Source organism: Lepidochelys olivacea, assembly GCF_965140295.1.
Source record: "Lepidochelys olivacea isolate rLepOli2 genome assembly, chromosome: 13".
NCBI lineage: Eukaryota > Metazoa > Chordata > Testudines > Cheloniidae > Lepidochelys > Lepidochelys olivacea.
The window spans coordinates 2,889,963-2,958,748 of record NC_140423.1 but is presented as its reverse complement, the minus strand read 5'-3'; the positions used below and the strand labels follow the sequence as shown (position 1 = coordinate 2,958,748).

At 54.7% G+C, this 68,786-nt stretch overlaps 4 protein-coding genes across 5 annotated transcripts in view; 2 read left to right on the top strand and 2 right to left on the bottom strand.

The window, feature by feature from the left end:
* Window positions 1-2,136, bottom strand: part of NRSN2 (neurensin 2) — a 6,137-nt gene extending 4,001 nt beyond the window's left edge. Inside the window, exon 1 of one of the 2 annotated variants that reach the window (XM_084646030.1) lies at window positions 2,084-2,136. The gene's annotated coding sequence lies outside the window, so the exon portion shown is untranslated. Of the gene's footprint in view, window positions 1-1,738; window positions 2,020-2,083 lie in introns of those variants that run through there. The other variant, XM_084646029.1, reaches the window with a different exon arrangement.
* Window positions 2,137-9,134: 6,998 nt separating this feature from the next.
* SOX12 (SRY-box transcription factor 12) lies at window positions 9,135-16,689 on the bottom strand. The gene has a single exon (XM_084646024.1). The coding sequence runs from the start codon at window positions 16,045-16,047 to the stop codon at window positions 15,046-15,048; it is 1,002 nt and encodes a 333-aa protein (XP_084502150.1). The 5' UTR covers window positions 16,048-16,689; the 3' UTR covers window positions 9,135-15,045.
* Window positions 16,690-40,314: 23,625 nt separating this feature from the next.
* Window positions 40,315-51,857, top strand: LOC311529799 (uncharacterized protein C20orf96). Its single transcript, XM_084646023.1, has 11 exons — window positions 40,315-40,416; window positions 41,303-41,376; window positions 41,778-41,919; window positions 43,038-43,168; window positions 43,651-43,809; window positions 44,454-44,553; window positions 45,817-45,974; window positions 46,102-46,203; window positions 47,358-47,444; window positions 47,793-47,911; window positions 50,844-51,857. The coding sequence occupies exons 2-11, from the start codon at window positions 41,317-41,319 to the stop codon at window positions 50,902-50,904; spliced, it is 1,119 nt and encodes a 372-aa protein (XP_084502149.1). The 5' UTR covers window positions 40,315-40,416; window positions 41,303-41,316; the 3' UTR covers window positions 50,905-51,857.
* A 4,824-nt stretch (window positions 51,858-56,681) lies between these two features.
* Window positions 56,682-68,544, top strand: REM1 (RRAD and GEM like GTPase 1). The gene is made up of 5 exons (XM_084646025.1): window positions 56,682-56,846; window positions 58,020-58,362; window positions 59,252-59,334; window positions 66,470-66,680; window positions 67,198-68,544. The coding sequence occupies exons 2-5, from the start codon at window positions 58,023-58,025 to the stop codon at window positions 67,473-67,475; spliced, it is 912 nt and encodes a 303-aa protein (XP_084502151.1). The 5' UTR covers window positions 56,682-56,846; window positions 58,020-58,022; the 3' UTR covers window positions 67,476-68,544.
* The last annotated feature ends 242 nt before the right edge of the window (window positions 68,545-68,786 follow it).

The following is a 68,786-nucleotide window of genomic DNA, read 5'->3' as shown; positions in this document are numbered from 1 at the left end:
CTCTGAACCACCATCTCAGCCTCCTGAGAGCGCCTCCTGCTGGTACCAAGGAGACATGGGCATTCTCAGCTGGTCAGGCCTAGTATCCTCGGCCCATGAGGAGCTGGACTGGGCCCTTCAGAGCAGGGCCAGCCCTTGCTGAGCCAGGGCCCTGCTCCCACGGCTCCCCTGCTCAGTGTCAGGTTCCTGCCCCATTGATATCAAGGAGGGTTTGGCCAGGACTGCAGCCCATCATCCTGTGGGCAGAGTCAGCTTGCAGGATCTGGGAAGGGCCAATGAGATGATTGTTGGGTCTCCTCCCACGAGGATGTTGGGGGAACCTGCAGCCCCGGTGCTTTGCAAGCCTTGGGCAGCCGGGGGGGGGGGCGGGGGGGGCAGCGTGAGCTTTGCGTGCCCGCGCTCCCTGGCGGTCGGTTCCAGAGTCACTGCCTCAAGTGGAAGCTGAGATTGACACCTCTGGTGCACCCACCAATCGCGGGACCCTTTCTGGGTCCCAAACTCTGGCCAGCCCTGCCGCTGAACAGAGACTGGCTCCATCCTTCCTGCCAGAAGCCCCCAGCTGAACTCCCGCAGGATCAGGGTATCCCCAGTCACCCAATCATGTGAGCGGAGGAGGAGGAGGGGCAGCGGAGGGGATGGGACCACTCAGCGCTGCCTCCTTATGCTGAAGCAATGCCCCCCCGCCCCGCTCCCCACACATACACTTTTCCTATAGCGCTCACACCCACCCTGTCCTTCCTGTCCCCACCAATCACCGCGTCCGCCTTCAGTGGGGCTGAGTAGCACAGCCTGGGGCTGATTGGGCATTGCCATGGGAACTGCCTCGGTGGGCCGCAGTCACAGCTGGGGCTGGGGCGCTGACAGCAGAGCTGGTGTGTGGGGAGGGGGTGGAAATGGCAGAGCCTCCCTGCTGGGCCCTGCGGGGGACGAGGGGCAGGGGAGAAGGGGGACCCCTCAATCCCAGGGGGAGGGGTTTGAGAAGGACTTAGGGGCCAAATTCCTCGCTGGAGTAACCCTGGTGGAGTCACCGGAGTCGCACCCAGGGCCGAGGGGCTGCTCGGAGAGGCGGGTCCCCCACCCGCTGAAAGCGCTGAGTGTCTGTGTTAATTTCAGGGAGCCCAGGCCTGGCTGGGGCCTTGCCCTCAGCACTGACACATCACCCAGTCAGAGAGACATGCCGCGGGGCCTGGCATGGCGGAGGGTGATCCTGCACCCACAGGGCCTCTCTGCCAGCCGTGGTGGTTAGCAGAGGGTCATCCGATACGGCACCTCCCATCCTTGAGGAGCAGCAGCCCGGGCATAACGCCCCTTGCCCCGGTTCCAGCCAGAAGAACCATCCCTACCCGCACAGGCTAAACCCTGCTGCTGGGTTTGTGGCCCGGTTACTGGCACTGGGGCATTTGTCATGCCTTCCCTGCTCCTGTACCGAGAAGGCCCATGTCCGGGCAAGAGGTGTCTAACTCTGGGCTCTGTGAGGGGGCCCTGTTGGCACCAGACATCAGAAAATCTCCCCCGCTCCTTGGCGGGTGAGTCACAGGCGAGTAAACACCACTGTCTGCATCGCTGCATCTCATTCTCCCCCGTCCCCGCTGATCACTCCCCCCACTTCCTTCCTGCACTTCCATACATGTCCAGGATTTTAGCACATCAAGTTCCCCTTGTGCCCTGCTTGGCCCTGAGCCGCCTCCCCCATGGAGTAACCTGTGGCAGTTCATGGAGCTGCACCCGCTACCCTTACCGCAGGCTGAGCTCCTAGCGCATCCTTTCCCCTCGGGGCTCTGCCTCTGGGGATGGCCCCTTTGCCTGCGGGACGCCCTCGGGACCGAGACCCGTAGCAGGACGACAGATCTTGCTCCGACGGTATCCAAACTGCACCGGGTGTCTCCTCTCTCCGTGGCTGGCTGGGACGCAGAGGGCGCCGGCTCGGGCCAGGGTTTGGCGGCCGGTGGGAGCTGGAGTTCTTTTTCTTTTCCAAAGGGCTCAGCAGCACCCGCTGAATTGGAGGGTGTGAAAGGGGAGGGAGCCGGGGTGCGGGGGGCAGGCAGGGCAGCGAGGAGGGGGTGATGGAGGAAGGGCTGTTTACCTGTTGCAGTGGCCAGCTAGCCCAGCATCTGCCTGGCGTTTCCCAGCCAGCTGAAGCTTGTGAGAGGCTGGCTCCGCACAGCCGTGGAGCTGAGCAGTGTCTGAGTCAGAGGAAGAGAGAGGATGCGTGGCTGTGTGTGTCAGCGGGTCTGAGGGGATGGGAGCATGTGGAGAAGCCGTCAGTCGCAGCGCTGGGGAGTGCGGTGTGCTGGGGGCCGCTAGGCAGGGTGTGACCCCAGCCTGGCAGTGCAGCAAGGGCCCATCTTGGCTGGCAGGGCAGCCGCGTTGGTGGCAAGATGAGAAGGGCAGAGCGGAGAGCCGCTGTCTCCACGGTGCCTGGGCAGGGCAGGCCTGCAGCATCAGACTCTGCCCCCGGGCAGGATTCAGGTCTCGGAGACACTGGTGTAAACCCAGGACTAGGACATCTGAGAGTAGAATCCAGGTCCAGGCCTCTGGGCGTGATGGCTGGTCCAGCCTCCAGGGCATCCAGCAGCCCGCGGCTGCGCCGCACAGGGCCATGGTTCTCTCCAGGAAGACCCCAGCCAGGCTGGCAGGGATGAGAATCTCCCTCAGCCGTGGAGTTTCACTGGCAGCTTGTCGCTTCGAGGGCACGTCCACAGCTTCCTGTTGTGCCATCAAATCAAAGGCAGCTCCCTCAAAATCCATCGTCTTCCCCTGGGGCTTGCCCGGCAACCCGGCAGGTAGTGACCATGCATGGCCTCTCTGTAGGAACCACATTGCAAAGGGCAGAGCGGGGAATAGAACCCAACCCAGGCGTCCTGACACACAGCCCCCAACCCCAACTGCTAGGCTACGCTTCCCCTTCCTGAGCTCAGACTAGAACCCAGGAGTCCTGCCTGCAGCCCAGGGTTCTAGCTCACTAGCTCTCCAGACCTCCCTTAGAAGAGATTTTCTAACATGACCAGGACTTGCCGCAGGTTTGCTGGCTGTCCTAGGCTGCATTTCGGCCTGACCTGGTGCTGGTAGCACCTTCCCCGGCTCCCTGAAATTGAGTCATAGAGAGGCTAACTCACAGGGCTCAACTGGGCTTTGTGGAGGGCGTGGTGAGTGGAAGTTGGAGAGATGGTTGATTTAATTCCAAGTATCTAAAGACCAGTTTCTCCTCATTCTCCCAGAAGGAATTGATGATGGGAAAGGACCTGCAGGGGAGATGCAAGGCACATGGGGAGAAAGGAATAACTGAGGGGCTAGAAATATAAAAGGAAGAGGAAATAACTGGATTGGGGAGACTACAGAAAAAAACAGACCTTTGGGTTGGCTTATTATAACATGGGGCGGGATGCAACATTTGGGATCTACCCTTTCCCCCTCCAAAAAAATAAAGGTTTGGGTTATTCAGAGGCTGGGGGTTTGATCTGGATCCAAGCTCCCTCAGAGCGTAGAGGGGATTTGGTTTGGACCTATCCCTAGATCCAACCAGGAACGGACCCTCAGCCCCCTGGTTACGTGTTTGGTCCTGCTGTCACCTTGGTAACAGCTGCTTGGAGAGCAGAGGACAAGAGGAAAACAAGAGAGCTGGGTGTTAATTCCTTCGGGCGCCTTGGAGACAAGGCTTCCGGGGCAGAGGGGTGTATTTGGGTCTCGAGTCGCCCGTTGTTGTTGTTGTTGTTGTGCTCAGATTTATTTTACTGTGTAAATGCAGCGGGATTAGGGGACGCAGCTCAGAGGTGTGAGCTGCCCTGCAGTTCACCCAATCCTGTAATTCCCCAGCTGGTGTAATCACTTTCTAATACTGGATACAGACAAGAGACCAGCTGCCCGGCCTAATCCGGCCATGAATTTCGGAGCAGTTCTAAAGGGATTTGAATGGCTCTGTTATTTCCACATGGGTTTTATCTGCGGCGGGGCGAGCTTTTCAATTCTTCCCGGAGCCTCTCGGCAGTTGGCTCAGGGGACGGCTCGTTTACCATGAGTCACAGGCCGGCGCCACCGCCCTGTTGCCATGGAGACAACTTTCGCTGGATGCTGAAGTTGACATTCATAGGCTGTTGGTTCTGGAAGGTGGACCTGGGAGGCCTTTGCCACCCCAACGATAATGGATTTAGGGGTGTCCTGAGCCCCTCTGGAAGGACGAACATGCAAGAGATCCTACCGGAGCTGCTCAAGCCATCAGGTCTGGTCTGCTGATGCTTCGGAGGAGAGCAAATAAACCCCATTAGAACCTATGGTGTCTTCCCCCCAAGGGTCTCAGTGCTCTTTGGGGACATTAAACATGAGCAGTTTACTGCTGGGGTTAGCTGACTTGCCCCCATCCAGGTCTCGTGATTCCCAGTCCCGGACCTGTACCACAGCCAGGTGTGCCAGGCTACACACAGTGTAGGGCTCCAAATGCCTCCCTGACCCCCACCCCGATCCGCGGACACCCTGACCTGTCAAGTCAGACGTTGCCCCCCGTCGAAGGATCACAGCGGTTGAAGCTCTGAGTGAAGCGCTTAGCCCAGAGGGCACAACAATGCTGTTTTGCTAGCTAGCCAAGGCAGGGGAGTGTGATACTTAGTGGCTTGGGGTGAAGTCCTGGCCCCACTCAAGTAAATGGGAACTTTGCCATACATTTCAGCCTAGCCAGGATCTCAGCCATGGCCTCCACGAGGTCGAAGCGCAAGTCCAAGCTCCAACGGTGTGACCCTGAATCATAGAATCATAGAATCATAGAATATCAGGGTTGGAAGGGACCCCAGAAGGTCATCTAGTCCAACCCCCTGCTCGAAGCAGGACCAATTCCCAGTTAAATCATCCCAGCCAGGGCTTTGTCAAGCCTGACCTTAAAAACCTCTAAGGAAGGAGATTCTACCACCTCCCTAGGTAACGCATTCCAGTGTTTCACCACCCTCTTAGTGAAAAAGTTTTTCCTAATATCCAATCTAAACCTCCCCCACTGCAACTTGAGAGCAAGTCTCTTACCCTCCCCGTCTGTAACACGGGGCGCTGGACACGTTCACTAGCTAGTGGTAGACAAGGGCTGGGTGTGCAGAGCGCTGCCGCTGAGCAGCGATGGCTGGAGAAGGTCCCGCATTCCCATTCCGAATAGCCGCCGGGCCTGGTCCTGCAGCCCTCCACCCCATGCCCTCCACCCCAGCTGGGCCCATGTGCTGCAGTGCAGTGTGTGGTGCCTGGCGGACGCAGCCGGCGCGACTCCAATGCGTGCCGCTCTGCTGCACCTGCCCCAGGCAGAAGCTGCTTTTTGGGAGCATGGCCGCATGCTGCAGCGAGACGCACCGAGAACCAGCTGGACCCTCCCCACAACCCAAGCCAGCCAGGCCTCTCTGCTGAGGCTTGCCCACACGCAGGGCCAGTGAGCACTAACCACAGGGGTGGGTTTTGTGGGGCAGACTGAGAACACTCGATGGCAATGTCAGCGACCTCCAATCCCTGCTGCCATGGGACTGATTTCAGTCGGCAACCCAGGGAAAGGCTCCAGCCCCTCTGCCTCTGGGCTGCCTGTTTCCCTGGACTGCGCTCCCATCTGCCTGGTATGTCCGACGTGTCTTCTGGGTCCCTCAGGCCCCTTTGTGCTCTGGCCTGCCACTGGGAGGCTGAGGGTTAACTTACTGCCCTTGGCACTACATAGCCTGCTTTCACCTGGCTGTCCTGGCAAACCCAGCTACCAGCCTTGGCGTCTCTCCACGGCTTTGGGTGCTGGAGCCTGTCTTGTGTAACAGGTGAAGGGGGCTGGGCTGGTGTCTAGTACTCAAGGGTCACTGATGACAGCTGGGCTAGTGTTTGACATGGATGTTTAAAGGGGGGTGAGTTTTGGGCCTCAGATTGTTACAACAGGACAGTGGAAGTCCAGCAGAGTCTAAACGTTTGGGGTTTGGTGTGTTTTTAAAATCTACCCGTTCCATGATTAAGTTCTTTCTTTTGCTTCCAAACAAAGTTTATATTTGTGGTATCCACAATAACCAAGGTGTTGTGCCCCCTGCTGGCTCTTTGGCAGCTGCTAACCAGCCAATATTGTTCCCAGACCCCAGGGACACTGAAGTCCAAAGCTGTAGCTCACGAAAGCTCATGCTCAAATAAATGGGTTAGTTTCTAAGGTGCCACAAGTACTCCTCTTCTTTCTGTGAAGTCCAAAGGACACTTTGGCAGGACACCATGCTTTATTCAAGGGACTGATTTGATAAAATCATCTGTATTCATTTCAGCTTTGAGCCAGACCTGGTGACTGAGATCCTGTTTGCCATGCACACAGTCTTGCCGGCCGCTCAGTGCCCCTCTCCCCTTTTCCATGTGTGTGCGGGCACACACAGCGCACAGAGGACACAGCACAGACTGCACACATCTTTAAAGGTAACCCAACACTTTATTCTTCTCTCAGCTCCCGGCCTTCCCCGCAAAGCAAACAACGAATGCGTAATTTGCTATTTTAATGGGAGAAGCAAATCCCAGGCATTGTCTCAGGGTGTGAATGAGCTTTTTCACTATATTAAAAACGGGGCATGTCCCGGAGTTCTGGCACAGTTAAGAGTGGAGGGACTTTGGGGCCGGGGGGTTGTTTTAAGTGAATCTGTTGGGCGGAGTTGCCGTCAGAGCCTCTGGGACATAAAGGGCCTTAGTTTCCTCTTCACTCCCCCCTTTCCTTGGGTGGAGGATAGTTATCGTCCCCCAAGGTACCGTCCTGTCAGTAGCTGCTACCCCTGCTGGCCAGCAGATGTCTCCGTGACCTACACAGAAGCAGCCTCGTTTCCTGTCGGTTGCTCTCACAGAAGCGTGGGGGGACCCTGCCCTGGGCTGCTCTGATGCTCAGGCAGGTCTGGGGGATGGTGCCAGAGAAGGAGAAGAGGAGACTCAAGGCAGCTGGGTCCCTGTACAGTCTGGCTCCTTTGGGACACTTGTAACACACCCTCTGCCCCGTAGGACGGAGGCTGGTGGTGGTGCAAAGGCTGCGTCACCTTGCCTGTGAGGTTTCCATAGACCTCTGTGTGTTGATGAATCACACAGAAAGAGGGAGCAGGTCGCCGGTGGGGGGGCCTAGTGACCTGAGCCTCAGGTCGGAAACACCTGAACTGCTGCAAGCCCAGGCCTGTGTCCATGCAATTTCCTGTGGCACAGAGAGAGGTGCCTCATCAGAGGCTTTGAAAACCAAGGTCTCATCTGCTCTGTGTGGGCATGACAGAATTCCCGGCACTGTTCCAATGGTTTCCTTGAGCAGAACTCCCCCAACCCTGGCTGAATGCCAGCTCCCTGTCTGTCTGCTGCCTTATACCCCAGAGGTGGCTGCATTTCTGTGATGCTGCGTATAGTGGAATGAAATACTGTTGGATGAAATGCACTGTATGCATGTGAAGGGGAACCTCACTTTCCCTACCTGTAAGAGGGTGGATACTAATTCCTACCTGCCTTTGGAAAGTGCTTTGAGATGCCGGGATGAAAGTGATATGTAAGCACAAAGTATTATTGACCCTAGTTAGGGGACCATGCTACAAGCAGAGGCGGAGGCTGGGAATGTGGCTGTTTTGCTCTGGTGTGTAGATCTTGTAAGCAGGGGCATATTACAGCTGTACATGGAGACATTCAGGGATAAGACAGGAACAGAGCATGTAACTCTACTGAACTACTGTGAACAGCTCCAGGGAGGGAATGAATGGGGACTGGAGATGGTCGGTATGGAGAGCGGGGAGGAAATTTTCCACAAAAAGGGAATTTTGACCCAGAATCCAATGAAATTCACGAAAACATTTCTGCGAGGTTTGTAATGTATTTTTGGAGGGAGAGGATTTCTGTTCTCCCAGATTCCCGGGTGTGTCTGTGGAGGGTGCGGCTCCGGCTTCTAGGGCATCGCTGCACTCAGAGGCTGGGGATTTGCCCCTTCTACACTGGAAGGATCTGTGCAGTGGAACTACCGTGAGAGTCGCCCTTTCCGGCGGCAGTGGCAGTAGGCAGGTGGTGCCTTGTGCTGAGCAGAGTTGGGCTTGGCGGGTGTTTGGATGGGAGGTCGCCGAGGAAAATCTAGCCACTGCAGTTGGTGACAGTTCGCTAGCTGGTGCTTTTCCCTCCAGTCAGTAGTAGCAGGAGTCATTGGGCCCTGCATTTAACCCTAGTGTCTCTTAGAATGGGTAGTGAGTCACCTCCATACTATTAGCTATGCTCGAAGCTGTGATGACGTCTCGGAGCATGCCTAGCATGAACTAGAAGTTTCCCAGCACCAGGGCATGCTGAGACTGAGCTCAGTGCTCATGTGTTTAATAAAAAGGGCTGGTCTTTCACTCCCGCCACCAGGCTTCTGAGTGTGTTACAACAGTGGTTTTCAGCCAGGATACACGGACCCCTTGGGATACACAGAGGTCTTCCAGGGGGTACATCAACTCATCTAGAGGTTTGCCTAGTTTTACAACAGGCTACAGGAAAAGCCCTAGTGAAGTCAGTACACACTAAAATTTCGGACAGTGACGTTGTTTATACAGCTCTATATATTATTCACTGAAATGTAAGTACAGTATGTATATTCCAATTGATTTATCTTATACTCCTACAGTAAACGTGAGAACGTCAGCAATTTTTCAGTAATAATGTGCTGTGACCCTTTTGTGTTTTTATGCCTGATTTTGTAAGCAAGTAACTTAGCGAAACTTGGGTGTACACCACTGCGTTACAGTATCCCAGCCAAAGTCCAAGTCAGGCCATTACATGCTGCTTCCTTACAATTCTCCATTGCGCTTTCAGATGGATAGTTTTCTTCTTTGCTCCCTGCCCTACGTGTGTGTGTGTCCTGTTTGTAAAGCCCCTGGAGGTGATGGCTCTGTATGAATGGATGATGCTGTTCGGACTCGTAAGCACATGGCTTGCAGGATTTGGTGATTTTGTGGTGTCTGTGGGGCTGGTAAACTGGGGTTCAGCTGGCTGGATCAGAGGAAGAAGCATGCTATTCCAACTTAGGGGTTCTTGTGCAAAGAGAGGGGGCATTGATTCTGCTCTCACCGCAGTGTAAATCAGGAGTAACTCCGTTGTAACCAGTGGTGTAACACTAGTGTCGGGCTGCCAATGTAGGTGAGCTGAGTCAGAAACAGAGGCACAAACTGAGCGAGAAGAGCACCTGAGGCAGACCAAGAATACACTTTATTCCATAGTTACAACAATCAGTATAACCATTAGCCGAGCTTTCACATAACCTGTCCGGGACATTTCACACACACTGTTCGGATGTACCAAGTGCCGTTACTTCCCCTCATCTAAAAGCCTATTTCTCCAAGACAACAGATACAGGAACCTTGTCACTAACACAACAATACAAAAGAAAACCCAGAGCGCTTGTAGCACCATTTGCAGGCTGGAGTTTTTCTCCATCAACACCTGCTGACAACTGTAAAGCGTTGGGAGGAGGTTTGGGAAAAGGGATGGGGGTCGCATCCCCAGAGCCCTGCTGGCCACAATCCGTGGAGTTTGTTCCTGAGACAAGTTTTTATTTATCTATATCGATGACTCGAATGTGTCACACACACGCGCGCACACACGGCAGCAAATTACAGGCAGCAGGGACACGGGGAAAGGATAGTCACAGCAGAAACTAGCCAAGCGATAGAATGAGAGAGAAGTCAAAACGCGGGGGCGTCTCTAAAGCACTAAAACCACATGTCACAGCAGTTCACCATGGTTCACAACTCTTTCTCCTCTGACAAAGGAAAACAAGAAAAGCCTACAGGAAGTGGGAGCGGAGAGGAAGCAAATGCTCTTTGTGCTTAAAGTCAGGAGGAAGGAGGCTGAAGAGTAGCATTTCCCTCTCGCCACCATCCCGCTTACTCCTTCCAGGCCCTGGCTCTGCAGCTGTGATCAGGTCCCTGTAGAGAGGATCCTACCTGGGGCCTGCTCCTGAGGAGGGTTTAGCCTGATGGTTTGTAAACTAACTGGAACCAGAGCCTGCTTTTCCCTGCGGGATCTCTCAGGCCAGGCCAGGGAGAGACCAGCATTCCCCCCAGTCTCCTGTCTGCCCCAAGGGGCAGAGGGAACCCGCTCTATCAGATACAGATGCAGGGGTGGACAGGACACGGGGTTTTGGCCTGCAGCTCTGGGGGCAGCCCCTGAGAGGAAGAGGAGAGCCTGGCCCAGGACAGGTTCTGCTCTGTGTTTTGCAGTAATCCTTCCAGACTGGAGTTCCCTCTACCTGAGCCCCCTCCCGCCACACACACGGAGTAGGGGGAGGGGTCTGCAGTCCCAAAGAGGGCATGCGCACGGACCCAGCAGACTGGCTTCCTCCCATGCCTTGGAGCTGCGGGGTGGGGGAGGGGAAAAACAGCTGGCCAATGAAACCCACCTCTTCCTACAAGTGAGAGGGGTGAGGATGCAGCCCCCACGCCCTGTCCGTTCTCCTCTCCCCTTCCCGACAGGCGTTCTGGGCAGCTGGGCGGGCAAAGAGCAGAAGATGCTCTTGGTGAGGCGGGACGTGTATCACACACTCTCTCCAGCACCCACATGCCCAGCCAAGCCACCTCAGCCCATGCACCCTAGGGTGGCACTCGTTGAGTCTCTGTTACTGCCCCCTGGAGTGCTGCTCCTAACCCTGACTCCTGTTACTGGCTGGAATGTCTTCGACAGACACAGCCCATCAGCCCCGGTACACCTGCCGGTTCTGCTCTCCCTGCGCTCTGAGCCCACTGGCACGGACCATTTCCCTGGGGGGTACAGGAAAGCATGAGATCCATGGGCTGGCTGCGAGGCGGATGCTGTGTGTTCGCTGGTTGCACCACGCCCGCTGACTGCCCTACAAACTGTACTGCCTCCAGCTGGTGTCACCTCCTCGCAGCTACCCCTATTCCTGCAAATACCCCTTACTTTGAAACGGGGGGGGGCCCAGCACACCGCCAGGGCCCCTCCATATACAGCCCTTCTGGCCACACTTCTCTCAGAGCGTGCTGCTGCTCTCCGGGTGTCACCTGCCTTTGGATCTGTGACTCAAACCCGTCAGGCCAGGTGCGGCCCCATGACTACAACAGAAGGGCCTGCTGGTGACAGTCACTGCATGCACCTGAATGCCAAGACCCCAACCCTGCAAGCTGCTCTGCAAGGGAAAACCCCCATGCAGTGGGGCTCTGGACAGATATGGGGACCTGCCTGTATGGAAAGCTTGCAGGATGGGGGTCTCAGAGGGCAGCACCAGTCATGGGCAGTGGAGGTGCTGGCAGCAAGGACAGTTCACAGCAGAGCCTGGAGTTTGAGGGCGTATTCCTGAACAGTCAATGCTCATTTTAAAAGTTACCCTCCGGGCCACTGCCATCGTTCTAGGGACTGGTGCATGGGAAGTGTCAAGCTAAGAAGAGAGAGTCCATGGGCCATGCTCTGGGGAGTGAAACACCCAGAACCTGCATCCCACCTGCTCCAAAAAAAGCAGTCCACTTTCATGGGTTGCAGGAAGTCCCTCCCTGGGAGCACTGTACTGGCAATCCTGCAATCCCTGCCACAAGAATGCGTTGGGAGCTGAAAACACCCAATCGCTGTGAATATCAGCCAACATTTCCTCCTTCCAAACAGCCAAGTCCAAACCTGTTCCCACTGAAGACCAGGGCTTCCCTGGGACAGGGCCAGCCGCAGCACTGGCTGTGTTCAGGGGATATGTTACTTTCTCAAGTTGCTGACTTGCTTTCCTTGCCTTGGGAGGGCTGACGCCAGAGCAGCCAGGCTGAGGATTCTGGTGACATCTGGAAGCAGGCTGGCAGAACCAGCCCCATAAAGGTCCATTTACAGCACTGGGTAAAGACCGACCACCCCTGACTCAGCCCAGCATAGGTCCCTGCAGGCAGCAGGGTGGACCCGGGGGCTGCCACTCCTGGGCAGAGCTGAGTCACCACCAAGGTTGTCTCATGCCTTGCTTGGATGCAGCACAAGAAAAGAGATAAATTCCAAGCAGGCGCCTAGATCCTAAAGGGCTCTGGGTGTCCTGGAAAGCGCTGGAGGAGACAGACCCTCCTGCAGCCGGCATGTGCAGAGGGCATGTCAGCGGCTGGATTCCTGGGGATCAGAAGTGATGGTACGGCCAGGTCCCCCAGGTTCTTTAAAGGGAGGCCCCCCTCTGCGTGGGTATGAAACCCTTTGGGATCCATCGACCTGCCAGGTGCCCTGCTGGGAAGGGAAGGGGGGTGGGGTTTTCATTACAATGGGCCTGTCTGGCCTCCACCTGGGGGGGAAGGAAGCTGCAGGGGAAGAGCTCTGCATTAGAGGCTGAGTGGCGCAGATGGGCTGTAGTGTCCCCGCCTCGTGCCACTGCAGGTGAATGGGCTGCCTTGAGCAGGGAACCTTGGGGAGCATCTGTAATTCATGTGGCTTTCCAGGGGTTTATTTGGGTTGCTAAGGTCTGTTCACTACATTGTATTTTAATGGCTTGCAAGCCTTGGTGCGGGAGAAGGAAAGGTGAGGCTGATATAGGAAACATTTGTTCTGCTCATTAAGGATCCCTTGCTTTTTGCATATTTGCATGATGATCTCAGTGCTCTTTAAACCTAGTTTATAAATTTGAATCCATATATACACACACACATATCTATAATATTTCTCAAATGTATCCCGAGAGCTCAGCTGATCAGCTGGGGACTAGGGGGTTGGAATGTCCTTGGGAAAGGACTTTCTGAACACGCCCACTTGTCCCCGTTCAAAGTCTAACATCTGGGCCATTTAAACCAAAGCCACTTAGATTACAGTTTGACTGAAAAGCCAACAGTGCTCTACATGAGGCCCTGCACAGGACCTGAGTTTCAGAGGCACCGCTCACCCATAGCTCCCAACGGAGGTGGTAGGTACGCAGCATCTCTGAAGATCATGCCGGCGTTCAGAGCCGGGACTTTTTGAGTCGTGTTGTTTCATACGGCTAGACAGTTTTCTAGTGAAGGAGATCCCATTCATACCCGAGGAACTCTGAGCTTCGGCCGAGTCTGAATGGAAATCCTCCCAGCTGTGGGAACTGGGGAATTCTGACCTAGAGTCAAGCAGCCCCCTAAGAAACAGCCCTCGGAGCCCAGGACAGGTGAGGCAAAGCTGCTGAGAAACAAGGGGACAAGCCCTGCCGCGACTTCTGCAATAATACAGCACCCCAGCACGGTTGCGTTCAGGGTGCTCCTCTTCCTGAGAGATGTTCGAGGGGCTGCCTCACTGGGGTGGGGGTGGGGGATCCAGGGCAGAGGAGACCTCAGAAGCTGTATAAAGCAAGAGTTCCCTGATGAGCCGAGGGTGGATAGCTGTGAGGTTTCTTCAGGGCTAAATCCCATCCCAAGCCACCAACAGGACAGTGCAATCTCAGACCTGCCCCGCCCCGTCCCCTCACTCTTTCCAGACAGCTAGGATTTCATCTTGCTTGGGAAACTGCTTCCTCCAGCACCACCCCCCAGTCTCAGGCTGTGGCCAGGGAGCAGCTCGCGCCCTTTCTAGGGCCACCGAACAAAGCACATTCATACCTGGGCAGAAAGGTCCCATCCTTCTGCAGCATTGTACCGTGCCTTTAAATCCGAGCCTGCCATTGCAGCCATATGTTTCCAGGCAGCAGCAGGAGGAGGCGGTTTTACCGCAGGAAGGAGACATTAGCAAAGGCAAGGAAAAACTGAGCCAAAGAGCCCTTCAACCAGGGCATTCCCTGCCAGAAGCCCCAGCTCACTTGTCTGCAGGGAAACCTGCCCTAAGGCCCAGCTCCACAAATGGGTGCAGACACTGTGAATTGGGAAGCATCCCCAAGCAGGACAGTTTTATTCGACCTTCAGTCACAGACCTGGCTCAGCTAGGCATCTGGCTTTGTTGTTGTTGGTCCCTTTTGGGTGGTCACTTAAGGCAGATTTCCCTGTGGCTCCCCCTCCCCAGCAAGCCCTGGATCGGCACACTGCCCGCAAAGCCGCCTCACCCTTGGCAAGTCATCAGAACGGGGCATGGGCGAGACCGGCACCTCTGGCCAAGACCAGCCAGAATGAGCCTTGAGCAGCGCAGGGCTGGTGTGGGCAAATCGCCAGCAATGCCAGGGCTCAGTGCTAAAATCAGGGTGTGGTGCAGAAGGAAGCAACGTGTGCCCACTTTCCCCACCTTTGGCTCACCTCTCGTATTAACAGGGAGCAGGGTCCTTTCTCGGAACGGGCTCCCCACACGGCGTAGTTGCCTGCACGAGCGTCTGGAGAGAGGAACAACAGCCTCTCGGATCCACGTGCAAATCACGTGCGTGCAACTTTGCTCTTTCCCAAAGTGAGTTGCGGGGAGCGTGCGCGCGCCGTTGCAACTAGGCAGGGACAGAGGCTTGTCCCGCCGGAGCCCCAATAAAACTGGGTATCGGAAGGGTGGGAGAGCGCAAGTTGTACATGCTCCCTGACAGCCCTCTAAACCCGGGGATGGATGGACCCGACTGGGCTCTCTTCCCAAGGGCTCTTCGAAGGAAGAGGAGAAAAACGAAGGCAGGTTTGACAACGCACTGAAATAAAAGCAAAGGAAACTGGTGATTCCCAGACACGCAAAGGAGTGGGGAAGGAGGAATGGTGGATGAAAATTCATTTGCGGGGGAGGTGGCCTCTGCTAGCAAGAGAGGGCAGGAGGGAAAAATCTGGGGTAGAAGCGAGATGGAGTGGGGGGAGTGTCTCTCAGCAGTAGAGGGATGGATGGCGGCAGAGCTGAGCAGCAGCTGGAAGCAGGGGTGGGGGAAGGGGAGACGGGAGAAGAGAGGTTCACAATGAAAACCTGATTAGACAGTCAAATTTCATGGCAAAATAAAGGCTGTGTCAAGCCCGTACTCCCCAAGGCTTCAGGAATGAAAGGTGATGGCCCAGCCCAGCCACAGAGCTGCAGCCCCCGTGGCTCTGGACCGGAGCAGGATGACTGAGCTAGCGCTGGGAGAAGTGGGTGTGTGCAGCGGGGGATGGGGTGATCGGGAGTGTCTGCCTTTGAATGTGTTCAAGGCAAAATACCTGATTCCTGCATGTAAACAGCTGGTTTTTCTTCCTGTTTTTTGATACAACCTGATTGTGGAAAAGAGTTACCTGCCGAACGCGGGACTCAGTACGTAAAGACCAAGTCCGAGATGCTGGACATCAGCCAGTCCCCAGCAATCATCTCTGTCACCTCCGGAGTGCAATAGTCTGGGAACTCAAAGTGAGAGGTGACTCCCAAGGGGAAAAGGTCGAGGTCTTTGTCGAAGACTGACCAGTCCAGGGCTCCGCAGGCTGCGCTTGGCTGGGCTTTCCCGGGCAGGACACCCAAGAGCTCTTCCTCCAGCTCTTCGTCAGAGGAGGAGAAGGAGGAAGGCGGGGATGCAGTTGACATTGGGGAGGGGGACCCACTCTCTGGGGAGCTCACCTGCTCCGGGAAGGGCTGCGCGGTGGGTTCTGGGTCCTTCAGCTGGCGGGACTCAACGGAGTCATCCCTCTTGCTTCTTTTCTCCCCAGCCGCCCGCGCAGCGGGGACCATGTGCCAGAACTCCTTGCCAGGTGCCTTCGGGCAGTCCTCAAAGGGCGTCTCTGACAGCCGCACCTCTAAGAGGTCCTCTTCCATCTTGAGGGTGGACTCTCCCATCTGGCAGCTGGAGTCATGCTTGGAAGGCTGCCTTCTGCTGGAGGTGACCCGGCTGAGGACGGATGGTTTTATCTTCACGGGGAGCCTTGGCCGGGACTTGCTGGCCCCTATTTTGCCCTTTTTCCTGGGCCGGTACTTATAGTCTGGGTAGTCAGCCATGTGCTTGAGCCGCAGGCGCTCCGCCTCCTTGACGAAGGGGATCTTCTCTGAGTCCTGCAGGAGCTGCCACCTCCTGCCCAGCCGCTTGGAGATCTCGGCATTGTGCATGTCCGGCCACTGGTCCATGATCTTCCGCCTCTCATTCTGTGACCACACCATGAAGGCATTCATGGGCCGTTTGATGTGGCCACTCGGCGTCTTGCACCAGGCAGGCTCGCCCTTGCTGCCGGCTTCCTTGAGGAGCAGGGAGTCTTTGGTGGCTAGCTGGGGACACACCTCCCTCTTGGACTCGATTGCACGGCTCCTCATGTTCCTCTGCTGGACCATGCTGCTGCTGCTGCTGAAGAATTGCTCCCAGATGCTAAATGCCAGTCAGGGTTATTTTCATTGTCCGGAAGAAGAGGAGGAGGAAGAATCTTCTGCTTGCTTAGGACTGGAGAAGGTTCTTTAGCCCGTCCGCCCCCTTTTAACTCGGTCCGTCAAAGCAGCAGGCGAGGAAATTGATGGAAGTGGCTTGGCACCTTTACAAAAAACGGCCCTGCCTCCCTGAGATGTTTCACTCCGCCGGCCGGCTGGGAAGCGGGCTGTGCAAAAGGCAGGCTGGCTCCTGAATCAATGGAGGGTGAGATTAACGCCACGCCGGTCTCTCCTTGTGTTCCACACCGGCTTGGCACTGCCCCGGAGCGCTGCAGGGGTCCCACCAGCCTGCAGCACACGAGCCTCTGAGGGCAGGGGGAAGGGGATCGATACAAAATAAATGGGTGAAAAGAATGCTGGCTCTTTCTTCCTATTCTTTCCCAGCCAGTTGCCTCCCTGTGTCTGCTCCCTAGCGCCTGCCTTGCTCGCCAGCTGGAGCCAATGCCTTGCACTGCATGCTGTCTGCACGCCCTCCCCGTCTCTCTCTCTGGTGCCTTCTCTTACAGCTCTGCCGAGCTGTCAGCCAGCGCTGGCTCCCCCAGACGCTCTCCGCCCCTCGTGTGCAGTCTGGGGGCTGCACCATCAGCCGCCTCTAGTGTAAACACCCAGGTGCTTATTCTGTCAATGGGAGGCTCCGCCCAGGCAGGCGCATCATTGGTTGCAGGGCAGGAATGGAGGATTTGCATCCCCCAATAGGCTTTCCCCGAGGAAGGGGTTGCTAGAGAGAATGTCAAACTTTCTCCTGCTCCCCCCACATCACTTACCCGGGATCTGAACCAGCCCTGGGCTGACATGGCCGCAGGCATGGGGGGCGCGGAGCCCCAAATTCACAGTGCAGCCTGGCGGGCAATGCCCAAGCCTCTGTTTATACAGCGCTGTGCACCGGGACCCTGCTCTGGGGGAAGGGAACAGGTGAGTGAAGAAACCAAGCGAATCGCCCTTGTCGTCGCTGGCGTCCCCTCCTTGCATTGACCCTAACGTGGCGTGGCTCTTTCCTGAGATCAGAAACCCGCCCGGTCCCTGCCCCGAAGAGCCTACACTCTGCCCCAGACAGCGAGGGCACCGGGCAAAGGAGGGAGGTCAAACCAAACCACACCACTGCAAGTTGGGTTCTGCTGTCAAAGCACTGACCCATTCTGGAGCCTGGGGCAGGAGCAGATGGCCACGAAGGGGAGGGTGGTGGCAGGGAGGGAGGTGAAAAGAGTGGGGTTTCAGAGGGCCTGGGAGAGTGATGTCATCCTGGTCTCTTGTAACTCTCCTTGTGTGAGCGGGGCAGCACGCAGCACAATCAAAGCAGCGGACCCTCCCCCTGACACATGGTCATAGTGCTCGGTGCTTCCCGTGTGCTGAAGATCTCGGAGCACTTGACAAACCATGCCATGGGCAGGCCCACACCACCCCTGTGGGGGAGGTCTTACTGGGACACATACACGCTGGTGTAATGTCACTGCAGCCAGTGAGTTACACCACCGCTGAACTTGGCCTGTTGTCATTTTACAGATGGGGAAACTGAGGCACGGAGCAGGGCAGTGACTTGCCCAAGGTCACATTGTGAGTCTCTGGCAGAGTGAGGACCTAAGGCCGCACATCAGCCTATCAAGGGCCGCAGCGGGGAGAGGCGCCTCTCCCCAGGACCCAGCCCCGGAGTTGCTGCAGGTGGGGAAAGGCACCTTTCCCCCCCAGCCCAGGTGCTGCTGCGAGGAGAGAGGGCTGGGGGAGTCCTCTCTCCCTGCCATGGCCCCAGGGCAGCCTGCACTCCAAACCCCTCATCCCCGGCCGCACCCCAGAGCCTGCACCCCCACCCGGAGCCCTCACCCCCTCGTACCCCAACCCTCTGCCCCAGCCCTGAGTCCCTCCCACACCCCAAACTCCTCAGCTCCACCCCCACCACACATCGCCTCCATATTGATGCACATAACAAAATTCATTCCGCACATGGATGGGAAAAATTAGAGGGAACATTGGTGAGGACTGGAATCCAGAACACCTGACTCCTGATCTAGTGTTGTAACCACCTCACACGATGCTCTTGCTTCTAGCCCACCAGGCATTTTTGTTCGCTGCTCTAAGGATTCATCTCCCTGGTGTCTGTTTGATCCTCTCTGGAGGAGTCTGCTGCCCCGGGTCTGGATCGGGTTCACTGCTGCACTCCCACAGCCAGCCCAGCCCAGGAAGCTAGAGGCTGAGGTTGTAACTCCATGGACAGAATCCAATTGTCTCCTGGTCTTGAGCCTCCACTACAGGCTTGTTATTTACAAAAGGCCGACACAGCAGAGTCTGAACTCTCCGAGTGCTTCAGGAAGCTCAGATCCAGAGTTTGGGCAGCCCTGCCCAGCCCTGGTGTGACCAGGCTTGCATCAATAGTAGTGGTGATCAGACCTGGCTGGAAGCCTCTTGCAGCCCCGGCCACACTCCTTCGCCCAGGGCTGGACCCAAGCACAGGGTGCAGATGTTGCATGTCATTTGCAGGCGCTGTCGGGCTAGACCCACGCCCAGCCCAGCCCCAAGGTTTGGCCTTTACCTGTAGGAGCCCTAAGAACGTCTTGTTTTTAGAGCATCATGTTGAGAAACTAGCTCAATCCATATTGAAGCTTTAGGCCTCTAGAGTTATAAGGGCATAAAATGCGTGTAACCAGCATTGCCAGCTGCAGCTATTCCAAAATCATGAGTCAGGCCTCAAGGTCACAAGACTGCCTTAACAATCATGAGCTTTCAAATTGACTTAGTGTTAGGGTCTTTGGCTTTGCCGCCAAGGTTCTGGGCCTTTGGGGTTGGTGTGATCAAGCTTTCCTCTGCAACCGCAAAAGAGTAAAAACTGACTTTTTAAAAATAATGACAGCTGAGAGTCTCATATAATCACCTGACTCCAGGAGCTGTGTCTTTCAGGAAACACGAGACATGCAATAAAATCGCTAGTGTTGGCCCCAATGTATAACGCTCTGGCAACCCAGCCCACAGAGTGTGAGGGTCGCAAGGGGTGAGACGTGGGAACACAGTGGACCAACAGCCATGTCTTCAAACGTGGGTTCAACAAGCGCGCCTGAAAATGACACATGCAACCATTTGGCCAAGTCCATGCACAGCGTAACACCACAGCTTCAGTGCAGTTATGCCACGGAGGAATTTGGCCCATTGCTTTTAGTAAAAAACGATGCCTTTGTATCCACTAAAAGAAAAGGAGTACTTGTGGCACCTTAGAGACTAACCAATTTATTAGAGCATGAGCTTTCGTGAGCTACAGCTCACTTCGTCGGATGCATACTGTGAAAAGTATGAAGTGAGCTGTAGCTCACGAAAGCCCACGCTCAAACAAATTGGCTAGTCTCTAAGGTGCCACAAGTACTCCTTTTCTTTTTGCGAATACAGACTAACACGGCTGTTACTCTGAAACCTGTCTTTGTATCCACTGCCTCTTGGTTACATGTGCAAATTGGGTAACTCTGGGCGCAACAGGACTATTTTATTGCAGTTTGATTAGTGTAGCTCCCGGGACGTTAGGATGGCAGCCCCGGTGTTTGCAGTGCATGCAAAATGTGGCAGCATGTCTGGCCAATTGAGCATTTAGGAACATATCCCGCCTGCTTTGCACTTTATGCAACAGACGCATCAGCAACATGCTTTGTTCGTGGGCAAAGCTTTACGTGGAGCAGGGGCAGGGCCCACTTGGCTGAAGGATCTGTGGCTCGTTGATTGTCCCCCTTGGGCTTTGAACCCTTCCTTAAAGCACTGGGTGGTGACCCATCCACTCCATGTGGGAGCATGCGTTCACAGTGATGGCTCCAAGAATAGGACTGAGCTCCTGCTAGAGGCTCAGCTTGGTTGCTGTTCCCTCCTGGTCTTTGAAGAAGCCTTAGTACCATATTTTCAAGCAAGTTGAACATACAGTTTAGCATGCAAATGTGTGTGCAGTTGTGCACCCAGAGTGCATGCTCAATGAGGGCTGTTACACTTGCAGATTGGACACATGCTCCTGCACTTGGACAGTTCCCTTCATTTCCATGGGAAGTGGCCAGATTTGCACGTGCATAATAAGCTCACAATTACACACACATTATGAATGCACAATTGCCTTGTGGAATCATTTGCAAATCTGGCCCGTATTGGCTAATGTTGTGTGGGTGTGGGTGTAGGTGCCGGAGGGACTGGTGGGGGGGTTGCTTTAGGGAGATTTTATCAGTCACTGCTTGCATCCTGTAATTGCACCTCTGCCTGAGCGCTCAGGTGGGAGGGTGTCTGATACATATTTATTACCAGTGCTGTTTGCATATGACAAGGCTGGTCGGCTTGCAAAGGCAGCCTTTGTGCAGGCAGCATGGCTGCCCCGTTGCAGCCTCCTTTGGTACTGCCCCCCCCCCCCCCCGGGAGCGTGTCACCGAGGTGCAAACACTGGGCTGTGGGGAGGACTCTGGCAGCCAGCGGGCTCTTAACCCATCCGCTGCAGAGCTCCCATCCTCCAGCGGTGAGCCTTCAGCATAGGCTCAGGGCTGTAATTGCAGTTTTTTATGGATCTGGGAGCGTGACTGGGGTATAATGAGAAGTTGGCTCCCCCTCCCCCACCCGAGAGAAGCTAGTCAGTGATTCCAGAATTCCCTGCTCTGCTCCACGTGGAGACCAGAGGAAAGGGGCCCAGTCCTCTGAAAACAAGGTTCTGCCAGTGACCTGTTCCCCAGGAGCTGTAGGCACCCGGGGGCTAATTCCTGGGGACAGAGCAGGGTTAGCTTGTTGTGGGTCTCGGGCCTGGGGTCTTGTGACTGTGCTGCCGGGGAGGCGGCCGTATGCCCACACATACGGTGCTGCTCTACAGCTTAAACAGTGGAGTGGGGATGAGGACACCTGCTTCTTTCCCAGCTCTGCCACCGGCTCAGGATGTGACCATGAGTGAGCCACTGTCTCTGCCTCAGTTTCTCCATCTGTAAAATGGAGATAATACAAGTGCCTTGGTCAAGCCTTGGATGAGGCTGTTAGGTATGAGCACAATGTGTGTTGTCTGTAATATTTATCATGCCTAAGGCTACGTTTTAGTCATGGGTCTTTTTAGTAAAAGTCATGGACAGGTCACGGGCAGTAAACAAAAATTCACGGCCCGTGACCTGTCCATGACTTGTACTATCTACCCCTAACTAAAACTTGGGCCAGGGGGCCGCGGGTGCTCTGAGGGGGGGGTCAGGGGGCGCCACAGGTGCTGGGGGCGAGGGAAGCGGGCGGCTGGTGCTGGGTGGGGGGGAGGGCGGCAGCAGGTGGCCTGGGACTCCTGCTGGTGCTGGGGGGGAGGGTTGGCGGGCCTGGCAGGCTTCCTACCTGGCTCCATGTGCCTCTGCAGGTCCTAGCGGGAGGGAAGGCCAGAGGGGGCTCCATGCGCTGTCCCCGCCACAAGTCCGGCTCTGCAGCTCCCATTGGCCAGGACCGCGGCCAATGGAAGCTGCGGGGGCGGCGCCAGCATGCAGAGCCTCCTGGTCCCGCCGCCTAGGAGCTGCAGGGACAGGCTGGCCGCTTTGGGGGAGCCGCTCCCCCAAGGTAAGCACTACCCCGCACCTGAGCTGCTCGGGCAGCCCCAGAGCCAGCCGCACCGGCCACTGCAGAAGTTACGGAAGCCACGGAAAGACATGGAATCCCGTGACCGCCTTGACAGACACGCAGCCTTAATCATGACAAGCCGCCCACTCTGGGAATGTGCTGGGGCTGAAAGGAAAATGGGTGTGTTCCCAAGGCACCTGCCTATTGCAGGAGACTTTCTTGCCTTGCGGAAATCACTGGACCTTGCCCCAAAAGCCCTGGCACTGGCTACAGCGACTGTCTGCTCTTTGGGGCATCTGAGCTCCTCACTCCACCACAGCATGAGCCACCCTCCCTGTCCGCCCCTCAGCAGGGATGGGTGTGCCCCAGCCGGGACGGGGGTGCAGGACAGCTAGGCTGTCACGTCTCTGTCACCTTCCCCAGGATGTCCTTGTGAGCTGGCACACGCCTCTCCTGCAAACGCGCCACCCTCCACATGAGCCTGCCACCTCCACCGCTGGCCAGCGTGCCGGCAGAGCCAGCCAGCCCCTTCTGCCGCAGCCCGACACGCGGGCGCTCACATGAGCGTCTGACTGCCACTAGCTGTGGCGAGCAGAGTCCATGCCAGGACAAGCCTGCCCCAGCCACGGGGAAGACCTGCACCATGGGCTCGCATGTGATCTAGCACACAAGCCTCCTGAGCACGTTGGGCCAGGCATGGTGAATTTCGCACAGTCAGAGTGGGGCTCTAGAGAAGGCGTATCTTGGGGAAGAAGCGGGTCCCTTTGGGAACAGTCCTGGCTGTCGATCCTGCTGCACAATCAGGGCGAGCCAGCCACCCCTCTGCCCTACCCCACCCCACTCCACCAGAGAGCACGGGCGAACACTTCTCCCAAGCGCAGGAGTGAGGGCCTGGGGAGGGTTAGCTCTACTCAGTCCTGCAGGCAAAGAGAGACGGGGGCTGCTGTGGTCAGGGATGAGTTTTTGCACGGATGTGCTCATGGTTGGGGGCAATGGGTATGGCAGATGGATCTCTGGGGAAGGGAGGAAGGGGGTGAAAGCTCCATTGGTCAGGTGATGGGCATGGGGCTGGCTGTGAGCTTGCCCGGGACATGGGGGGATAGTGCAGCAGGGTCTCCTGCCAGGCCAGGGCAGTGAAACATGCTATGGTGTCTGCCAGGCCCTGAAGGCTCGCCGGTGCCCGGCTCCGTGGTGGTGGGGGAGAAGGGTGAAAGGCGAACGTTGAGAGGGCAGGGCCGGGGTCGGGCTTCCTGAGCACAATGTCTGCCAATGCCGATGGCGGCAGACACAGCAACAGACGCTAACCAGCATCCAGAGCTCCTGGGAGCTGCTGAGCCATTTCAATGAGGAGGCAAGCGCCGGTGTGGGGGTGGGGGAGGGGGAGGGGGGCAGAGAGGGGAGTGTGGCTCTTAAAGGCACAGGAGTCTGCTTCTGGTGGTTACTGCAGGGGGGAACTAGACAGAGGACAGGAGGGAGGTTGTGACTGTGACTTTGACTTTGTCCCAGCCTGGTCAGCACCTGCCTGGGAGGGTCCTCAGCACTAACTGTCCAGCCGTGGGAATTCACTGTGTGAAGGGAAGGAAGTGGGATGGATGGAGGGTGCATGAATGATAGTCATCTAATCCAGACTATGATACCCCAGCCTGACACCAATCTCTGCTGTATTTGGAATAGTCTGGCGTCGCTCCACTGATTTCCAGAACAACTCCAGATTTAAGCCCATGAAACTAGAGTGGAATCTGGCCCCGCCTGTCTGGTACGGACACATTTCTATGGTGCGTTCTCAAGCCAATGTGTCTCCATCACTTTGCACGTTCACTAGGCATTGGCAGAAGCAGGCATTTACACGCATACACACACACCCATTTGCACATGCAGGATTGCAGGCCTCGTTTTACAGGCTACATTTGGAAGTTTAGCCTGTGGTGCTCAAAGGGATACTGGAAACATAATCAGTTTTTAAAAATGCCCTGACTCTTCTTGCTAGGGTTTGGAACTTTACGATCACATGGCTGGTTTTTAATAAATACCCTGCACTCTGATGCTGTGTGAGTTAAAAACCCCACACCACTCAAACACCAGGAGAGCCTGCCTCCTGGAAGCAGTGAAAGTGTGCCCAAAGTGCTGTCAATGCACAAAGTAAACACAGTGAGGGGAAAAACAGAGCAAAAAAGATATTTGTCGCTACTCTCTTTCAGTTATAGCAATCTCAGGTGTCTCTTATAGCAATAGTAGGTAAACAATTTTCAGAAGGAAATGTAATTTAATAATTGACTGTTTCCCTTTAATATTTCATAAACTAACAATAGAGCTTCTGTGTGGGAAACGGAGAGCTTCTAGGATATGGGCCTCATCCAAAGCTCACTGAAATCGATGGAAACCTTGTTGACTTTAGTCGGCCTTGGGATCAGGCCCTGAGGATGGAAAACAGAGCAATCTGATGTTAAACACACACCATCAGGATGTGGTTCAGGAAATGCAGACCCAAAACAAAACTGTAATCCCAGCCTTTGGGGATCAGTTTTTCTGTACTCTCTTGGTATCCTGGAATCCTTTTCCCTGTGCTTTGTAACCGCTCTGAGTACCAGAGCACTGGTGTTATATCAAAATCAAATAGAATTTTATAGTGTGACGTGTGACACTAACATTGGAACATGTAAACCCCAAAGCTCTTTGAAATGTACAAACACCTTCGAGGATGCCAGGAATATGGTAATAAGATTCCTCTAACTAGTTTAAAATTCTCATGAAAAGATACCATATATTGACAATTGCTTCTTTACCTGTAAAATTGATTTCCCAGGGCCAGTGATGGTAAAATGTTACTTTAACCATTTTTTATTATGTATTTTATTAAACTTAGAACGTACAGTGCCTTTCATCAAGGGACATCAAACTCAAGCACTTTGGAGGAAGGATGGGCTAGTGGCTACACTCAAGACTCCTGGGCTCTATTCCCTGGCTCTGCCACGTAACACATGACCTTGAGCAAGTATATGCCTCAGTTTCCCTATCTGAAAAATACAGCTAACTATACCAGCTGCCTCACGGGTGTGTTGTGAGGCTTAAATCAGTCATATCTGTAAAGCCTCTTGAAATTCTTGAACTGGAAGTGCCATAGAAGCACTAAGCATTACTGCTCGCAAACCAAATCAAACACAGGCTACTGGAGACCGTTACGCCAGCCAGAATGACCACAGTTGGTGGCATTGCACCAGGCATCGTGCAGTGAAGTTACCAGATCTAGCTCAATCTTGCGAATCCCTGAATCTCAGGGGCAACCGCCCAGGCGGGGTCAGGACGTGCACCCCTTTGCCCATTGGTGGCGAGTTTGAGAGCACGGTGTTCTGGGGTCTTCAAAGGGAAGCCAGCGGTGTGTTTATTGCTGCCCCCTTTCACAAATGCAGAAACAGAGTCACAGGGAGAAACAGGTGACGCACTGATACGCAGAGACGGGTGTAGAAGCCCAGAGTCCTGACTCCCAGTCCTCTGCTGTAACCGCTTGGTCCACATGACCCCCATGTAATGAGTGCACCTGTTCTCAAGCACTTAGCGCCAAGCAGAAGGCCAAGGGGTCACTTCAGACAATGCTCAAGCTGGGGAATTGCCCACCCGTCTGATTGACCTAACCGCTTCCAATTTATTTCCAACAAATGAAGAGGGGTCAGGTAGCCTCTGTGTGCAGTGGACGCTGGGGGAGAGGGCACAGCACCCTCAGGAGGAAAGCTGACAACCTTGCTGGGGGTGGAGAGATAATGGTGTGCTCCAGGGGAAAGGACATTGTCCTGTCATGTGGAAGGTGGCAGTGTGGTTAAAGGGCATGGTGTGAATGGTCACAGAACCAGGGTAGGCTGGGTGTCCACCCCACACAAAGACTGGGCAGGTTAAAAAGGGCCAATTAACCGTATAGGCTGCACCTGGAGGAGAGCCAGGGCCTGCTAAAGTCTAACTGAAGATAAAGTCCAGCTGGGCAGCGGCAGGTGCAGATGCAAGTGGGGCTTGTACAAAGCCAGGAATTTGAGAACCGGAGGGGGTTGCAGGAGGAGGTCTGCATTCACTCTCTAGAGAGAAAGGGAGGTGGCTAGAGACAAGGAGTTCTAGGTGGCGACCCCTGGGATCCTGCCCTGGGCTGTAGAGTCTGGTAAGAAGCTGAGAGGGGGAGTAGCCATTGGAGTGGGAGGAAGCTTAGGCTGGTGGACCCAGAGGTGGGCCTGCAGATAGGGAAGTGAGGTAGGAGGGAGCCCAGGGAAACAGCAATAGGGTCTGAGACTGAGCTGGGTCCCTGGGCTGGAAGCTGGGGTAGCGGGCAGGCCTGAGTCCCCTACCAACCACTGGGAAAGTGAGCCTGGACCTGGACCGGTTGACTGCCTGGCACGGCATACTGGCAGCCTGTCAGGGGGAATTTTGGCACCCCAGAAGGGGATGACTGAATAGTGACCTAGCCAGAGGGCTGAGTCCCAAAGAGGGAGCATCTGAGTCCCAGAAAGAGAGAGAGACAACATGGTGCCAGGGAGGGTTATGGCAGCCTGCGTGAGGAGGGGATGCCATGGAGGGGAAGGCAGTTGCCACCGGTATTGGGGGAGCAGGAGGATGGATGTGTCTCCAAAGGTCTGTCACAAGGGGAGATGCATTACAAAAATGTGACCCGACTCTTTTCTCAGTGACCCCTCTGAAATGGAGACCCTTTGCCTTCTCAGGGCTGCTTGGCACTGCCCCTGTAGAGATCTGGGGTGAGGTAGCAACGTTCAGGCATTTTTCAGGGAGAGAAAAAGTTCTGTATAAAGAATGAAGTGGACTTTGCCAAGAGGCGTCGTGCTCCAAAGGAAGGGCACGGTCCTGCCCCCATTGCAGTACAGTCTGTGAAGGGGAAACTTCCCTGCGGTATGCTTGCCTGGCTCCTGGGGCAGTTGGGTTCAGTGCCCTGGCCTGGCATTTGAGGGCATGCTGTCCTGGGGCCACAGGCCCTACCGTTCTGGCTAGGGAGTATTTCTCTGTGGGTCAAGGGTCCTGCATCCCTCTAACAAGTGTCTTCCACGCTGGGGCCCAGGCTCTTAGCCCCGGTCCAGTCCCTACCCAGGATAGCTCAGCAGGCAGGGGGTGGGAAGGGTTAACAGAGCCCCAAGGTGAAGTACGGGGAGGCATGGAAACAGGGCAGCTTTTTTGAACCCAATTCCTTTCCTGCGCGGCTTTGGCACGCGTTTGGCAGGGAGACGCCAGCAGGGGCTTACGGCGGCACGCAGACAGGGCTGCCAGATGTCCGCACTAATCACCCCCACCCCCGAGAGCTCCCCTTTGGTGCCCTGGGTGCAGGACGTGCCCACGGGTTGCCTCAGTGATTGAGGGCTTCCCCGGGCAGGTGCCATGCCCATTGGTTGCCCGAGCGCCTGAGAGGATCTGGGAGCACAGCTGATGCCCATTGGCTGCCACGGTGACTGACGGGTTATCAGAGCATCAAAGCCCAGGCTGCTAGTTGCCGTAGCAACAACAGTTGTAAAGGAAAACAAGGGGCCTGGTGCCCTCCCTGCACAGAAGGCTGCAGACCTGCCAACGGTCCTGGGTTTCGTGGGGTTGTCCCGCTCTGACCCCCTGAGCGCCCTGTCCTGGTTGAAGTGACCATTTCCCCCATGCAGGGCTGACTGGGGGTGGGGAGCAGTTTGCCCCAGTCACCCCATTTGAGAGGGCCCCCAAACTGGATGGCATGGTGCACGGCGTCGCAGCACCAGTCAGGTTAGGCCAGGCCACCCCGTTGCCTCCATCTACGGAGGGGACGAGACTAAGCTGCGTGATGCTGTGCCCTCAGCCCGTGGGAATGCTGGGAGATCGGGGGGGTGGGGTGGGCTGCGAGTTCTTGGTGGCCTTGCCCCACTCGGGGCTGGGGAGTCCCAGACACCTGCTCTCGCAGGGCGTGGAGCGTACAGCAGCCCAGAGCAGCTGGTGCCACGGGCTCCCAAGCAGCATGTGGCATGGTTTTGTCCCCCAGACTCAGAGGCAGAAAGACCCACGTGCAGGTGATGTTGGTTAGATAAGCCAGGTGGTGCGAGAGGGGGGCATCGCACGGTGTGAGGGAGACACCACCTGGAAGTGGGGGAGGGAGCAGAGCCAGAGGGGGTGACAGGCTGGGTCCTGGAAATCTGGGGTATCTGCTGCTGTTCTCGGTGCCAGCTCTCTAAAACTCATCCTGCACAGGCAGATCAGGCCACAGCACAAGCCACCTCTACCCTGCCAGCACAGCCATCTCGAAGGCCATGTGATAGGGCTAATTGATATGCAAATATATTCAGCATTATTTTAATTAACATGTTAATTAGCATTTTCTAAACCTTGCACACAGGACTGGGTGCAAAGTCATCCCTTGTAACAGTAAATAACCCAGCACATGGACAGCGCCAGGGAGCCCTGTGCCCCAGATTTACAGATGGGTTTTATGGAGTGATGGCTCCAAGCAGGTGCCTCACAGACTGCCCCCAGCTGGCATTCTGGAGTAAGCGGTGTAAACACAAGCTGTCCCCTGGCACCTGCTTGATGCCCACCAGGGCAACGTCCAGTTTTAAAAATAAGAGGGCTTCTGATGGAGGTGGCAGCAGGTCACTGCTACCTGGTTCCTCCTGCAGGCAACAAGAGAGCTACAGAGATGGAGCTGTCACCCAGAGCAAACTGGCAAGTCCTGCTCGTGGGACTGCAGAGCTGGAGCCATTGTTCGAGGTTGTGTGGGAGTCCTGCTCACTGGACTGGGGGGAACCGGAGCTGGTGCCGGCATGCTGGCGCACACTAGGGAAATGAACTTCGTTCCTTGGGGAGCAGGAGCAATATCGAGATGGTGCTGTTAGACCAGAGCTTTAGGGGGATCTTTTGCTCAGGTGCACGGCGCTGCGTGCAAGGGACGATGCTGTCATGCTCTGGGATTCTCGCTCTCCAAACCTGCAGCATGCAGGAGCATTTCAGTGAAGCTGAAGGGGCTTGGCCCTGTGATTTGGTGGTGTAGACGCCTGCCTGCTAAGAACCAGACCAGAGACCTACAACTCAAACAGCCTTCAGGTAACTGCCAGCTGCTTCTGACTTACAGTGGAGTAGAACAGGTGGCCTGGTGATGAAATACCATTACTCATTAACAGCCCCTGGGCCCTTCCCTTCATTTACAGCCCCCTTTTACCTCCCCAGAAAGCCAGCCCGCAGATAGCTGCTCTGCCACTGGACTAGCGCCATTGCTGTTCAGAGCCAGCCCCTGCAAGCAGGCAGGCTCTCCAAGAAGGTGCATCCCCTCCGAGGTGGGAAAGGGAGCAGCCTCTAAACTAGAGATAAAGTGGCAGTGGGCTGGCGTGAGCCTGCTTCGAGATGCCCACAGGCAGCTCTGAAATGATCTGCCTTCCACCAGCTGGGCTGAGGGCACCTTGAACCAGCTTCTCTCTGATGCTGAGCTCAGCCCCTACTGGCACAGGGGGGACCCCCATGTCAAGTGTGGCTGCCAGTCATGCCAAGCAAAGCCGGTGCAGACACCACACCTAGTTGGACTGAACACTCGGCCACGTCCCTGGGAGCTGGTTGGGTTACGTGGGAGGTTGCACCTGCTTGGGGTGTGAGGAAGGGTTTCTAGAAGCCAGAAGCCAGATGGAAAGGATTCCCCTGGCTCCTGGGGAGGGTTCTAGCAGCTGGGAAGTGGATTGGGTGAGAACCCTAGTCCAGGAGAGAGGGAGGGGACTGGCATCATCAGGAGAGGGGGGCAGTGTTTTTCCCTGGAGGAGGCTGGCACCTGGGAGGGGGAGGCAGGTCACAGTGCTCCTTGGAGAGCTCAGCCGAGGAGTCTAGAATCCACAGGCTTTATTCAGACTAGTGGAGCTGCCATCATGTCTGTGTGAATGCACCAGATCCTGCTGCTGCTGGCGTAACTGGGTGGGGACTGGATGTGACGCAGTCCTGCTGGGTGTCTGGTAATGGGATGCTGCGTGGTGGCCAGTCCCAAGATAAGCCTGTGCAGCGGGGGGGTAAACCTGTGAGACACCTGCTTACCAGGCTTTCGAACCCAGGACATAATTACAATGCTCTGATTGGCTGTCGGTGGTGTCACCCAGCGGCCAGTGGGTACCCAGGCCCTGCCCTCGCCTCCCCTCCACCACGCCATTTCCACCCACGCTGTGCAACCCACTCCTCAGGGAGGCACCTTAAAGGGACAGTTACACTCAGAAAAACGTCTGCAAAAACAGCCCCCTCTTATTCCGGGCACTATGTCAATAAGCCCAATAGAACAGACCACCCCCCAGGTAGCTGCTTCCTCCCTTTGCCCTGAGTCCTGGTGGCTTAACCTACTGGCATAACCACAGTTTAACCCCTGGCGTCACCACTGGGCTGATCCAGGCAGGAAGGAGCAGGCTGGGTTCTATTCTACCTCCTGCCTCATCAAGAAAATGACCAGCTGAGACCTGCTCTCCTGGCCTGTAGTGGAGTGGTTGGTGCATCTGTACAAAGAACTCATGGTGCTAGTGTGGAGAGCTGGCTTTGGGGGAAATCTTGCTTTAAACTTACTCTGGGCCGCCCTGCTAGCAAGTGACCCTCCGCCAGCCCACTGGCTTGTTTACAAAGCGCCGTAATCCTCGGGGCCTCAGCAGAACCTCCTCTCCCAGCATCTCACAACCAGTAATTGACCCTCTGGGAGCTGGGTCCATGCTATAGATGGAGACACCAACAGACAGAGCGACTCTCTTCAAGGATCATGCGGTGAAGGCGGGGCAGACCTGGGAATGGAACCCAGGAGTCCTGCTTCCCACACCCTTTAAAGTCACTTGAGTATTAGCCTTGTTCCATAGAGCCCTGCGTGGCCCATTCACACAACCTGTCCTCGTGCCTTGGACCCAAAGAAACCACTCAGGTTCTGTTTGGGTTGGATCTGCTCCTGAGGGGTGAGATCAGGTTCCATTTGGGCCAGGTCCAGATGGCAGGCTCTCCCTGGAGTCAGAAACCCTATAGTGATGGGCCTGTAACCTGGGGAGAGAGACTGGATGGCACCTGACTGGTCTTTTCTATCTTTAATCCCACTCTCCTCTGAGCAGCAGGATGAGCTAAGCACAGGGCCACCCCAGGGGCTGGATCTCCTGCCTTGCCTGACTGGGGGACTCCGCCATAACATTAGCATCGTCTTCCATATTCCAGTTTCTCTCCTCTCACCCCCTCTCCACCTCGTGTAAACCAGTGAGTGCCACGGTACCCCCAGGAGGGGAGAGCACGGTTCTGAAGCAGGGGCTGCTGCCAGCCCAGCCAGGGGCTGCAATCCTGCCCCACCCCGTTTCAGCAAGAGGTCTGTGGGCACTTGCGTGTGAAATGACAGAGTCGACAGGAACAAGGTGCTGCGGTTCCAGCCAGTTGTGTCTGCTGATCTTGCCTGTGATCGCGCACGCATGTGGGCAGGCTGGAGACGCAAGCAGGGCTGCGCCCAGACTAGGGCAGCTGGACTATCCAAGCCACAGGGCGGCGGGCACAGCAGGGCACCTGATCTTTGTGAGAGGAAGGGCAGGTGGGAGAAACACCTGAGGATAGACATGACAAGGGCTCCGCTTAGCACCCCAGAGGCCAGAGTGCAGGATCCACACAGAGCCCACGCTGGAAGGAATGTGGAGAGGCTGTGGCTCGGGGGGGGGGGCAGTGCCCAGGCCAGGCCCCCTGCCTGCTTGTTGGCTTGTTCTGAGCAGGTAGAGGGGACAGGTGCTGGGTTTCTCCATTCTGAACCGAGGAATGCCACCTCCTGCCTGGCCCTCTGCCTTCCACACTGGCCACCTCATTCATGGGGGGCAGGGCCCATTCCCTCCTGCTCTGCCTCTGAAGCTGCCCCAGCCATGCACCCACAGCCTCTCCTGGCTGGGAGAGGGGGATGCGCTGCTCACCTTCAACCCACAAAGACCCCGTGGTACTAGTGAGGAGCTTCAGGGGCCAGCTTCTTCAGGGCAAACTCCTCACCCATCTGACAACAGGTCACTAGGAGTGGGGGGGTCTGGCACAACCATCCTGTAGGAGCATCAGACAGCCTGGGGAGAGCTCTCCAGGCCAGGGGTGCGCGGTACCTGGCTCTCTGAAGAGCAGTTTTTCTAAACCTTGGCACTATCTGGTGTTCCCTTGATCTGCCTGTCTCCTGGGGTTTGGGGTGTGCCATTAGCGCGCCCCCAGCAGTCCCGAGGGAGCGTTGCGTGCATTGTACAGAAGGGGAAGCTGGAGGCACAGACTGCAATTTTCAGTGACCCCTCGGGGCTTCAGGTGCCCAATTCCCATGAAGGAGGGGGGACGGAGTATCCAACCTCCCTATGCAGCTCCGGAAAATCTCTGCTCCAGGGAAGCTGCATCTGCACCGTGGGTCAGTGGCAAGGTCAGGGACTCCAGCCACCCGAGCGCTCAGACCACGAGGCGTCTCTCCCACCGAGGGCCAGCAGGAGGATCACAATCAGCCTTTCAGCTCATGGGGCCAGGGGCCCAGCACAAGCCATGTCTTCCTCACACCAAGCTGCAGGGTATCCTGTGGGGCCTCCCTCTGTCCCCCTGCACCCTCCTGAGCTATGCCCCAAATGCCAGGAGGGGGCCTGACCTGCCCTGAGAACCAAGAGCTCTTGAGCCACTCTGGGGCAGGGCAGAGCTGGGTTGCTATCAGGCAGAAACTGGTATGGGCAGGGCGGGGGGACCCTAAACGAGGCCCCAAGGGCACAGAGACCCATCTTCCAAGGCCCAGCAGAGGGGAAGATTGCAGGCTGGCCACGGAGGGGTTAAACGTGATTGGAAGCTGATGAGCAGCCAGCTGCAGCCTCCCCTCAGGAGGGCTAGGCAGCAACCATCTTGCTGTGCTGGGAGGCTGACAACAGGAAGCCCCTCCCTGCCGGGAGATTGGAGCAGCCTGACCCCAATTGCAGGCGGGCTGCGCGGCGGGGGTCCCTCCTGCATTGCGGGCATGGGGACCTCAAGCAGCCGTGCCGTAATGCAGCCTGGCAGCAGCAAGCTCGTTCCTTGCGTTTTGCTGCGAAGGCCCCGCGACAAAACTTTCCGAGGCAACGGCCGAGCACCTCAATCTGTCACTGCACCTTACGTGCCCACGGCCACGAATTGACTGGCCTTCCAAAGAGAGCGGGGGCCTGGACCCAGCCCCACCCGCAGACAAGCCCCTTGGCCAGGGGACCGAGGGAAGAACTGGTGGGGTTTCCTCCCTGGTTCGTTCGATGCCAGTGAAAAGGGGGTGACCAAACACCAGTGCTGAGATTCCAAACGCTACCCTCCCTCCTCCCCCCCCCTCCCCCGCACACCCTGGCAGGCGAGGGTCATCAGTTGGCAGGGTCTCTCGGCTCGCCCCTGAGGTCCCTGGCTGTGTCTCCAGCCAGCAGCAGTGTGTGCGTATGCATGAAGCCTTCCTGAAATGTCACCCACAGCCCTGGAACCAGCTGGCTCCTTCTGCTAATATGGTCAGCAAGGAAACAGCCAGTGGTATCGTTAAGCATCCCAGTTAAAGTCCTGGGAGCGGCTCACTCTTCTCCTGCCCCTAACAGTCTGAGCCTGTCCCCAGCATAAGTCCAGCCGTGTGTTTCCACCTGCCTGCAGACTTGGGCATGCAGTGCCACCCCAGGTCCTGCTCACAGCATTTGCATTGCTACCATCAGGGCCTTGATTCTGAGTCAGGGAAGTGCTGGCATGGCTCAGCCGGGAGTGCCAGCTCCTCCCAGCCCTGGAGGGGTCATTCTGCAGTCTCCTTGGATCCTGGCTGCCTTACCCTGCTCCCCAGCATGCCCCCAACTGCACCAAGGAGGGGAGGCATGGCCTGGGTCTCTCAAGCATCTCCGGACACCATGTCCTTGGGCAGCTCTTGTGTGTTTGTGCCTCCCCCATCCCACATTTGCTCCCCTTGATTGAGACACCCTGTCCTGACCTTTCGTGCATCCCAGCTGTGTCTCCCCCGTCCCCATTCCTCCCTGGAAACGGGCTCTTCCAGCTGCTGTGCCCCCCTCACCCCATCCTTCAGTCCCTCATCTCCAACTGCTATCCCCACCCCCGGGACCTGACCCCAAGCTCCCTTTCACTGCCCCCTGCATCCACTTCTGCTGGGTTCTCCTGCCTTCCCCCTGGGGTTGATCCTGCTCCATGCTCCCACCACTGCTAGGGAAGGGGAGTGACTGGAGTGAGAGGGGGGTGGGCTGGGGACAAGGGAGGGGGCAGTGAGCTGGGAGAAAGCAGGGCAGACTGGGGCAGTGGGGAAGAGCAATGCTGGGAGAATAGTGTTTCATTTCATGGGGCATATTCAGGCCGCATGGGGAATTGCAGATTCCCTGCCATGCTGGGAGTTCCCTGGAGGCTGGGTTTCTCCTGTCCACCCCCACAGACCCTGAGATCCCCACTCTGGAGGGACAATCTTCTCCTGGAAGGGAATTCCAACTCCAGGTCATTGGCTCCTGGACTCCTTCCTGGGATCCCAGCCCCAGCTGCTCCAGGGCTGTCCCTTCCGAGTCCCAGGATCCTAGTTCCAGCTGCTGTTCCTGGCAGTGTCTATGCTGCAGCAGCAGCAGGGTCATCTCTTCCCTGTCCTGTGGGGTCACAAGAGGAAAGCGAATAGAGCTGTAGAGCCCCATCGGCTAGGGCTGGCTGGGACCTTTCCATGATCCCTTGCAAAGTGCCTGGAGAGCCTCAGCCGAGAAGCGCCCTGTAAGCACAAAGGATCTAATGCGTCGTCATTCCTAGTGTGGGTGGGAATCCGGACAGCGGAAGGGAGAGTTACTCAGCTCAGCTCTGCGTCCCAGCCCAGCCTCATCCCTCCTGTAGGGACCTCGCCGCGCTTGCCATTGCAGCATCACAAGCAGGAGATGTGGGCCAAGCCTTAAAGCTCAGGGCCGGATCTGAATGTAACCAGGAACTCCCAGTTGTCTGGACCTGGGGGTTGGCTTTGAGGCTGTGGCCAGCTGCGAGGTTCAGCCCTGGGTCCAAACTTCCTCTGTGTTTGGGGGCCGTGGGGCTTGGCTGGTGCCATCTCCAGGGTGAGGCCTACCCAGCAGTAGGAGGGAGCCAGCAGAGAAGTGCGCTGTCAGTGGAATACAGCCGGATAGAGAAGCCCCGGTCTCACTCTCCCATCGCTGTGTGAGCTCCCCAGGGCCAAGGGGAATGAGGAAAGGCAGTGCACACATTGAGTCAGGAGGGGCTGGCTTGACACAGTGGCTTTGCTGTCCTTATGCATCTTACTAGGGCCAGAGGTGGGTAACAGGAGCCCTCTGCTGACTTGCTCCCATTTCACACCCCTCACCAGGAGCCGAGCTGGTTGCATGGTGCCCTCTGCTGGCTTGTCCTTGTTTTACACCTCGAGAGAAAGGGGGCGTCGGTCCTGTCCCAATGGGGGGGCCAGGGCTGTGAGCGGAGTGAGGGGGCTGCGGAGAGGTCACTGCCCTGAAGGTTGTGCCAGGGGCTCTGAGATGAAGCCGTGCTATTCTCCCAGCCTCAGACCCGGCTGTCCCACTCCACCCTCACTCCAAGCTCATGGAGTTTTACCCTGCCTGAGGCTGGTGCAAGGACTTGGGGGGGCTGGCCCAGAGAGAAGTGTGAGCAGTCACAGGCCTAGAAACCGCAAACGCCTGCGTTCTTCCCTGGGCTGTGGTGCTAGCCTGGGGCCAGGTGCCCAGGGCTGCCTTTTCCAAAGTGGCCCCCAGTTCTGGCAGCCCTGGATTTTGGAGGCCCGTCTGCAGCCCCCGTGAGCTTTTTTGCAGAGGGGCCGAGCTCCTGCTGCTCCTCTTTCCTACACTGACCGTTGTGGGGGCTCAGCAATTGGCCACACAGACCCTGGGTGCAGATTCTTCACCCGGCTGAGCCCTGCCGCAGCAGTGGCGAGGTGTCACAGGAGGGACCCAGGGGCAGCTTGTTGACCCTCTGTGGCTCTAACTTCCCCAGTGCATTATGCCTGTGGAGAATATGGGGTAACAAAGCTCTCTGCCATGCCCACTTCCATTCCCATCTTCCCCAGGCTCTGCCCCTCAGAGCACCTCCAGCACACCCCTCCCTCCCCTTACCCCAGAGGTAGGGGCATGGCTGGTGCAGCTTCTGAGAGCCGCTCTGCACAAGGAGAGTCTCCAGTTGCTTGCAGGTCCTTTTGCAGACTGGAGAATCTGGCCTTAGCAGCCTGTAGTAGAGACCACTTTGGAAGGTCTGACCCTTTGTCTGCCATCTGCACAATGGGGCAGCGGCATTTCCCTCTGTACCACCTGTGCAGGGGTGGCAAGGGTTCATTTGCTGAAGCTTGTGAAGGTTTTGAACAGAAGTTGCAGGGCTGCTGATGATCACAGGCTGTATTGAGGAGGGGTAGCAGACACCCTGAGACGCCCCTCTGGACCCTTTCACACTTTTCCCCAGGGTGTCGTCTTGCCCTGCTCTGAGCAGGGTTAGGCAGGCTGGTGGTGAGAGCGCCAGCATCCTGTCTGTGCTCACTCTGGCAGGATAGCGACAGATCTCCCGGACAACACTTGTGCAGACGCAGCCAGTGAGTTGTGTTGGGGGCACAGACCGTCCACACTCTGCCGCAAAGTCTGGGTAAAAAGCACACTAAGAGGGGACCAAGCAATGAGCGGAGAGGGCTGTGAAAGCGACGTAAGAGCCCTGAGCCAAATTCAACCCTGGGTGTGAGGCTCCCTTGCGGTTTCCCCTAATTTGCTTTTCAGAGGAAAAACCCATGATGAAAAACTACCCCAGCCATTCAGGTCTGCAAAGGGCCCAGCAGCGAACCCTGAGGGAAAGACGATCTCCTTTGAGTTTAGTCCCCATAGGGCACAGGACAAGAAGTGATACAGTGGGAGGTAGAAGACATCATCTCAGAACAGAACAGCTGGCCTCATACAGAGAATGTGTGCATGCATGTGAGAGAGAAAGTCTCAAGATCCTCAGAGACAGAGGGACTCTTGGGACAGAGAAATTCTCCTAATCTGGAGGGAGAGCGAGTGAGAACACACACCTAGATCTCCGGATGGGAGAGACCCAGATTCTCTGCTAATGAATTCAGCCCCCTTGATAGTCTTCTTCAGTCCCTGGCTCGGGGGGTTTATTAACTGGTCCCAGGACTGTGTCAGGGACACTGACATCCCCCACCTGCAGCCCCGAACGAGCTGAAGCAATATGGAAAACGCGAACCTTCTTTTCAAGGTTTTTCTGACCAAGCTCTCCCACTCCGACTCATGTAGCCGTCAGGGCTAGACCAGCCCTTTGCAGGCATCTGCAGGAAGGGAACTGATGGTGGTAAATTTGACCACAGCTGGATGGGTGGAAGATATGTGAAAGTGGTGCATTGTTTGCCACTTGACTTTGGAGTGCATGTCCCTCTGCAGTGACCCGAAAGGTAACTCCGTGCTCTGGCTAGCACTGCGAGGAGAGTCCGACATATCCAGTGCAAGAAGCGAGGATCCTCACAGAGGGCATGCCGCCATCATTAGGACCAAGGATGGTCACCGAAAATTTTCCCTGCAGTCTCTGGACAAAGTGGAGCCCAAAGAACATCTCTGCCACAGCACTGAGACCAAGACTAGCCACCCAGATTGGACCTATGTTTTCTCATCAGGACATGGTTGAAAGAAGCAGTTTCCCGTCCCCTGAAATGATTGCTCCTGGGCACGCCCTCCCCTGGAACCATGTGTTCCGCTCTGGGCCCCCTCTCCCCTGGAGGATGCAGCAGGAATAGAGCTGGGCAGAGGAATGGAAAGACTCCTGTGTGAAGACAGATTGAAAGCACCAGGAGTGAGATCTCCTGCTGAGCTTTGATGAGATGCAGCACAGAAATCACAGGCAGGGACAGAGGGAGGGAGAGGGAGCAGGGCGGCTTTTTTGCCTGGGTGTCAGCGAGGGCAGAACTGCACCATTCACTCTGCATCATTGTGAACAAGGGCAGGTTCAAACCATTTTCTTCTAACCTGTGTAGCTCAAGTGTTGAAAGCAGGGCGCTCTTATGCCCAGATACTCCTTGGGCCCATTCTCCTCCACAGTGAGAACTTGGGCTGCTCCTTTCTGTTTTCTTATCTGATTACATGTAAAACCTTGGGCTGGATTCTGCTCCGAATGACACTGACTAACCTGGAACGTCTCTGCAATGCCAGGAGATCAGAATCCAGCTCGTTCTATCTCCGGGAGTGAGGAAGGCCCAGGTAACGGCGTGTTCTTTCTCCCACTGCAGCGCAGTTCAGAGCTGCGGGGTCACAGCCTCCTCCATAGCAGGGTGAGATCTTTGCGGACGTCTGCGGGCCTGCAGTCTCACTGATCACAGCATGCGGTCTCGGCCCACCCACGTGTCGTTTCCATATCCCTGTGTGTGTTGCAGCCCTGCTTGTTGGGGATTGGTGCCTGCTTTAGTAATTGCTACATTAAATCAGAGTCTGACCTTGGAAACATGTCACTGTTAGCAAGGATTCTGGTTGCATCCAGTCCTCTTTTTGTGTCAATCTGCAGGTTGTTACAGCAACAGATGCCCCACACTGATGAACTCAGGAAAGGGGGAGTGCCCCTCTTCCCCTTCACCTGATGACTGATCCTGATCATCATCATCTTCACTTGGAAATCAGGGGAAGGGCCAGACTTGGTTACCATCCTGCAGAGTGTGGCATAAACACCTGCACCGGAAGACTGTAGCAATCTGCCATTTACCGCCCCGGGAGAGAGAGACTCACCACAAAAGGGCCAAAGAATCAGCAGGCACATTGCGAATGAGAGGAAAGAAAAAAAGAACCATATCCAATCCCAGCAGGCAAAGGAGTGGGGTGAAAATCCCAGCCCCAGCCCCCGGCACTCCCCCTCCCACCACGCGATAATAAAGTCCCTGTTAACATGGAGAAGGAAATGTCAGCACACCCAAACAGCTGGTTTAAGGGCTCGCCCGCTCTCTTCTTCCGGACTAACCTGACAGTAAGTGACAGGCCAGGGAACAAAGGAGCCATTCAGTTCATCTCTGCAATCCCCTCCCCCACCCCATCCTACAAGGGATTTTTTTTTATGTGTAAAAAAACCAAGGAACAAAGGAAGTGCTGAACGGATGGGGGAGGACCCTCGCCCCCGCTCCGCAGTACCCAGGGCTGTCTCAGACTCAGAGGCTTCCCGGATCCCAGGCCATGTCATGCCCCAAAAAGTCATTCATCAACTTCTGAGAAGAAACACGCTCTTGCTAAGGGGCATCTGGGAGATGAGGTGGGGCCAGCTTTGATAAAGCAGAACCCGGAGCTCAGCTCATCACCAGCTTGGCCCAGGGCATCTGGGCCTGAGTGTGAAAGCTCCTCCCATCTGCTAGACAAAGGCCAAGAGAGGGTTAATGATCTCTCCTGTCCCCGCCCTGGGCTGGGGGGGTGAGGTGCATGTCACCTGAAGATCCCCGCCCTGCTGTAAACAGGCACTAACAGTATCCCAGGGGGCCCTGGGCATTGGCCTGAGGGGACAGGGCTTTGCAGAGCCTGCCCTGGGCAGAAAGGCTCCCTTGCAAATCTGCCTGGAGTGCAGCACTGTGTACTCTGCACCAATCTCTGTACCATGCCTGCGAGGGGGGGCACGGAGCAAGCCTTGCTGCTTGAGACCCTGAGAATTGTAGGAAGCGCTAGGAAATGGGTTACAATTCAAACTGTTAGGGTTAGGGTTAGGGTTTCAGTGGAATTTCAGTGGAAGGCTGTGTGTGGACACGCTCATTTCAGAGTAAGAGCATCAGTCCTATTTCAATATTAGTAAAAGGTAGATTTGCACTGAAATAACTCAGGTGTGAATTACAACCCATTTTGTATTTCAGTGCCATTTATCACATAGACAAGTCTTTACAGGGGCAAGCTAATCCATTATAACCTGTTTGAATCTGATGTAAAGGTGTCCACACCAGGATATGTACTGGTGTAACTAAACTGGTGCAAGTTTGTGTGTAGAAAGCTCTTAGGTAAACGAAGTATTGGGCGAAGTTCCCTGGCCTGTCTTACGTCAGAGGGCAGACTAGATAATCATAATCCTTTCTGGCCTTCAAAATCTATGAATCCTCCAGTCGGACACAAACCAGACACTCAGGAAAGGTTTGGGATTCTAACGATGCTCTAACGTTCATTTTTCTTTTTTAATAACCCATGAATCCAACTGCGTAGAAATAAATGGCTTTGTAACTAAAGTTATTCACAGGATCCAATAAATATGGTAACCCAGACACACCGTCTATGGCTTCGCGGGCGTTGGACGCGTCCCGTGTCCCAGGCCCGCAAATCACGCAGCGCCCCTGGCCTGCGGTTGCCTAAAGCCCGTTTCCATTTAACCTTCTCCCCGGGGGCAGGAGGCCTCGCCGCTGAAGATGCGGCACCCTGCCCAGGGCCGCAGGGGGCTGGGGCAGAAGGTTCCCTGCAGCTGCTGCTGCTGCTTCTCTGGGTCTTTGCCTAACTCTGGCGCTTGACTCTGCAAGCTCCAGGTTCCCGTCGCCGGGCCAGGGCCAGGGCCAGGGCCACCCCGGGACAGAGCCCCCCCGCACGGCTTGCTGCGGGCTCAGTCGAACCGCCCCACGCGGGGCACGCGCTGCAGCAGCGACCGGGCGGGCGAGACGGGCGCGGCTCTGCCGGCTGGGGATCGCCAGGGGGCGCTGCAGAGCCGTGGCCCTCCCGGCACCGCCCCACGTGCGCCCGGCCAGGCCGGCCCGCCGGGCGCCGCGCCGGGGGGCGGGGCTAGAGAGCCAGGCCCCACCCCCAGCCGGCTTCCGTACGCCGCCTCCGTCCCATCCCCATGGAAACCCGCCGCTCCGCGCTGCCCCGGCTGCGACGAGGCGCAGAAGCCCCGGGGCGAGGACAGGCACGGAGGGGGCGGGGCTGGGAGACGCGGGGTGGTCTCTGGCTCCCCCCTGGGGGGTGCTTTGGGGGGGACCCCAGGATGGTCCCCGAGAGGGGCTCTGGCTCCCGGGGGGGTGCTGGGGGGACCCCAGGATGATCTCTGTCTCCCCCTCGGGGGGTTCGGGGGGACCCCAGGATGGTCCCCGAGAGGGGCTCTGGCTCCCGGGGGGGTTCGGGGGGACCCCAGGATGGTCTCTGTCTCCCCCCCGGGGGGTTCGGGGGGACCCCAGGATGGTCTCTGTCTCCCCCTCGGGGGGTTCGGGGGGACCCCAGGATGGTCTCTGGCTCCCCCTGGGGGTTCTGGGGGGACCCCAGGATGGTCCCCGAGGTGGGCTCTGGCTCCCGGGGGACTGCTGGGGGGACCCCAGGATGATCTCTGTCTCCCCCTCGGGGGGTTCTGGGGGGACCCCAGGATGGTCTCTGGCTCCCCCTGGGGGTGCTTTGGGGGGACCCCAGGATGGTCCCCAAGATGGGCTCTGGCTCCCGGGGGGGGTGCTGGGGGGACCCCAGGATGGTGTCTAGCTCACTTGTCTGCATGGCCATATGACATGTCACTGCCCACCCACCGGTGTCCCCTTTTGCAGTCCCAACAGTGCTTCCTGCTGGGAGGGCTTCCTGCTGGGAGGGCTTGAGCCCAGAGGGGTTGAGAGTTTCCCCAAAGCCAGTACAGCCTCGCCATTCTCTGCAGTGCCTTCTGCTGGGAAAGGCTGAGAATAAAAATGCCGGTACTGGAGACCCGTGAGCTGCTTTCATTCAGTGCTCCTATACCGTTTCTTGAAGTTACTTGCCCAGGGTCTGCAGTACTTATAAAGTCACCAGGTGGCTAGCGTCTCCCACTTTTCTTCCAGAGCCGCCCCCAGAGATGGCTGCAAAGGTCCTGAACACCCTGGCCCAAAACATAACTAATAAATACGGGGCAACAGTAAGTTACCCTAATGGCACTTCAACTGGACTCCTCTGAGGGGCTGGGGGCTGGAGCCAGAACACCCTGGTGACGGGGGCTTTCGAAGTACATAGATAGACCCTATACAGTGCCTCTCCCCAGGCTGCTTGGGGTGAAGGCAGGGATGGGAGGTGGATGGCTGCCATTTGAATGTAAGCACATGTTCGACTGGCCCCATCAGATATGCTAGCAAACTGTTACTGATAGAAGGTCTGAAAGGAGTGTTGCCCAAATGTGTCAGCCCTTTGGCACAGTGGAGAGGTTCCCAGACTCCCTTGAGGAATAGGATGGGGAAGTTCAAATTGTAGTAAAGACCTCCCATAAATCTCCCATGACACCTTAAGCAGTAACGTCTTGTCTGTGCCTTCTGCTGAGTTTAGGATTACAGCAAGTGGCAGAGGATAGAAGCAAAACAGAATAAACCTGTGTCACACAAACCAGCTTTGCCAGCTATCACATCACCGAGTGAGGACAAGAAAAGTGAAGGGCGCTCCGCTGGCTACCAGAAAGACAAGCAGTCAGGTTGGCAGAGATTCTGTTTCTGTATCATATGGCATGTCACTCCCCACCAGTGCCCCCTCTTGAAGTCCCAACAGTTCTTCCTGCTGGGAGGGCTTGGCCACGGAGGAGCTGAGACTTTCCCCAAAGCCAATACAGCTTCACCATTTTCTGCAGTGACTCCTGCTGGGAAAGGCTGAGAATAAAAATGCCAGGACTGGAGACCTGTAAGCTGCTTACATTCAGTGCTCCTATACAGTTTCTTGGTTACTTCCCCGGGGTCCGCAGGAACTATAAACTCCCTGTGGCTGGTGTGACGAAGTGGGACTGTTCTTAATGTTTTCTCTGAATAGTGTGGGGTGCCTCAGTTTCCCCTATGCAGTTCTTAAGTATCTAGGTGGTGGGATAAGGGTGTATGATCGTTGCAGAGCCCTAGAGGGCAGGTGTGTGCAGGGGTCTGGACACAGAGAATGGCCGACACCCTGTTTCCTGGCAACTGATGGCCTGGCCCTTCCCCCCTGCATGGTGAGAGCTAAAGGGTTGGAGAACAAAGGAATCAGGTGACTTCCTGGCCCTGGAAAGGGACAAAGCCCAGAGGAGGAGGGGCAGGAGAGAGTTTCAGTTTGGGGCTGGCTGCGGACATGGAGTGAAGGGCAGATGTGGTTGTCTGGCTCACTGCCTCCCAAAATGGACCCAGCTGAGGGGTCCTGTTCTCTGCACCTACAAGCTCTGTTTTAGACCATGTTCCTGTCGTCTAATAAACCTGTTTTACTGGCTGGCTGAGAGTCACATCTGACTGAGGAGCTGGGGTGCAGGACCCTCTGGCTTCCCCAGGAGCCCGCCTGGGTGGACTCGCTGTGGGAAGCGCATGGAGGGGCAGAGGATGCTGAATGCTCCAAGGTCAGACCCAGGAAGGTGGAAGCTGTGTGAGCTGTGGTCCTGAAGACAGGCTGCTCACAGAAAGGAGACTTCCCCAGAGTCCTGCCTGACTTCGTAGGGAGCAGTTCCAGAGCATCACCCGGGGACTCCGTGACAGCTGGCATTCCTAAATGTCCCTCAGCTACACATGGCAAGTGTATTCAATTCCTGTCGTGTTAAAACTGGACAGTATAATAAGTGCAGAGCATTTTCTGTTTTACCAGTTCTATTCAGTCCCAGTTCATCCTTGCCTTCGAAGACCGCACCCTCTCTGAATCCCAGATTTGCTCAGCAGAAAACCTCAGCAAAAGAGACTGATCTAACTAAAAGCTTGGAGAACATCAAAATTATTAAGGTACATGAAGCAAATGTCCAGTGCTATGATTTATTTATAGGGAGGCTGGCACAGACCATATGGTTATTCGGGGTTGTCCCAAGAGAGGAAGGAAAACTAGTGGCCTGATTATCTCATTTACACTCATGCAAAGTGGATGTCAAAGGCTGCTGTTCTGATTTGGAGGCATGCACCAATGTGACACTCCTGTTGTGCTCATGCAGATGACTCCACAAGGTGCTGAGCAATGGAGAATCAGGCCCCAGGTGCTGGGAGAAGCTGGAGCAAGAATGTAGTGTTAGAGCAGCTGGCCCATGAAGAAGGTGGGTGCAGGGATGTGTTGGGGAAATTGGTGTGATTTAGCTAAAAGATGGAATTGATTAGGTGGGTTTATGGTGCCAAAGTAAATCAAGGGCGATATCGTTATTTATTAATGAACAGGAATGTCATTGGGGTGGTAGGTGGAACACATTTGTAAATCTTTCACTCATAAATTCTTTCAGAAACTGACCAAGTCGAAGAGAAAGTCCCTACATGAGCTGAAGCATCACAGCGCCACCCTGGTGGAGACCAACGGGAGACTGGCCCAGGACATTCAGCAGATGGATGCCAGTACTGCCAAGCATGCCAGAGACCTGCTGCAGCAGTACGAGATGTTTGGGGTGAGGCTTAGGTGTGGCCAGTGAAGTCAGATGAGCAGAATCCCAACATAATCCCAGCTCCTTCTAATCCCACCCGAGCAGATTCAAACTCTTGTGTGGTGATTACACAGCCCATACTAGTGGTAAGGGGGAACAGTCTTGTGCCCTGAAGTGCCGCTGCAGCATTCTGCTTTACACAATTTATATACCACTGGGCTCTGCCCCACAGCAGCCAAAGATGCTCCAGCTACCTGCATCACACTGCCTCTTCTTAAGCATCCCTTCTAGTGCAGATACAGCCCTGGAGTGTGTGGAGCAGCCACCTTGCCAATCCCAAAGGCAATGCTGCTGCAAGATTTTCTGATGAGGAAGCAAGAGTGTAGCAAGTGACAACTGTCACCCTCTCCTAGTAGCTTGAACATGTCTCTTCCATGAAGTGCATGACCTCGACTGGCTCATGAGGTGGGAAGCACAAAGTCACTCCCAAGAGCAGCTCTTCTGTGCTTGCAGCTGTGCTGCCATGGCACCATGCAGTTCACTTCATCATGCTATTAGTGGGATCAATAAATACCACGGTGAGAGGTGCATTAGGAAGCCTGCAGCTAGACATTTCATAGTCTGTCAGTAGTGTACAGCAATCAGTGACTAGATTTCTCTCTTTGTAGACAGTCATCTCGACCCTTCAGGACTCCAGTCAGAACCAAGTTGGTGTAGCTAGAGCAGAACTCCAAGAAACAGAAAAAATGGTTGAAAAGAACCTGAAGAGTAAGAATGGATAGTTCACATTAAGCTAATAGGCAATATAGTACATGCAACTCCATTGTCCTCTACTCCTCATTTCATTAGATTATTGTTGTGAACGTCAAATAATTAGGTTTCCTAAAGATAATCAATTAGTTTTGGTATATGGGGACTGTCAGTTTCAGGGTAACTGCATCTGTATCCCCCCACCGTGGTCCACTTCAGGAGTTCCCAGCCAAGTCTCAGGACTCCAGCTGTTACCTGTCTCTGGGTAGGGACCTTTGTCCCACTTCCTTCTAACTGGGGTTTTAAAGCTGCACAGCTCCCTGCCTTACTCAGTGATATCCCCAGCAAGCTAGTCTGCCTGATGGCCAGCACCTGGGTGTTGCTTTCTCTCCATGGGCTATGAACAGTATATTGCCAGCAGTTACAAGTTACTACACAGCTCCTCATAAGCAAGCACATTTATTCTTAAAGTAAAAGCATTTATAGAGTAAACATCATTAAAACAATCAATAGAGTTGAACTCACCTTAAACATTCCAGGAGTCACCCATTAGTCTTAAGGTGCCCTTGTAGGCCAAAGTCTTTCCCTGAGTCAGTTTAAACAGCCTTTTCATGCCAAAAGCCCTTTCTTTGTCTGTTGGTATCTGGAAAACCCAGTTTGACCAAGTATGGATAAGCCTCCCCAGTTGGTACCTCTCTGGAGGTGTTAACAACTTGAGTGATTCACCTTAATCATTCTCCCCCCTCTCCCTCCCCCATTCTTAGCTCCTGGTGGAGCTAAAAGTAATCTTTCCCTACTGCTGGAGTTACACACAATTCCCGGCCCACAGTGATACACAAACTAATCATACACTTAATACAACATGGGATACTGCATGCAGTTGCAATATCTGTCACAGGGACATTCCCTCTCAATCAATTCCTGTAAAAAATGTTTGGAAGGGATATAAACCCTACAGCAGCCGAACTAACCACTAACTGATGGGGGTTAGAAAGAGACTTCCCCTGTGGGCAAGTTATTCCATATTTTTGCACCTTCTTTGAAAACATCTGGTACTGGCCACTGTCAGAGACAGGATAGTGGATTAGATGGGCCTCTGGTCTGATTCAGTCTGGCAGTTCCTGTGCTTCTAATCATGGCTACTAGACTAACATAATATTTAACCATTGTAAAGAGAAGGCTCTGTTTCAGAAGAACAAAAGTTTCCTTGGCTCCACTGAAAAGGAGAGGTGGGTTTGGGGGTCTCCGTGGCTTAACTTTCTATCTTGGCCTTTTAATCAGAACTGAAACATCAGGTGGATCACATGAACACCAATGTGCAAATGCTCCAGGAAGAACTCAGTGTTTTACGAACATACATGGACAAGGAGTACCCGGTGAAAGCCGTCCAGATAGCCTTTATGCTTCGCAACATCCGAAACCTGAAGGAAGAACAGCAAGTAAAGAGACCTCTCCTAACCTATGTTATCGCTGTGTGTAAAGAGAAGGGATGGGACCAAAGCAATCAGATGTTCATTTGCTTAATAATCCTGTTGTTTCCCTGCAACCCCTCTCTGTAATTCTCAGGACGAAATGGAAGATATAGAAGATCTGGCAAAAACAGTAATGCAGCAACTGGAAAAGAAGGTTCAAGATGAGAAGGAGCAGATATTACAGGCTGTTGCAAAGGTTAGTGGATTGCATCTGTCTTTGCATACTTGAAGGTCAGTGAGAAAGATAATGGAGTACCCTGCCAACTAGACTGCTACTGGAAGCTGCCATATAGGGCTCGGGTTTCCAGATTTGGCCCACCAGTGACACTGTAGTACAGAGGACATGCAAGGGTGTAACAGTGTGCTACTGTCTCCAGCTTAGTTGATACCTGGAGCTTTTCTTCATAGCAGGGAGTTGTAGGTACAGAGCTGGATTTCGCATTGGTGGTACGATTGTTGCCTTGCATGTTACAGTATTTTCAGAATCATGCATGGGTATTTGCACCCACAGTTAGAGGGAATGAATTAAATTGAACTGATATTTAGATAGATGTTTAACTAGTCACTTATGTGCACAGTTACTGAGATTGCACACACATTTGTAGTAATTGCACGAGCACATTAAGCACACAAATACACACAATACTGAAAATATGAGACCTTATTGTCCCTTCAGAAGATATAGGAAACTTCTATTGTATAATTGCTTTTTATGTGGTAATACTTAAGACTTCTGTGCAAACATTAAGGAACCCTCGCCACAGCCTGGTGAGATGGAAAAATATCAGTATTCCCATTTCCCAGATGAATCTGTAAGCAAGGGTGATGTGACATGCTCAAGGCCATATAGGTAGTCTGTGTTGGCAGTTGGAATTAGAACACCAATATTACTGACTTCTAGTCCTATATTCAGCACAATGTGATCTCATTGGGTATTGAGGAGATGATGGCCCCCAGAATTTGTCCCAGAATGCATTCCTTAAAGGAGGAGTTCACCTGTTATTCTAGACATGGCAAATACTACTGGAGGCAAATACCCTAGGGTCTGCAAGTGGCAGGGTTTCATACCTGTCATTGTGGGTTGCATTGTAGAAATAAATTATACCCAGTCATGTCTAAAGTACGGTTTTTTTTGAACAACCAAAACCCTGAGAGGCTGCATCCCTTTTTCCTCCCATTGAAGCTGTTCTTCTGAGCCTGTTAGCGCAAAGAGAGCCATGGACAGCAATCATGTTTGTGATTGTTGCAGCTCTCCCCAGCTATTTTGTGCTTCTCTTCTGGTCCAGATGCATACTGGGATTTACCGTCTGGTCTTTTACTTCAGCTGGTTTATTTTTTCTATCTGTGCAGGACAAGGGGTTTCTCTATCAGGAGGGGTTGAAGCAGATGGCTGTCAACAATCGGATACTCAGGAATGAAGTCCAAATGCAAAAGAAGGTAAGCAGGTTTGGGAGGAAGTAGCATGGAGCAGCAGGGGTGTTGGCCTAGTGAGTATTAACCCCTTTGTTGCTGGTCCTCCAGTACAGTGGCTGTGCCCGTCTGTTTCCAGTGGAACTTGTGGACTGTTAGGGCACACCTAGGATGTTGAGGAGCACAGCAGGGATTCCCCTGGCACACTGCAGAGTGTATTGTGGGGAACGCTCCAGCCCTGGCTTTGTGAGGATGGACCAGATGCCCTGGCAAGTCTTCTCTAGCTCCTCTGCTGTTCCTAGTTCTCTGGTACCTTTGTGCCTCACTTCATCTCAGTGTTTTTAAAGAGCAGTGTCACAGATTTAATTCTTTCAGATCATTCACGAGCTATTGGAAGAAATCACAGAGCTACAAAAGAGCATTATGACACTTCGCAGGAGCGTGAGAGACCCTCGAGAGGTGATCTTCGCCGACGTCCTGCTGCGGCGGCCCAAGTAGGTCCCTGCGTTTATCTCCTAAGCAGTAGAGTTTACTGAATAACACACCACAGGCCCTTCTGGCACCAGTTTCACTGTGAATATTCATAGGTCACCCTCTGCTTAGTGCACTGGGAGTTAATCTCCACTCAGAATGCCTTTGCATCCTGTATTAAGAAACTCAAGCCAACTATTTGCACAGTCGTCAAAGGTAAATGATGCACCTCACCATAAAATGTAAACCTGATTGTAATATTGGGTCCAATTGGGGAAGGGAAGTGCATGGCCTAATGGCCTGAGCACAGAAGTAGGAAGGGCTAGCCCTGGCACTGATACTGATTTATTGTCAACCTTCAGTAAGTCGCTTCCCTTCTCTGTGCCTCAGTTTCCCCACTAGGGGGTTGTGAGGATTAATAAAGCTTTACACGCTTCCTGTGATGCACAATAAGGAAGTACTCTGTTCTCATTTTACAGTTGGTAAAACTAAGGCTCTGAGGGGCCAACGGGCCTTCCAAAAAGACTCATTGTATGTAGTGTATTCATAGCCATGTTGGTCCCAAAAGACTCTTTGTCAGAGCATGCACTGGTCATCTAAAGTCACTTTTCGAACAGCCACAGTAAATTCCCCGACAAAATACTGGGTGAAAAAAGATAAGTCGGCCATTTTCCTACTATGTTAAAGAGGTTTCAAAGGCAGATGAGAGCTGCAAAATACCAAATCTCATTTCTCCTCTTTGCTCCCTCCCCAGCCCCAGTTCACTGGTGGCTGATTGCTTTCAGCATTGAGTTTCTGTGTATCAATGTGCAGGATGCCCTGCCAGCTCATTCACAGAAACCCTGGCTTCTAACTTCCAGGAACAATCGAAAAGGTTCAGCTAAGATTGTGGGCTCAAAACATAAAACTGAGAGAGATGCACTAACCCACCCTGAAACTACTCCCACAAATACCTACTGGGGTGCAGTTGATGCAAAGAGCAATTGTGTTAACACCTCAGATTGTGATTGACTGCACACCAAATACACAAAGATCCACAGTATCTAAAGGAAACTTAATGCAATTTAAAACAGAAACTTGATTAGCAAGTGCCAAGTGAGGTTACAACTGGACATTGGTCTTGATCAGTTATTGACTACAGTTAGGGTGTAAGCCAGGGCCACATTTGGCCCAAAGAGGTTAAGTTCTTGAATGTCAGCCAGTCTAAACTTGTAGGTGTGTGTGCAAAATACATGTGAAATTGTTTGCTGTTTGCCTGTGCATTTATTACAAGTGTGTGTGCAAAGTGAGTGTGTGGACAAACTGTGATTCACACTGATTTTTCACCTCTAGCTTCCCCAATTTTGCACACAAAGTAATTTTATAGGCAGATTAGTCCTGCAGGTTCCCCCCTGTTTTGCATATGCAGAATATTCAGATGAATGGTATGAAAAGCAGGGTCCTCCATGATTTCCATAAACCTAGGCCATAAGTCTGTAACAGAGCTAATGATGGGGCTTGGAGTCAGGGAATTGGCTCTATGTTTTAGCCAGAAGACTATCCCTTGGCCTGGTCTACCTGCAGAAGTCGGCAGGCCTGACGGGAAGCGGAAGAAAAGCCTGCAACATGTCAGGAAATTGGGGAGAGTTGAACAGCCTTGTGATATATTAGTGTAACTTAATTTTTTCAGATAAAAGAAGGGTAAAATGGAGCATTAATTAGTCCTGACAGATTGCAGAGCTGGGGTGACTGTGTGTGACTGGGAAAAGGTTTAAAAATAGAAGAAAGGCCAAGTGGGAAAGCAGCATCATAAGTCAGGCATTTGGTGATTACACAGCCCTGCCAGGCTGGGCCCCTTTGCCAGAGCCATCACCACGGTTTCCTCCACAGACATTTCCCACTGACTTTCTTTACGCTTTTCACGTGACTTCACAATGTGCTTGTTTTCTTAGATTAGCCCATTGGTTTCCCTGAGTCACTGGAGGAACAAAGTTGTGTTCAGCCCACAAACAGCTGGGAGAGTTGGGGAACGTGCGGTGCAGGGGCAGTCTCTCCCCCCACTAGCAGCAGCAGAGCAGAAACTGATCGTAGGCCTGTTACTAAAAATCCAGCACCACCTACAGTGTCACAAAATGCGAGATCTGGGATACCAGGAGGCTGGAGGGGTCCCTCCCTTTCCATACTCATTTTTGTTTCTAATTGCTGCATGGCCAAAGCAGCAAAACCAGGGTACTTCTTTCCTCTCCCATTCCGTTCCCTGCCTCTGCTTTGCCGAATTACAGCTGAACAAGTCCACTGTGTGCTGGAGAGTGGATATAACTAACAAGGCCCTGCTGCTGCGAAGCTTTTTTCCTCTGCGTTTGTCTGTTAGTGTTGAAGGAGAGTCGCAGCTAGATACATTGTTTTGTTTTCATAAACCCACTGCCGACATCTGATTAGGGCTCGGTTATCCTGTGAATGCTGTCTAGGAAACAGCCATACAACAGGGCTCAGGCTTTGATTTACAATGTGTGATCTTCCCATAGGAAGAGAGGAGATGGCCAGTCTGGTTAATGCCAGAATGGGCTCTTTGGGGTGAGTCAGAGCTAACGTATAATACTGCTTGGGCCCTGCTGCTGTGGGCTGGGTCGCCTGTCTGGGCTCTGGCTCATGCTGAACTTGTGCCAGGCACAAGAACCCAATATGGCTTTAAAGGGCTGCAGTTCTCTGAGCAAGTCTGGGGTTCTGGTCCTACCCCTCCTCCCTCCCTCTAATAGTGAAGGGTTTATGAGTGGTGGACAAAGGATGTCCAGGCCCTTGAGTTACTGTTTTGGCTGTACAGTGTGTCTGAGAAGTGTTGTGTGTTTCTGGCCTTGATTGTACCAGGATTTCTCTTCCCCACCACCTCACTCCCACAGACTCACTTGATCTGAATTGAGGCAGAGTTCTTGTTTCCTTGGCTATGGATTGACTTTCTCCTTATTGCTCTCTCCTCAGATGCCTGCCAGATACAGAGATTGTTCTCAATATCCCCGTAGAGGAGAAGTTTTTCATTTAGTCCCAGAAGCTTTGGAGCTGAAGTGGAAAGGTGGGTGGATGGGCCAGGCCTTGCCCATGTCATAACAGAACACAGCTGGGCCAGGAACAGGGTGGGGAGCTGTACAACAAATCACCCCCTCTTCATGGACAAGTTCTCCAAACCCTCCCAGCTCTCAGGAAGTTCTGCTCTGCACTGCTTCTGTTTTGTCAGGACAAACTAGATCCATCACAGAACAATCTGCAGGAATCGTGTCATCATCATGCCAGATGCAAACTGGGGTTTTTCTGGGTAAAAGCCAGAAACCTGCCATCTTGCTAGAAGGAATATGGTGCAAAATTCTCTTAAAGCAGCCAGATGTGGTCCAAGACAGTGGATCATTGCTGAGGTGTCACTATTGTCAACAGCCCTTCCCCAGTCTCTCATTCTTACAGCGCCACCACGTGTCAAACAGTTCCACTTGGTCCGACTACTTCTTGGTGTAATTCTCCTGAAGCCCAGGGGAGTTCTATCAAAACGAATTTGGCCTTTTTATCCTTCCCAGTGAAACTACTTTGTAAAAGAGATTTTTATCAATATTTTGATTTCTGATGAGCTGAAGCCCAGACCCAGGATAAGGTCTTTAGTAATGGAACAATGAGGAGCTGTCCCTAAGTGCCCTCCAGCAGCTGCCTGTCAGAACAATTGCATCCCCATCAGCCATAGCAGATGTCAATTCAGGGGGACGGAATGATGATACAGGATCAGAATCTTCCACTTACCGTGTTCTGTACCAATGCTTGCAGTTCCTCGCAGCAGGCGCCGCTTGCCCTCTGGCAGGAGTCCATTCCATCCCAGCTGCGTCTTGCTTACAGGTGTGTGGTTCTGACAGTATTCAGGCTGGGAAGTCTACCAGCTGATGGATTAACCGTGTAGCATGTTTAACCTGCAACTTTCAATCTACATTTTGAAATAAAAATTAAGTGGGTCTTTAATTTACCACTGAAGTTTCATCCTGTCAGAATAAATCTCCAGACACCTTTTATTATTTGTCAAAAATAACAGCACTTTTCACTTCAGTCGTATGTATCAAGCAGGGATCTCAAAGTGCTTTACAGCCACTAGTAAAGGTAACCTCACAGCCTTGATGACACAGAGTCAAACTAGCTGGCTAGGTGCTCCTCAAGCCCCATCCCTGTAGACAGACAGGAGGACTTGTGCCACCTTAGAGACTAACAAATTTATTTGAGCATAAGCTTTCATGGGATACAGCCCACTTCATCAGATGCATGGAATGGAACATATAGTAAGAAGATATATATACTTACAGAGAACATGAAAAGGTGGAAGTTGCCACACCAACTCTAAGAGGCTAATTAATTAAGATGAGCTATTATCAGCAGGAGAAAAAAAACTTTTGTAGGGATAATCAAGATGGCCCATTTCAGACAATTGACAAGAAGCACAATTAACATGGGGAAATAGAATCCTACAAAAAGAGGGATTCTGTGTGGACTCTTCTTGAAGGTTGAAACAACAGGCTGGACTTCTACATAGATTGCTTCCGTTGACATGCATGGGCTGAAATTGTGGAAAAGCAGCATCACTTGCCCCATAACCTCAGCCATGCTGAACACAATGCCATCCACAGCCTCAGAAACAACTCTGACATCATAATCAAAAAGGCTGACAAAGTAGGTGCTGTCATCATCATGAATAAATTAGAATATGAACAAGAGGCTGCTAGGCAGCTCTCTAACTCCACATTCTACAGGCTATTATCCTCTGATCCCTCTGAGGATTACCAAAAGAAACTACACCATCTGCTCAAGAAACTCCCTGAAAAAGCACAGGAACAGATCTGTGTAGACACATGCCTAGAACCCCGAGCAGGGGTATTCTATCTGCTACCCAAGATCCATAAACCTGGAAATCCTGGACGCCCCATCGTCTCAGACTTTGGCACCCTAACAGCAGGATTGTCTGGCTATGTGGACTCTCTCCTCAGGCCCTACCCTACCAGCATTCCCACCTATCTTCGAGACACCACTGACTTCCTGAGGAAACTACAATCCATTGGTGATCTTCCAGAAAACACCATCCTGGCCACTATGGATGTAGAAGCCCTCTACACCAACATTCCACACAAAGATGGACTACAAGCCATCAGGAACAGTATCCCTAATAATGTTACGGCAAACCTGGTGGCTGAACTTTGTGACTTTGTTCTCACCCACAACTATTTCACATTTGGGGACAATGTATACCTTCAAGTCAGCGGCACTGCTATGGGTACCCACATGGCCCCACAGTATGCCAACATTTTTATGGTTGACTTAGAACAACACTTCCTTAGCTCTCATCCCCTAACGCCCCTACTCTACTTGTGCTACATGACATCTTGACATCTTCATCACCTGGACCCATGGAAAAGAAGCCCTTGAGGAATTCCACAATGATTTCAACAATTTCCATCCCACCATCAAGCTCAGCCTGGACCAATGCACACAAGCGGTCCATTTCCTGGACACTACTGTGCTGATAAGTGATGGTCACATAAACACCACCCTATACCGGAAACCTACTGACCGTTATACTTACCTACATGCCTCCAGCTTCCATCCAGGACACACCACATGATCCATTGTCTACAGCCAAGCTCTGCGATACAACCGCATTTGCTCCAATCCCTCAGACAGAAACAAACACCTACAAGATTTCTATCAAGCATTCTTAAAACTACACTACCCACCTGCTGAAGTGAAGAAACAGATTGACAGAGCCAGAAGAGTACCCAGAAGTCACCCACTACAGGACAGGCCCAACAAAGAAAGTAACAGAACGCCACTAGCCGTCACCTTCAGCCCCCAACTAAAACCTCTCCAGCGCATCATCAAAGATCTACAACTTATCCTGAAAGATGATCCTCACTCTCACAGATCTTGGGAGACAGACCAGTCCTCGCTTACAGACAGTCCCTCAACCTGAAGCAAATACTCACCAGCAACCACACAACAAAAACACTAACCCAGGAACCTATCCTTGCAACAAAGCCCGATGCCAACTCTGTCCACATATCTATTCAAGTGACTCCATCGTAGGACCTAAATCACATCAGCCACGCCATCAGGGGCTCGTTCACCTGCACATCTACCAATGTGATATATGCCATCATGTGCCAGCAATGCCCCTCTGCCATGTACATTTGCCAAACCGGACAGTCTCTACGCAAAAGAATAAATGGACACAAATCTGACATCAGGAATCATAACATTCAAAAACCAGTAGGAGAACACTTCAGTCTCTATGGTCACTCAGTAACAGACTTAAAGGTGGCAATTTTGCAACAGAAAAGCTTCAAAAACAGACTCCAATGAGAAATTGCTGAACTGGAATTAATTTGCAAACTAGATACTATTAACTTGGGCTTGAATAGAGACTGGGAGTGGCTGGGTCATTACACAAATTTAATCTATTTCCCCATGTTAGGTATCCTCACACCTTCTTGTCAACTGTCTGAAATGGGCAATCTTGATTATCACTACAAAAGTTTTTTTTCTCCTGCTGATAATAGCTCATCTTAATTAATTAGCCTCTTAAAGTTGGTGTGGTAACTTCCACCTTTTCATGTTCTCTGTATATATATCTTCTTACTATATGTTCCATTCTATGCATCCGCGGTAGCCCACAAAAGCTTATGCTCAAATAAATTGTTAGTCTCTAAGGAGCCACAAGTCCTCCTGTTCTTTTTGCAGATACAGACTAACCCGGCTGCTCCTCTGAAACCTATCCCTGTAGAGGTGAGCCTGCCTCGCTTCCCATAATGATATTTCCCACACACCTCTAAAAAGCTTACTGCTGTAGGTGTGTGGGTGAGGCTATGACAGTGACACTTACCCGTTCCTCTACAGTGCTCTGTGATTGGTGGAGGAAAAGTGCTATAAAAGTGCAAAGTATTATTACACTGAGTCCCACTCCTTACTTGGTGACATAGCCTGTAGCTTCTGTAGTTATTCAGTCTGCCACTAGATGGAGCGTGGCCCCAGCTCCCCAGCTAGATAAATCAAAGATTAATATCTTGTAAGAGTTTGAGGGAGGGGTGGTCAAGTGATTAATAGAAAACTCACAGAGCCAAAATGCTGGGCAAGGGGTTTCCCTGCCGACTAACAGAAAATGAGGAGCCCTGGAGAGCAGGCCTGCTCTGGGAAGCAAGGTCTCTTGGCCCATGGGCTGTCTCACCCAGGGAAGGTGGGAAGTGCAGTTTGATAGGGGATGGGGAGGAGAATCTCCTCCAAGGAAGTCTTAGGCTAAAGAAGAATCCTGCTGAGTTTTTCCCATGCCTGGAGAAAGCTCCCCAGTCAGGAATCTGAAAGCCCAGCAGCTTGGAACGGGGCTGCAGCCTGAACCAGAGACACAGGAGGAGTTGGCTACCCAACACCAGCCCCTAGTGCACCCAAAGTGGGGCCTTTACACACAGATTTGTCCCTGGGGGCCTGATCCAGCTCTGCTGAAGTGAGAGAGCCCTTGGCTTAGGCCCCACCATCGCGGGGACCAGACAGGAATCCATTCACAGTGTCTGTTGACAGTCAATTCACATTCTCACTGCACTAACGACTGGAAAAGAAAGAACGAAAGTGCTTAGAGTGGTAGCAGCCAAGGTGCCAGGAGCGCTTCTGATGTGTTAAAGCAGCTGTTTGTGCAGTATTCTGTCAAATCTATAGCCCCATGTTACACAGCAGTATCATGGATACGACCACCAGCCCTGGGGATCAGAGTGCAAGGAGCACGGAGGGGCCTGGCCCACGCTTTGCTGGGGAAGCAGCTCAGGCAACCTTCCAAGGATCTTCCTCCTCCTCTCTGGCCACTTCATTAGCTGGCTCTCTCTTTTCCCACTCCTGGGATGCAGAAGTTACCCCACTCCTATGGATGGTATTAATTGCCTGGGGCAACAGGTTCTAGAGGAGGGAGCCTCCAGGGCTATGGTGTGTGAGGGAGGTAGACTCTTAGATCGTGTCATGGGGTGGGGTGTCTACAGCGATGCCCTGAGATTGTCCACTTGGCGACAGCACCAAAGTGATTTTACAGTGAGGGTTAGGCATGAAGGGGCAGGTCCCTGAGGCAGGGGCTGTGGAGGTGGATGCCCTGGTGATGAGATCCAGCTGCAGCCAGGGGCATGGAGGTCAGGGGGCTCAGGCTGGGGGGGGGGGCACATACCAGCGGGTGCTGGGGGAGGGAATGAGTGTTGGATTCAGCCCTGGAGCAGAAACAAGGAGGAGTCCAGTGGCACCTAAAAAACGAACAGATTTATTTGGGCATAAGCTTTTGCGGGTAAAAAACCCACTTCTTCAGATGCAAGATGCAAGGTGCATCTGAGGAAGTGGATTTTTTACCCAGGAAAGCTTATGCCCAAATAAATCTGTTCGTCTTTAAGGTGCCACCGGCCTCCTGCTTGGTTTTGTGGATACAGAGGAACGCGGCTCTGAAGCCTGGGGCAGCGCGTTTAGGTGCTGGAGAAGTTGATCCCCCAGAGTTGGCCTTTGGCTGAGAGGTGTGGGGCACAGTGCTCAGACCCCTGGCACCGGGGCAATAGCTTGGGCTGAGCCAGTGACTCCCTGGGCGTTCGGTGGAGCGGATTTCGGGGCGGACTCTGCGGGCCCTGGGTTTGGTCATGGCGTGGATCCCGCGGAGCTGGCCCGGGCTGCGGGAGTGGATTCCCGAGGGCTGGGCACCAAGTCCGCCCGCTCTGAGCGGCCCCGGACGGGCTGGGGAGGGTCCCCGCGAGGGGGTGGGTCCCGGGACCGGCCGAAGGGGGCTCCACCTCCCAGGGTTTAAAGCCCTGCGCTCGGCGGCCGCGGCGCTACGCGATGAGGCAGGGGAGCGCCAGCGGCCGGGCGTTGGGTTCCGCGGGCTGCGGGCGGCCGGGGGGGCCCGGACAGCGGCGCCGGTGAGCCGGGGACGCGGAGCAGGACGGGGCCGGCGCCGAGGTGAGCGGGCTGAGTTCTGCGAAGAAACTTTCCGCTGCGGGGGCCGAGAGCTGGGGCGCACGGGCTGGGGGGCTGCGAAGCCCCGGGAGCCCGCTGTCCTAGCCCCCTCCCGGCAGTCAGCCTCGGCCGGAGACTCTCCGCCCCGGGCGCGCCGTTCCCCGCTCCCCCGGCTGCCCTGCTCCGGCGCCCTCCGGCGCGCTGCCCTTTCCCCGGCAGGGTCGGGCTCTGGGGTCCCGGGCTGCGCCCTGGCCCGGTGGGAGGGCGCTGGGTGTGTCGGGATCGCCTCCCTGCCCCTCTGCAGCCCGCCCCTGCCCCAGGCTGGTACAATGCGGCCCCCTGCATTTTTTAAGCATGTTGTGGAGGTTGGCACCGCTGTCCCCATGGCGTCGGGACTCTCGGGGTTTTGGTGCCAGGCTGAAATTCATAGGGTGGGGAAACCAGGCTGGGGGAGGGCATGGGACAGCGCTTCCTACATGTCCTTACCTGACACAGAGGGGCGAGGGTCTTTAAATGGGCCAGCGCCAAGCTAGCAGCTCTGGGTACCACCCTACACCCAGCCCCTTCACAGCAGGTGAGATCAGAGAGGGGAACATGTCCAGCCCCTCTTCCCTCTCCTAGGTGGATCAGCCCCCTTGGCCTTCAGCCTCTCCTTTATACCTTTGCTCTGGCCCAAACACAACCCTCCCCAGGCTGCCGGGACCTGTCCTGGGCTGGGTGAAAGGGCGCTGGATGGGGGCAGCAATCAGACCCCCCACACACACCCACTTTTGCCCTCCTTGCTCTGGAGCTGAAGCAGAGATGGGCTAACACCCAGGATCCACCGGGCTTTGAAGAGTCTTTGGCTCCAGACTTTTTTTTTCCAGTTTAAAAGTTGTTTGGCTGAGACACTGCAGGGCGGCTGGGGAGTGCATTAGGAGACCGGGATGATTTATGATTGTTTCTTCTGGGCCTGCCTCCAGCCGGGAGACAACTGAAGTGGAACTTAAAAAAATCCCCTCTGTAACTAAGGTGAAGTAATCGAACTGAGAGGGCAGCTGGGGTGGGGTGGATCCTGGAGAATCCCAGCCGGAGCAGGGCGAGGAAAAGCAGACAGGGGCCTCCAGCTCCCCAGCCCAGCACTTGCCTCCAGACTTCCTTCCACAAGCCAGTTGCTCGGCCTTTTCTGTTTTGCAGAAGATGACTCTGAACACGCAGCAAGGGGGCAAGGGCCCTGTGCGCAGACGGGCCAGCACCCCGGTCCCCCTCTCCCACCAGTCCCAGCCAGGGGTGCGTGGGCCGAGGCCTAACCCCATTGAGTCCCATCACCCTCCGCTTGGCTCCTCCTCCTCCTTCGAGCCTGGAGACAAAGCTCTAGCCGTGCCACACAGCAGCTGGTCATCGGACTCGGCCGACTCCGACAGCTCCTGGGAATCCTTGTATCGGGTGATGCTGCTGGGTGACCCTGGTGTGGGCAAGACCAGCTTGGTGAACCTCTTTGCTGGGATCCAAGAGCGGGACCTGCCGGAACAGCCGGGAGGTAGGGAGAGGTCCCTGCCCTGGGCTGTCAAACCAGCTGCTCTCGAGGGCCATGTGGTGTGCAGGTTGGGGAGTGGGCAGTGGGTCACAGCGTGAAGAAGCCCTGTGTAAACCCAGGCCAAGGGGCACAGTGGAGACGCTGCACTGACTGCTTGGGGGCAGGGCACAGCCCCTTCTTAGCAGTGAGGAGCGCACTGCCGAATGTGGGGACTTGCCTCCAGTGCCATTACCTATCTCTGTGGCTGGGCAGGGGGAAGTTAGCGGGGCACAGTGGTTCCCAAAAGCCAGCTGAGAGCCACCGGTGGCTCAGTTCTGATGTACCTACTGTAAGTATCGCTGGGCACCCCCTTGAAAACTGGGGCGGGGGCCTTAGCTGTGGATTTCAGTGGGTTTGAGATGGAAACATCGGAGGGACATTGTACTGACACGCATCAGGGTCAGCCACCTGGATACATTTAATGCCAGTTGTCCAGCTGCCTGCTGGAGCCTAGGTGCCTTTTAGCCTCCCCACAAGCCAAAAAATAACCTGGCAAGGGGGGTGGCTGAGTCCTGAACCTGGGAAGAGCCATGAGATACCCCAGCACCTTCCCCCTCCTTCCAATCACTAAAGCAGGAGAGTAGCCAGGCTTCTGCCAGGGCATCGCCCTGACCTCACCACTTTCCCACATCCTTCCATGGTGCTGGCTGGTTTGTAGCTTTAGTTCCTTGCTGAGAGGATCAGTTGCATTTTCCATGGCCTGCGTTGAACCCCACCACCTTGGGGTGCTGTCTCCTCCCAGCCTGGGCAGCCAGCAGACACTCCTGTGGAGCTCAGCAGCACTGGGCCTCGGCGGCAGGCATTGCTGGGCACACGGAGTCCGGCTGACCAGGATGCATCTGGCTTGTTTCAGAGGACACCTACGAACGCACCCTATCGGTGGATGGGGAGGAGATGACGCTGCTGGTGATGGACACCTGGGAAACAGAGAGGCAGGTAAGGGAGCATGCATGGGGCGTGTCAATCACAGGGGCTGGCCATGGGGGTCACCTTTTCAATGAAGTCGGTTCTATTGCCAGACTGGAGCTATTTATTATTGGGTCTGTTGCTGTTGTAAATACCACAATGAACTTGTATGAACATAAGAATGTCCCTACTGGATCAGACCAGAAGTCCATCTAGCCCAGTATCCTGTCTTCTGACAGTGGCCAATGCCAGGTGCCCCAGAGGGAATGAACAGAACAGGGAATCATAAAGTGATCCATCCCCTGTCGCTCACTCCCAGCTTCTGGCAAACCGAGGCTAGGGCACCATCCCTGTCCATCCTGGCTAATAGCCATTGATGGGCCTATCCTCCATGAATTTATCTAGTTCTTTTTTGTACCTTGTTATAGTCTTGGCCTTCACAACATCCTCTGGCAAGGAGTTCCACAGGTTGACTGTGCGCTTATGAAGAAATACTTCCTTTTATTTGTTTTAAACCTGCTGCCTATTAATTTCATTGGGTAGCCCCTAGTTCTTGTGTTATGAGAAGGAGTAAACAACACTTCCTTATTTACTTTCTCCACACCAGGCATGATTTTACAGACCTCAATCATATCTCCCCTTAGCCATCTCTTTTCCAAGCTGAAAAGTCCCAGTCTTATTCATCTCTCCTCATACAGAAGCTGTTCCGTACCCCTAATTTTTTGTTGCCTTTTTCTGAACCTTTTCCAATTCCAATATGTCTTTTTTGAGATGGGGTGACCGCATCTGCACGCAGTATTCAAGATGTGGGCGTACCATGGATTTATATAGAGGCAACATGATATTTTCTGTCCTATTATCTATGGCTGGCTGTGGTTTCCATGCCCACCTGCTCATGAGACAGAGCTGCAGGGACAGACCCTCCCGCTGGACCCTACATCTACCAGACCCCTCTTTAGCTTTCTAGGGAGCTGCTCTTGCCATTGTGAGACATCCCCAGCAGACTGAGATGGGAGGCTGCAGCTGGGTCAGGGTCAGCAGCTAGTAAGGGGATGAGGGTGACTTCCCCAGTGAACAGCTGACTGGCTCATCAGGTGTCCAAGGGAGGATCTTAACACCCCCGGGAGCTGGAGGGGATTCCCCCTCCCCCCAGCTGGGGGGTTAACTGCTGTGGGAGGAAGCAAGGGCTTGAGTTCACTTCTCTTTCCAAAATGTGGCAACTTTAAACTCTGTTGGAATGATTCCAGCCAGACACAACTCCCTGTCCCCCCAACTCCCCACAGAGTGTATGCTCCAAGCTAGGCACTTGGGGGCTGATTCTCCCACCTTCCCTCTGGCATAGCTGCTGATGCGCCTGCAAAGGGGGTGCAGGCTGCTGCCAGGTCAGAACGGCTGTGCTGGCGTAAGAGCGGACGCGAGGTGGGCCCGAGATGTCACCGGGGAAGGTGGAGAGAAGGAGGGAAACGTGCCAGATCCTTAGGGCTGGGTGTGCTGGGGGGTGCTGGTGGTGCCGGGGTTCGTTTGTCTCCTTGCCGTGCAAGAGCTGGGAAACGTGCAGGAGCCGACTGGGCGAACAACGGGTTAGGAAATGCAGCCTTTAAGGGGAATGCATTAGTAGGCAGTAGTCGTGGTGCCCGGTGGCATCTCTGCCCCTCCGCCCCTGCTTGTGGGTGACTGGAGACTGGCAGGAGCAAGATTCCCCTCTTCCAGCCCCACCCTGCTCTTTGCTTTCGATGAACAGCTGGGGGCGATGCTCGCCACCAACAGCAAGAGGGTCCTGAGCTTCACTGAAATGGCCTCTCCGCCTGCCGGTCTGGGACCCACCTGCACACTCCCCCCTCACCAGCTGCATCTTCAAGAAAATCCATGGGGGCCATCTGGCCCCCAGCATCTCATGCAGCCCCTGCTCCCTGTGGCCAAGGACACCGATGGTATCTGGGAAGGGATGGACTCGCTGGGCTAGTGGCCACGCTCCCCACCTGACGTGGTACGAGCAGGGAACACCCTCTCCTCTTTTCCATTGTCCGCTCTGTCCAGAGCACTGGGCGCGGATACCCCTTAGCGTCCTGCCCTTAAAATCCTGGAGGGGGCCGAGAGGAACAGACGGGGCTCAGGGAATGGTTGCTAGGAGAAACACAGCACCTAACTTAGTGGGGACGAGAGCATTGGCATGGAGTGTGCATCAGTGGGACCCACTGAGCCCTGAATGAGCTGCAGGGAGTGGAGACTAAGGGAAAGGGGGAATGAGAGCCTGACCCAGACAAGGATGTGTGAGGTGGGGGAGGGGAAGGGGCAGGGATTCTGGTGAGACCCCCCACTAGCCTGGCCCAGTTGGGCCTACCTGCAGTGACTATGGCCAGGCTTTCCGTAGTGGGTCAGTGTTTTACTCGGGACACGATGAGAAATGCAGTTCTTTATCACTTTGGTTTTAGTGGACAAACAAAGGGTTAATTCCATGTTATTCCTGTGAACCCCGCTGTGCGCCTCTGGCCAGCTGCCTCCTGCAGTTCTAGGCCATGCGTTAGCTCTCTCCGCATCCAAGCTGTGCCAGGCCTGGGTGGTGGGTCACGGGGGGTTGGGCCAGCCCTTTTTGCTTCTGGTTCACACGGGCTTGGCCTCCTGCTGAATGAAGCTTCCTAAACTCAAAGGCAAACTCTCCCCAAGGTGCTAAGTCTCGGGGTCCAAATCTTGCCAAAGCTTTCCAGGGCTCCCACCCAAGCCCTACATCTGCCTTGCTTTGGCTGGGGTCTCTTGTTTGCTCCACCCCGGGAGAACCTGAGAAGCGAACCTGAGAAGAGTTGCCCAGTTGGGAGGGGGTCCTCTCTTGGCAGGGGTCTGGCATGTGCAGCTTGTCCAGAAGCAATGGCATGACCACTCACTGGAAGAGCTTAGTGTCCTGTCAGAAACACCTGCGTCTTCTGCCCTGCCTCTAAAGCAGCAGATTGACTGTAAAGTGGCGTTACTGGTTCTCAGGGCCCTCAGCCTGTTGGTCTTGGTGACAATTGCTGACCAGTATCTCTTCAGGTTGAGGTTTGCTCCCTTGTGTGTGAAGCCGGCTTCTGTTCCCGGCACTAGAAATAGCAGGTTGGTTCGTCATAGAATTTAGGACCACAACTGCATGCAGAATGTGTGTGGATTAGCATGCCCAGTCTGTGCATCCAGCAATGGTCACTGTGTGTGCAAATTGGATGCGCCTTTTGCACAAGCAGTTGTGCGTCTAAACAGTCTGAAAATCTGGTCCTAAAGTTTTAAAGACTTGAATTTATTTCCACTCTCCCTGAATTGCATTTTTCTACCAAGTGCTCTTTCCCCTTGTGAGACGATACCGATTGTCAAGCTAATTTGTTTAGGGACATAGTGAACATCAACGTTGTGGCCGCCTAAGGCCTGGAACCCAATGCCCCTGAAATCCCCCCCCCCCCCCCCACCTCGTCCTTCCCATTTAAAAAACCCGCATTAGAAGCTTATGTTTTCTCCCAGGGGCCCTGGCCTAATGATAAGATTATCTAACTCTTAGGTGGCATTTTTCATCAGTAGATCTCAAACCACATCACAGTTGTTAATGTATTTATCCTCACAACCCCCCGGTGAGGTGCTCTTAACCCCAGTGGACAGATGGGATGCAGAGGTGGGAAGTGACTTGCGCATGGTCACACAGGAAGTCTGTGGCACAGCAAGGAATTGAAGCCAGGCCTAACCACTGGACCATCCTTCAGTCCCTTCCCTTCCAGGCCCCCATTCCCTTGTAAATGGGCTCCCCTGCTCTTGCTGGCTGTTTGCAATTGGAAAGGGGATCATATTTCAGCCTGAGGCCCAGACCCCTGAGCACTGTGGCCGGGGCTTGGGGTTGTCTGAATACCCTGCTGATAAATTATTGGCTGTGGGGTGGTTTACAAGGGTGTCTCTGGCTGGGTTTGTTCCCCAGAGGGTGCTGCAGCCAGTGGTTTTGTTGTGAACCCTTTAAAGGCCTCTTCCTTCCTCGGCGTGGGATGGCGGGTCTCTCTGGGCCCCAAGAGCCCTGTTGGTGTTTGCAGGCACAGGGCTGCCACAGATGCATGGCTGGGCAGCCTGCGCGTTAGGGAGCGGAGCCCTGGGGCTGTAATTTGCAGCTGACGCAGATTGAGGAGGAGACTGTGTCAAACACCCTCCCAAAGCCAGAATCTTTTAATCTGCGCGTTCTTGACTGAGCCACATGTCGTCTGAGCGGCCAGAGGCTGCGGGAGCCTGGGCTGCTGTCTGATGGGGACAGGCTGATGGCTCCTCCTGCACCGGGGCTGGGATGCTGAATGGCTTCCCCTTCCCCCTCCCTGCCCTGTCCACAGCCCAGAGATTTGCACCCGCTCTGGGGGCCCATTCCTTCCAAGGACTCAGACTAGTTCTGGCCGGCAGGGAGCAGCCTGGGGGCAGGCCTCATCCTTAGGTAAACCTTGAGCGCGCCACCTGTTCCCCACTGATTGATGGGGCTGTTCAGCTGAGCCGGTACCCTGCCTGCTGGTTTGTCTCCTCTCCCCCACTCTTGGCCCCAGCCCACGGACTAGTGGGTACGTCGGGCGGCTGGCTCAGCCCCACCCCTGCAGGGAGCAGCAAAGACTCGTACTGGTTTGTACAGTAGACAGCATTGCTGCTGAGAACAGGCCCTTATAGTGCAGACACTGGGGTGCCTTGTCTTGTACCCAACGACCCCGGTGGCTGGCATCCTTGGTAAACATCAAGACCACCTGGAAGCTGGGGAGGATGCTTATTATACAAGTTCCCACCTCCTTTCCCATGAAGGGCAAGATGGAAATGCTTATTTGCACCCAGTGCTGCCAACAGTGGCAAGGATACAGAGGAGTGGGGCATTCCCAGTTCTTCCCCTGCCAAGTCACTAGCCCACTGACTCCATAGAGTCCCCGTCTTCAGATCTTTGCCAGGAGCCCCTAACCACTAGCTGGCCGTGGCTATTTGAAAGCCTGGGGGATGGATGGGGAAATGCCCTGGTGTGGGTCCAGTGCAGGCCAGGGGAGAGGGCAGAGCTCAGCGAAGCTAAGAAGCCATTGCAGAAAGCAGGGTCCCACCAGCGAGATTTGCCCAATGGCGACCGATGAGCAGAAAGTCTGGCGCGGGGAAGGCCAGAATCTTGTCGCCGGCTAATCTCTCGTTGGTCAGACGTCAGGTTGAGGCGGGAGGGACAGCTGGGGTCCAGCAGTGCTGGCTGGTACTAACTTACTCTCACCACCTGAATTAACGCTTGTAAAGGAATCCTAGGAGTTGGCACCAGCCTTGGCCTCCTCCTGAATGTCAGACACCTGCAGAAACGGGTAATGATCAAATCCCTGTAACTATCCCCCTGGGGCACATGGGGGGACATGTTTTTCTAGGGCCAGATCCTCAGCTCGTGTAAATCACCCCAGTGCCCCTGAGGTCCCAGGACGTCTGTCTATATGTGCCCGGATCAGTGAAGATGGGAAGGTTTTCACAGGCTGAGAAAACCCCTGAATGTCAGGGCAGGTTATAGATTTACAGCTCACTGGTCCTGAGCGGGAGGGGACTCAGTGGGGTAAGATGCAGTGGCCGCGAAGCAGGAGGCGTGCTGCCCAAGTACAGGTGTGGAGGGCTTACCAAGGCGAACGAGAGAATGAAGGGTGCCATGTCAGGCTTGTGGGAACGGCAGGAGAGCCTTGCTGGTCTCCCGTGCCAGGGGCGTGAGGGCGTGAATTAAAAACCAGCCCTGACGCCATCCTGCCAGAGGCAGATGCATGAGGCAACGGGCTGGCAGTTTGCTCCCAGCGGCCTGTGGACAGGTAGGTCTCTAGAGCCAAGGGCTGTGGTTTGAGGAAACCAAACCAAAATCTTCAAGAGCCCTGGGGGGAAGGGAATGGTCCCACAGGATCCAGCCAGGGCTGACACACAGGCCTGGCGAGACACAAGCAAGGAGTGTTGTCTTGGCCGTCCCAGTCGCGTCTGAACATGAGCGAAGCGATTCCAAGTCCAGCGAGGAAGGGAGCAACTGGTAAAACGGCCTGGAGTGGCAGAGTAAATGTCTGGCAGCAGCGCACTGTGGGCAAGGGAAGGTGGGGCCTCCGGCATTGTTCTGTGGGAGCAGGCCCCTAGGGCCTGATCAGACACGGGGCCGACCCGTGAGAGTCACTACGCCTGCGTAAGATGCTAGCAAAGGTGAGCGGCAGTGTTTCCCAGGCACCGGAGGAGACGCCTACCCACGGCACCAGGCAGGGAAGCCTCGGTCTCAGGAGTTCGCGTAGAATCGCTCTCGGAGCCCCCGCCACGCCGGGTGTCTGGAAGAGCCCGTGGCTGGGAGGCCAGGTGCTCAGTTCCCAGGTTTCTTTTCAGTTTCAGTTCACCAGGAATGAACTGATCCTGGTCCTCCAATACCTGCCATGAATGCAGGAACCGGCATGCCAGGACCAACACCCAGCCCCCGTATTGCTGAGTGCAGGAAGGGCACAGGGAGCCGCGCTCGCAGGCCCCACGCCCTGGGCCAAGAGCTGAGTCGAAGCTTGTGGGACATACCACCCCTTCCGCCCCCTCGCAGGCCCCGCCAGCTTGGGCTCCGTCAGGCACGTGGGCCTGCCGCCCTCACAACCACCCCGGACTTACTGCCTCTGAATCTAGGGGGGTGTCCACGCTGCAGTCCGTAGAGCGAGAGCAGCTCATGAATTAGCATCGTGAGTGCGGTTAAAAATAGCAGCCCAGGTGTAAATGCAGACTCGCGCTCCGAGAAGGGGAGGACCGGAAGGGACCTTGAGCGGCCATAGCTTGGCTCCCCGGTGTGCACGTACGGCCCACGCTGAAGCCTGTGCCACTGTGCCTACACGGCTCTTTTCAGCAATGCCGGCACAGGTCTGACCCCTCGGGCTGCGATCCCAGACATCGACCTGCAGGATCCCCAGCCCAGGGCCTGAAGAGCAGAGTTTAGTAAGGGAGGCCGCCAGCCAGGCGGAAGGTGCAAGTTAAAGTAGCCCAGTCCTCGACTTCACCTGACGCTCCTCCCAGCTCCTCCGCGCGTAGGTTACCCCAGCGCTGGGAAGCACGGGGGGGGCTGAGCATGGGGAGTGTGACTTAGCCTGCTGGCCGCAGCACTGCTGCGTCTGGCCCACCGTCGGAGAGCGTGTGGACAGTGGCTGTGTGCCTCAACACCTCAGTAACACCGTCTTTCCCTGTGCAGCCCCAGGATGAGGAGAACTGGTTCCACAATTACTGCCTGCAGGTGGGGAATGCCTATGTCATTGTCTACTCCATCACCGACAGGGTGAGTTTTGAGAGCGCCTCTGAGCTGAGAATCCAGCTGCGCCGGACCCGGCAAGCAGAGAACATCCCCATCATCCTGGTGGGGAACAAGACGGACCTGGTGCGGTGCCGGGAGGTCTCGGTGGAAGGTGAGTGAGCAGGGCCTATCGTCCCCACCCTGTGGGAGACAGTTCCCAGCCAGTTGTTCGGGGGCTGGGAACTGCAGGGGGGGGAGGCTTCTTGCCTGGCTTCTCCTGCTGCTGCTCCTCAGACCTAGCTGAGATGGCCAGCGAAAGATTGCTATGGTACCCGCTCAGCTGCTGAGTGTCCATCCAGGAGTGCCACTCTCTGTCCATCTGTTTAGTCCTCCACCAGCCATCTGTCCAGCCATCAACCCGCCCGTCCTGCTTTCTTTTAGCAGGCCATCCTGTCACCTCCTTCTCTGCCCTCCCCTGTACTCTGCCATCAATCCAGCCTTTCCAAGGCATCTCTCCCTGCAGCCATTAGCTCCTGCCCTGAGCATCCGTCTCCCCTGGTGTGACCCACTCTTCGCCACTTCCCCTGTCCCATGCCCTGTGTGCGGAAAGTGCCACCTGGCTCTGCCTGGAGAGTGCTCTTTGTCCTGGCGGCCGACTCAGGTGGGGCTGGAACCCATTCTCTTTCCAGAGGGCCGGGCCTGCGCCGTGGTCTTCGACTGCAAGTTCATCGAGACGTCTGCCACCCTCCAGCACAACGTGACGGAGCTCTTTGAGGGGGTGGTGCGCCAGATCCGCCTGCGCCGGGACAGCAAGGAGGCCAACGAGAGGCGCATGTCCATCTACAAGCGCAAGGAGAGCCTCACCAAGAAGGCCCGGCGCTTCCTGGACAGACTGGTCGCCAGGAACAACAAGAAGGTGGCTCTGAAAGTTCGCTCCAAGTCTTGCCATGACCTGTCTGTGCTCTGAGACCTGTCACAAAACAGGAAGTTTCCTTCTCATGCATAAAGGGATGTGGCCTCTTGTACCTCCCAAGAGGCTTTCTGCCATGTACATAGGGGTTTGTAAACTTTCTTCTCTGTTCGTGGCGTGTGGACAGGACCTTTCAGGGGAGAGACAAGACTCGTCTGGAGCAATAACCCAGGAGAGGGAACAGACTTCCTAACCAGAGCCTCAGAACCAAGGTGACACCAGCAACCAGAGAACACCCATGGGGAAGGACTCCTTGCATGGACTGAATGTCCTGCTCCCTGATAGTGCCTCCTGCCAGCCCTGCCACTTGCCTGGAGCCCTGCAAGAGGAGGTGGGCAGGGAGAAACTAGGGCAGGTCTCCAGGGTGCCAGCAGGCACCAGGAAATGGTCTAGTGTTTGCCCAGGAAGGGAGAGGGGAAGGAAGCTGCCCCAGAGGGAGGGATGGGGACTCAGGGAGAGAAGGTGGGGGGTTCCCGGGTGCCTAAGGGTAATGCAAGTCTGACTTTGCCAATGCCAGGGATGGGTTTGAGCAGGACACTTGGCTCATGCGGCAGGGGCAGAAAGGCCACCGGCTCTACAGGAGTCCACGAAGCCATCACCAAGGTTGGAAGCTGCCTCTGAAGGCTACTGGGAGCCAGGAGCATAGCTGGCCCGTGATACCATGCGGACAGGCACTCTAGAAATCCCTGAGACAGGAAGGCCCTGAACTGGGGTGCAGTGGTATGTCGGGGTGGGGGCTGGCAGCATTTTGCTGCCACCTCTGGGCATATTAACATCAGCATGGGCAGGGGAGAAGAGGGCAATGGAGAAGCATCTTCCTTGGATAGGAGTGTGGGGAGGCCAGACCCTGCCTGTCTCCTGGCCTATGTGTGGGGACGGTGCAGGATAGAGTTCCTTAGTGCCGGACGGCAGGTTTGGTGGGGAATGGGCATGGCGGGCGGGGCTTTTGTACCACATCTCTCTCTTTTGTACAGTGTTTTTAAGATTGAGGTTTTTCTGTTGTCTCTGTATGACCGCAGTGACAACCCACCTAGACTTGCAGAATAAAACCCAATCTGGAAAGGCACCTGTCACCAGTGACTGCACTGCGCCTCTTGCCGCTTAACACCCCCCCCCCCCTGCAAGGTGCTCCCCTCTTGGATTTCCCTGTGCCCCCCGGAGAGGCAGGGAGCTGGGCCCACTGCTCGTTTATACCTGCTTCCAAATCAGAGATGGTCAAAGCCCAAACCAGAACCCCAAGTCTGAACCCTGGGGGAGCTGGGCTTCAGATCCAGACTCTGAAATGCACCTTTAATGGGGGCAAATGGG

Bases quoted from the DNA above. Each gene is read 5' to 3' on its own strand.
- LOC311529799 (XM_084646023.1), top strand. From the start codon at position 41,317: ATGGCTGCAAAGGTCCTGAACACCCTGGCCCAAAACATAACTAATAAA. The intron at 45,975-46,101 runs GTAAAGAGACCT...TGTAATTCTCAG, and splicing joins ACCTGAAGGAAGAACAGCAA to GACGAAATGGAAGATATAGA. The intron at 46,204-47,357 runs GTTAGTGGATTG...CTATCTGTGCAG, and splicing joins TATTACAGGCTGTTGCAAAG to GACAAGGGGTTTCTCTATCA.
- REM1 (XM_084646025.1), top strand. From the start codon at position 58,023: ATGACTCTGAACACGCAGCAAGGGGGCAAGGGCCCTGTGCGCAGACGG. The intron at 58,363-59,251 runs GTAGGGAGAGGT...GGCTTGTTTCAG, and splicing joins CCTGCCGGAACAGCCGGGAG to AGGACACCTACGAACGCACC. The intron at 59,335-66,469 runs GTAAGGGAGCAT...TTCCCTGTGCAG, and splicing joins CCTGGGAAACAGAGAGGCAG to CCCCAGGATGAGGAGAACTG.
- SOX12 (XM_084646024.1), bottom strand. From the start codon at position 16,047: ATGGTCCAGCAGAGGAACATGAGGAGCCGTGCAATCGAGTCCAAGAGG.